Source organism: Eriocheir sinensis, unplaced genomic scaffold (genome assembly GCF_024679095.1).
Source record: "Eriocheir sinensis breed Jianghai 21 unplaced genomic scaffold, ASM2467909v1 Scaffold1297, whole genome shotgun sequence".
Classification (NCBI taxonomy): Eukaryota; Metazoa; Arthropoda; class Malacostraca; order Decapoda; family Varunidae; genus Eriocheir; species Eriocheir sinensis.
Genome location: NW_026110625.1, coordinates 1 through 72,089, shown reverse-complemented (window position 1 = coordinate 72,089; position 72,089 = coordinate 1). Strand labels below are relative to the sequence as shown.

The following is a 72,089-nucleotide window of genomic DNA, read 5'->3' as shown; positions in this document are numbered from 1 at the left end:
GGAAGGGTCAAGCTACCACCAGGGTCATTATCTACCTCTGGAAATGTCCCCCACAACGCCTACGAAAGCCTTGTCAAATATGTGACTCATTGACCTCAAGCATCAACCGCCCCCAAAATCATGTTACCGTTGATGAGGTTTCAGGCCCTGCTGCTGCTCTGCTTCTAAAGGTGAAAAAAAGATATTAATCGCTTTCCCGTGAGAGTTTTCTCCCATTCATAGTACAGAGTTACGTCATGTGACGGACGAGTGTGTGACGTGGCAGCAGCAGTGTTTAAATGTGTTACGTGATCCCAGAGAGTGTTACACGTTGTGACATTAGTAGTATTCTGTTACCTGGATACATGATAGGGCTGTTACTGGCTGTGTTACGTCACTGTGTTAAGGTGACGGGCTGTGACGTGGGCTCTCAGGTGTTATGCAGTGTTAACAGTGCCACCGACAGTTCCAAGTTCAGCAGGTGTTACGTGATGCAAGACAGATTAGTTACCCAGTGTTACAGTGTCTTGTTAACCACCTACCTGGTGTGACCCCCCTCCTGTGATGTGGGCTCAGCCAGGGTGTTTAATATGCAGTGCCACAGACAGTGTTATGTTACCAGGCAGTGTTCACAGTGGCATAGATTCGTGTGGTGCCAGAATCAGTGTGATGCCAGCCATTCGTGCCGTGACGGCAAATGTATAGAATAACACCCATGTGACCCTAGGACCCTGTACAGAGGCTTCGGGAATATTCGCACCGCTGTGATGTAGTACTCTTGTTAATTAAAGTTAATCTCACGTCAAGGCTGACCTGACCAGGGCTACAGCAGGTCACACAGGGCTGTCACCTACCAAAACAACCCTCGCTTATCATCACCACAAGCTCTTTAGTGGGTGTGCGTTTAGGGCGGGGTGTGGTGGTAATTACAACATTTCTAGCACATCCAGCCTGGTTTTGACAAGCCAGCAGACGTGTTTAGGTTACAAGGGGGGTACTTTTCCACGCGGGCTTTTCCCTTTCTTCACCCCGGAGCTCGCAGTCTCTCTCTCTCTCATGTACCTTTAAGGAAGAAAGGGCCATGGAAATTTTACAGTAAAGAGAGAAATAAGAGGAAATTACTACCCTTAACTTACACTACTGGTAACCTAAGCTGTGGGGGAAAATGACTTCATTACATAAGAACATAGAAATACTTATTCCTGCTTTGGTCAGTATATGATGCTCTTTATTATGGGGATGCTGCTATTTTACAGAAACCGTGCGCTGAATGGATGACTTTTTAATGCTGGAGGTCCACTCCCTGACGCCCCGCCCTGCACGTCACGACCTGCCCCGGCATCAGTTGGTAAATAATGCGTAGTACTGTTAATGGTTATCCAGCACACAGCTAGGTGGGCAATATTGTTATCATATATATTACCCATGAGCTGGTTCTGTTTAAAGCAAGAATTATTACCTCATAAAACCTAACGTGTGCCGCTGATGCAATACATTGTCTGAGGTGTGATCGGATCGCTAGGAAGTTTAGTGTTATTTAATTCTAACCTAACCTAATGAACAAGACCTAACATGACACCTGACTGACCTGTGTCTCTGCCAGAATACAATGGCTGTTATAAAACTTTTCACATTTTTTTCAGAAGTTTTCAATATTCCGTAAGCTGTTAGTTAGTATTAAGATACTAACATAATGTATTAAACCTCCTGTGAAACGTCGCTAATATGTATATTGTATACCACCGTCAGGGTAAGTGTCAGGGAGGGATTTTTAAGTGTCTTCCACCAAATTGTCTGAGGTGGTGGGCACTTTTTTCCTTATATATATGATGAGTGTATTTACTCATGAGAATATTGTTTACATGAGTTAGTTTACTTTATACAACTCTTAAGCTGAATTACAATTATTAGATTTAAAACCTCAATTCCACCAACAGTTATAAATACTGTTAATCTTATAGCTCAGTTCAAATTACAGCTACTCTTCCTCGCACTCGGTCTCCTCGCTTTGCGCAGTGCCAGCCGCACGAGCAGCCTCCCGCCCCGGGCCTCCACCACCTGTGGCTTCGCGACGGGCGGCCTCGTGAGCACAGCACATGGCCCTCAGGGCGTCGACACTGCCGATTGAGTCACACGCCTGGTACACTTGTTGCCTCAGTGTCACATCACGGAGGACTCCCATTATCTTCTTAAGCGACAAGTACTCCAACAAATCTGTGCTACGCTGTGGGCACTTAAAGGCACAGTCTGTCGCTTTCTGTGTGCACTTTATGTACTCACTGACACACTCCTGCTCCTGCCTCACTCCGAAGAACTCTGCCCACTGCACTGCCTGAGTAGATGGCCGAAGGACGAGCTTGCCGATGGCGTCCAAGGCCGTGGGTGGAGTCAGGGTGCTCCACTGGTCCATAGTGAAGCGTGCGTCCAGGGCCCACTGCAGGGCAGGGACGCATTGGAGCCTGACGTGTTGCACTGCCTCCTGTGGCGGCCACCTGCACAGAAGCAGCCAGCACTCCATGGACCTCCTCCGTGACTTAAAGGCGGCTGGCGACATCTCCAGCTCGAACTTCTCTGGAGCGGAGGCTGGTGACGGCCGGGGAGGAGTGGTCAGTTAGTAGGTCCAGACTTCCGTTCACTGTGCCATGTAAGATGTCTGGCTAAGGAAATGCAGGGCGTGTGTGCTCCCGTTTACTGAGTGAGTCAGTAACTGACAAAGGTTCTCCTCGCCGGTGCGGGCGCAGGCAGAAAACATCTCGTACGTCCAACAGGAACCCCCTTATATGGGCGGTTGCCTACGTCACTATACGTCATTACTACGTCATAACCATTGACTTTACACATAAGGCACTGAGGGTGCACTCTATGATATGGTTACATCCTCATAAGTACATAAGAGTGAATATTCATGAGTATTCTACATGGCTTGGGTTTACATGATTCTCGTCCTTTAGCGCCGGTGTTGGGCACGATGAGCCTCTTGGCTGTCTTGACGGCGACCTCGGCCCTTCCGTTGGATTGTGGGTATTGGGCAGAGGACATGCGCACCAACACGCCCCACTTTTTCAGGAACTCCATCATCTCGTCGCTGGCCAGGTTCATGCCGCCATCCGTGGATACTTGCTCCGGGGCCCCCCAGCGGGCGAAGTATCGCCGCAGTTGCGTCTTGATTCTCTGGGACGTGGCGCCGTGTGGGAAGTGAGCTATTTCCAGCCAGCCGGCAAGCCTGTCGGCGTAGGCCATGTACGTGTGTCCTTCGTGCTGGAACATGTCGGCCACCGTCTGCTGGAACGGGTACTCAGGGGGCGGCGGCATCGCCAGCGTTTCAGCGGGCTGCGATGGGGCGCGTGTTTCGCATTCTGTGCACGTGGAGCGGTGGTGCCGCAGGTCCCCCTCAATCCCCGGCCAGTATACACACTGCCTCGCCCTCCGCAGCATGGAATCGAGGCCCTGGTGGCTGGCGTGTAGGTTTGCTGCTACCTGCTGTCGGAGAGCTTCGGGGATGACGAGGCGCACGTACCCCTGGTCAAACATGTATGTCACTACGTCATGCATCACTGCCAGCCTGTCCCTCGCCCCATAGAAGGGACGCAGGGATGCCACTTCTTGTGCTTTATGCTGGTGCCAGTCACCCGCCATGACCTTGGCGACTAACATCTGGTACGTCGGGTCGTCGGCGGCCTTCCGCTTGACCTCCTCTTCGTCCACCACGCGTCCCTCCCGATCGGTGCAGGCTATGACTGCGGCGGCGACTGCCCCGATGATATCCTCGTCCGAGTCGAGGTCCGCTGTTGTCGGGGGTGCCCTGAGAGCTGGGTAGCGGGACAGAAAGTCGGCGGCGGTGTTGCTCTTCCCAGGGAGGTATTTGATTTGGAATCGGAACTGTAGTGTTCGTTCCTTGAGCCTGAAGAGCCTGGGGTTGACAACGCTCAGAGCTGTCTCCTAGGAGCTTCACAAGGGGCGGTGGTCGGTCACGATGGTGAGGTTTGGGCATCCCAGCAGGAACAACCTCGCCTTTTGAGGCACCACGCCACCGCCAGAGCCTCCCTTCCACAGCTGCGTATCCAGCCTCGGCGGTGGTGAGGTGCCGGCTGCCGCACAGGGCCAGGTGCCACCCGCCCTTACAGCAGTATGGGGCGGAGGCCGATGCACAACTGCAGTACTGCTGGAGGATGACGAATCCGATGCCCTCTCGGCTCCAGTCGGTGATGGCAGCGGTGGGGCGGGTTTTATCGTGTCGTCAGACCGTCCTGGCCAGCTGGCATATCGTGGCCTGGGCTTGGCGGAATTTCTACTGAAGCTGGTCGTCCCCGTACACGTGTCTTCGGGTGGGTTTCTTCAGTAACTCCCGGAAGGCGTTCATGATCGGCGCGGTGGCGAGGAAGGGGGCGAGCTGGTTTACGAAGCCATACCACGATCTGATGTCCGTGATGGATGGCTTGCCCGGCATGTGGAAGCCCCTGACGTGGAAGGCTGACGTGGGCGTACGGGCGTGATCTTAAGTGTCTTCCTTTGTGAGAAAATAAGGATATATATTGTTCATGGCGGGCTTGGGGCAGATACTTAGCCCGTAACATAGTTTTCGTTTTCACGGCTAAAATAGATCTTTCCTGCACTAGTCTCATGTACCCACGTGTGCACGGGCGTGGAAGGCTAATGGGAGTAGGTGGAATTCGTAATTAGGTCATGTTCGATGTCGAAGAATGGGTAAATGGGGTCAGTAAATTGCGTGGTGATAATTAAAGGGGGCGGGGGCTAACGGTAATGGAGGGGGGGCTAATGGGTGTAGGTGAAACTCGAAAATGGATCATGTGAGGTGTCAAATACTGGAATAATGGGGTCAGTAAATTGCGTGGTGATAATTAAAGGGGGCGGGGGTTAATGGTAATTGGGGGGGGGGGGGCTAATGTGAGTAGGTGAAATTCGAAAATAGGTCATGTGAGGTGTCAAATACTGGGTAAATGGGGTCAGTAAATTGCGTGGTGATAATCAGAGGGGGCAGGGGTTAATGGTAATGGGGGGGGCTCGTGCCATTGGGTGTAGATGGAATTCGTAATTTGGTCATGTTCGGTGTCGAATAATGGGTAAATGGGGTCAGTAAATTGCGTGGTGATAATTAAAGGGGGCGGGGGTTAATGGTAAGGGGGGGGGGGCTCATTGTGAGTAGGTGGAATTCGTAATTTGGTCATGTTCGGTGTCGAATAATGGGTAAATGGGGTCAGTAAATTGCGTGGTGATAATTAAAGGGGGTGGGGGCTAATGTTAATGGAGGGGGGCTAATGGAGTACGTGAAACTCGAAAATGGGTCATGTGAGGTGTCAAATACTGGGTTAATGGGGTCAGTAAATTGCATGGTGATAATCAGAGGGGGCAGGGGTTGATAGTAATGGAGGGGGCTAATGGGAGTAGGTGGAATTCGCAATTTGGTCATGTTCGGTGTCGAATAATGGGTAGATGGGGACAGTAAATTGCGTGGTGATAATTAAATGGGGCGGGGGTTAATGGTAATGGGGGGGCTAATGGGAGTATGTGGAATTCATAATTAGGTCATGTTCGGTGTCGAGTAATGGGTAAATGGGGTCAGTAAATTGCGTGGTGATAATTAAAGGGTGCGGGGATTTATGGTAATGGAGGGGGGCCCAATGGGTGCAAGTGAAACTCGAAAATAGGTCATGTTCGGTGTCGAATGATGGGTAAATGGGGTCAGTAAATTGCGTGGTGATAATTAAAAAAGTCGGGGTTAATGGTAATGGGGGGGGGGCCATTGGGAGTAGGTGGAAATCGTAATTAGGTCATGTTCGGTGGCGAATAAGGGGTAAATAGGGTCAGTAAATTGCGTGCTGATAATTAAAAGGGGCGGGGGTTAACGGTAATGGGGGGCGGCTAATGGGAGTAGGTGTAATTCGTAATTACCACGGCCTGATCATGTGCTAGACTCATGATATGTATTCACCAAGGCCTGATCATGTACTAGACTCGTGATATGGATTCACCATGGCCCGATCATGTGCTAGACTCGTGGTATGAGTTCACCATGGCCTGATCATGTGCTGGACTCTTTTATTCTGTTGTATTCTGTTGTATTCTGTTGTATTCTCTTTTATTCTGTTGTATTCTGTTGTATTCTCTTTTATTCTGTTGTATTCTGTTGTATTCTCTTTTATTCTGTTGTATTCTGTTGTATTCTCTTTTATTCTGTTGTATTCTGTTGTATTCTCTTTTATTCTGTTGTATTCTGTTGTATTCTCTTTTATTCTGTTGTATTCTGTTGTATTATCTTTTATTCTGTTGTATTCTGTTGTATTCTGTTGTATTCTCTTTTATTCTGTTGTATTCTGTTGTATTATCTTTTATTCTGTTGTATTCTCTTTTATTCTGTTGTATTCTGTTGTATTCTCTTTTATTCTGTTGTATTCTGTTGTATTCTCTTTTATTCTGTTGTATTCTCTTTTATTCTGTTGTATTCTGTTGTATTCTCTTTTATTCTGTTGTATTCTGTTGTATTATCTTTTATTCTGTTGTATTCTGTTGTATTCTCTTTTATTCTGTTGTATTCTGTTGTATTCTCTTTTATTCTGTTGTATTCTGTTGTATTCTCTTTTATTCTGTTGTATTCTGTTGTATTCTCTTTTATTCTGTTGTATTCTGTTGTATTCTCTTTTATTCTGTTGTATTCTGTTGTATTCTCTTTTATTCTGTTTTATTCTGTTGTATTCTGTTGTATTCTCTTTTATTCTGTTGTATTCTGTTGTATTCTGTTGTATTCTGTTGTATTCTCTTTTATTCTGTTGTATTCTGTTGTATTCTCTTTTATTCTGTTGTATTCTGTTGTATTCTCTTTTATTCTGTTGTATTCTCTTTTATTCTGTTGTATTCTCTTTTATTCTGTTGTATTCTCTTTTATTCTGTTGTATTCTCTTTTATTCTGTTGTATTCTCTTTTATTCTGTTGTATTCTGTTGTATTCTCTTTTATTCTGTTGTATTCTGTTGTATTCTCTTTTATTCTGTTGTATTCTGTTGTATTCTCTTTTATTCTGTTGTATTCTGTTGTATTCTCTTTTATTCTGTTGTATTCTGTTTTTTTCTGTTGTATTCTGTTGTATTCTCTTTTATTCTGTTGTATTCTCTTTTATTCTGTTGTATTCTGTTGTATTCTCTTTTATTCTGTTGTATTCTGTTGTATTCTCTTTTATTCTGTTGTATTCTGTTGTATTCTCTTTTATTCTGTTGTATTCTGTTGTATTCTCTTTTATTCTGTTGTATTCTGTTGTATTCTCTTTTATTCTGTTGTATTCTGTTGTATTCTGTTGTATTCTCTTTTATTCTGTTGTATTCTGTTGTATTCTCTTTTATTCTGTTGTATTCTGTTGTATTCTCTTTTATTCTGTTGTATTCTGTTGTATTATTTTATTCTGTTGTATTCTGTTGTATTCTCTTTTATTCTGTTGTATTCTGTTGTATTCTCTTTTATTCTGTTGTATTCTGTTGTATTCTCTTTTATTCTGTTGTATTCTTTTGTATTCTGTTGTATTCTCTTTTATTCTGTTGTATTCTGTTGTATTCTCTTTTATTCTGTTGTATTCTCTTTTATTCTGTTGTATTCTGTTGTATTCTCTTTTATTCTGTTGTATTCTGTTGTATTCTCTTTTATTCTGTTGTATTCTCTTTTATTCTGTTGTATTCTCTTTTATTCTGTTGTATTCTGTTGTATTCTCTCTTATTCTGTTGTATTCTGTTGTATTCTCTTTTATTCTGTTGTATTCTGTTGTATTCTCTTTTATTCTGTTGTATTCTGTTGTATTCTCTTTTATTCTGTTGTATTCTGTTGTATTCTCTTTTATTCTGTTGTATTATATTTTATTCTGTTGTATTATCTTTTATTCTGTTGTATTCTCTTTTATTCTGTTGTATTCTTTTTTATTCTGTTGTATTCTGTTGTATTATCTTTTATTCTGTTGTATTCTGTTGTATTCTGTTGTATTATCTTTTATTCTGTTGTATTCTGTTGTATTCTCTTTTATTCTGTTGTATTCTGTTGTATTCTCTTTTATTCTGTTGTATTCTGTTGTATTCTCTTTTATTCTGTTGTATTCTCTTTTATTCTGTTGTATTCTGTTGTATTCTCTTTTATTCTGTTGTATTCTGTTGTATTCTGTTGTATTCTCTTTTATTCTGTTGTATTCTGTTGTATTCTCTTTTATTCTGTTGTATTCTGTTGTATTATCTTTTATTCTGTTGTATTCTGTTGTATTCTCTTTTATTCTGTTGTATTCTCTTTTATTCTGTTGTATTCTGTTGTATTCTCTTTTATTCTGTTGTATTCTTTTGTATTCTGTTGTATTATCTTTTATTCTGTTGTATTCTGTTGTATTCTCTTTTATTCTGTTGTATTCTCTTTTATTCTGTTGTATTCTGTTGTATTCTCTTTTATTCTGTTGTATTCTCTTTTATTCTGTTGTATTCTGTTGTATTCTCTTTTATTCTGTTGTATTCTGTTGTATTCTGTTGTATTATCTTTTATTCTGTTGTATTCTGTTGTATTCTCTTTTATTCTGTTGTATTCTGTTGTATTCTCTTTTATTCTGTTGTATTCTCTTTTATTCTGTTGTATTCTGTTGTATTCTCTTTTATTCTGTTGTATTCTCTTTTATTCTGTTGTATTCTCTTTTATTCTGTTGTATTCTCTTTTATTCTGTTGTATTCTCTTTTATTCTGTTGTATTCTCTTTTATTCTGTTGTATTCTGTTGTATTCTCTTTTATTCTGTTGTATTCTGTTGTATTCTCTTTTATTCTGTTGTATTCTCTTTTATTCTGTTGTATTCTCTTTTATTCTGTTGTATTCTCTTTTATTCTGTTGTATTCTGTTGTATTCTCTTTTATTCTGTTGTATTCTCTTTTATTCTGTTGTATTCTGTTGTATTCTCTTTTATTCTGTTGTATTCTGTTGTATTCTCTTTTATTCTGTTGTATTCTCTTTTATTCTGTTGTATTCTGTTGTATTCTCTTTTATTCTGTTGTATTCTGTTGTATTATCTTTTATTCTGTTGTATTCTGTTGTATTATCTTTTATTCTGTTGTATTCTGTTGTATTCTCTTTTATTCTGTTGTATTCTGTTGTATTATCTTTTATTCTGTTGTATTCTGTTGTATTCTGTTTTATTATCTTTTATTCTGTTGTATTCTGTTGTATTCTCTTTTATTCTGTTGTATTCTGTTGTATTCTCTTTTATTCTGTTGTATTCTGTTGTATTCTCTTTTATTCTGTTGTATTCTGTTGTATTCTCTTTTATTCTGTTGTATTCTGTTGTATTATCTTTTATTCTGTTGTATTCTCTTTTATTCTGTTGTATTCTGTTGTATTATCTTTTATTCTGTTGTATTCTGTTGTATTCTCTTTTATTCTGTTGTATTCTCTTTTATTCTGTTGTATTCTCTTTTATTCTGTTGTATTCTGTTGTATTCTCTTTTATTCTGTTGTATTCTGTTGTATTATCTTTTATTCTGTTGTATTCTGTTGTATTCTCTTTTATTCTGTTGTATTCTGTTGTATTCTCTTTTATTCTGTTGTATTCTGTTGTATTCTCTTTTATTCTGTTGTATTCTGTTGTATTCTCTTTTATTCTGTTGTATTCTGTTGTATTCTCTTTTATTCTGTTGTATTCTCTTTTATTCTGTTGTATTCTGTTGTATTATCTTTTATTCTGTTGTATTCTCTTTTATTCTGTTGTATTCTCTTTTATTCTGTTGTATTCTCTTTTATTCTGTTGTATTCTGTTGTATTCTCTTTTATTCTGTTTTATTCTGTTGTATTCTGTTGTATTCTCTTTTATTCTGTTGTATTCTGTTGTATTCTCTTTTATTCTGTTGTATTCTGTTGTATTCTCTTTTATTCTGTTGTATTCTGTTTTGTTCTGTTGTATTCTGTTGTATTCTCTTTTATTCTGTTGTATTCTGTTGTATTCTCTTTTATTCTGTTGTATTCTGTTGTATTCTCTTTTATTCTGTTGTATTCTGTTGTATTCTGTTGTATTCTCTTTTATTCTGTTGTATTCTGTTGTATTCTCTTTTATTCTGTTGTATTCTGTTGTATTATCTTTTATTCTGTTGTATTCTGTTGTATTATCTTTTATTCTGTTGTATTCTGTTGTATTATCTTTTATTCTGTTGTATTATCTTTTATTCTGTTGTATTCTGTTGTATTATCTTTTATTCTGTTGTATTCTGTTGTATTATCTTTTATTCTGTTGTATTCTGTTGTATTCTCTTTTATTCTGTTGTATTCTGTTGTATTCTCTTTTATTCTGTTGTATTCTCTTTTATTCTGTTGTATTCTGTTGTATTCTCTTTTATTCTGTTGTATTCTGTTGTATTCTGTTGTATTATCTTTTATTCTGTTGTATTCTGTTGTATTATCTTTTATTCTGTTGTATTCTGTTGTATTATCTTTTATTCTGTTGTATTCTGTTGTATTCTCTTTTATTCTGTTGTATTCTGTTGTATTCTCTTTTATTCTGTTGTATTCTCTTTTATTCTGTTGTATTCTCTTTTATTCTGTTGTATTCTGTTGTATTCTCTTTTATTCTGTTGTATTCTGTTGTATTCTCTTTTATTCTGTTGTATTCTCTTTTATTCTGTTGTATTCTGTTGTATTCTCTTTTATTCTGTTGTATTATCTTTTATTCTGTTGTATTCTCTTTTATTCTGTTGTATTCTGTTGTATTATCTTTTATTCTGTTGTATTCTGTTGTATTCTCTTTTATTCTGTTGTATTCTCTTTTATTCTGTTGTATTCTGTTGTATTCTCTTTTATTCTGTTGTATTCTGTTGTATTCTGTTGTATTATCTTTTATTCTGTTGTATTCTCTTTTATTCTGTTGTATTCTGTTGTATTCTCTTTTATTCTGTTGTATTCTGTTGTATTCTCTTTTATTCTGTTGTATTCTGTTGTATTCTCTTTTATTCTGTTGTATTCTGTTGTATTCTCTTTTATTCTGTTGTATTCTCTTTTATTCTGTTGTATTCTGTTGTATTCTCTTTTATTCTGTTGTATTCTCTTTTATTCTGTTGTATTCTGTTGTATTCTCTTTTATTCTGTTGTATTCTGTTGTATTCTCTTTTATTCTGTTGTATTCTCTTTTATTCTGTTGTATTCTGTTGTATTCTCTTTTATTCTGTTGTATTCTGTTGTATTCTCTTTTATTCTGTTGTATTCTGTTGTATTCTGTTGTATTATCTTTTATTCTGTTGTATTCTGTTGTATTCTCTTTTATTCTGTTGTATTCTGTTGTATTATCTTTTATTCTGTTGTATTCTGTTGTATTATCTTTTATTCTGTTGTATTCTGTTGTATTCTCTTTTATTCTGTTGTATTCTGTTGTATTATCTTTTATTCTGTTGTATTCTGTTGTATTATCTTTTATTCTGTTGTATTCTCTTTTATTCTGTTGTATTTTGTTGTATTCTCTTTTATTCTGTTGTATTCTGTTGTATTCTCTTTTATTCTGTTGTATTCTGTTGTATTCTCTTTTATTCTGTTGTATTCTGTTGTATTATCTTTTTTTCTGTTGTATTCTCTTTTATTCTGTTGTATTCTGTTGTATTATCTTTTATTCTGTTGTATTCTGTTGTATTCTCTTTTATTCTGTTGTATTCTGTTGTATTCTCTTTGTTTTTCTGTTGTTTTCTTATGTTTTCTGTTGTTTTTCTTTTGCTTTCTGTTGTTTTTCTGTTTTCTTTTGTTTTATGTTGTTTTTCTGTTATTTTCTGTTGTTTTCGGTTGTTTTCTTTTGTTTTGTGTTGTTTTTCTTTTGCTTTCTGTTGTTTTTCTGTTGTTTTCCGTTATTTTTCTGTTGTTTTCTAATCTTTTCTGTTGTTTTTCTGTTGTTTTCCGTTATTTTTCTGTTGTTTTTCTGTTGTTTTCCGTTATTTTTCTGTTGTTTTTCTGTTGTTTTCTAATGTTTTCTGTTGTTTTTCTGTTGTTTTCTGTTCTTTTCTTTTGTTTTTCTGTTGTTTCCTGTTGTTTTTCTTTTGTTTCCTGTTGTTTTTCTGTTGTTTCCTGTTGTTTCTTGTTGTTTTTCTGTTGTTTTCTGTTGTTTTTTCTGTTGTTCTCTGTTGTTTCCTGTTGTTTTCTGTTCTATTCTGTTGTATTCTGTTGTATTTTAATGTATTCTGTTCTATTCCGTTGTTTTTCTGTTGTTTCCTGTTGTTTCTTGTTGTTTTTCTGTTGTTTCCCGTTTTTTCTGTTGTTTTCTGTTGTTTCCTGCTGTTTTCTGTTCTATTCTGTTGTATTCTGTTGTATTTTAATGTATTATGTTCTATTCCGTTGTTTTTTGTTGTATTCTGTTGTATTCTGTTGTATTTTAATGTATTATGTTCTATTCCGTTGTTTTTTGTTGTATTCTGTTGTATTCTGTTGTATTTTAATGTATTATGTTCTATTCCGTTGTTTTTTGTTGTATTCTGTTGTATTTTAATGTATTCTGTTGTCTATTCTGTTGTATTCCAGTGGTGTATCAGAATTGGTGTACGTTTAGAAATAAGGGACGTTTATGCATTTTTTTCATTGACTTGGAAAAAACTAAAATGTTTGCTTAATTATGGACGAACGGCTTCGAGTTGCCTCGTGCAATATCAGGTAATGTGGCCTAAATACTGACCACTGGGGGGCGTGGACTATTACAACATAATTTAGAGGTGTGCCGGCAGGTGTGTGAGGTGCCAGGTCAGGTGTGCCAGCGTTAGTTACCCCGTTAGGAGCGATTCTAACACCCGCGTCATCGGGGGCCGCCGGACCTGAGCCCAGCCCCGTACAGACAGTTTTTCTTACGCTGTGTCACTAATTATCGTTTGCAAGAGTCGCCACAACGCCCCACGCATTCACTGTCGATGGGGAAAGGCTTTCCTACACTGGCGTTAGCGTAGATGATGTAATATTGCAGAAAACAAGCTCAAATGTTCTCGGCGGGCGGGCGGGGCGGGGCGGGGCAGTTTGACATTCACCTCGTAACAAAATTTTCGTCTTCACGGCTAAAATACATCTTTCCTGCACTGGTCTCATATATCCACGTGTGCACGGGCGTGGAAGGCTGACGTGGGTGTACGGGCGTGATCTTAAGTGTCTTCCTTTTTGAGAAAATAAGGATATATATTTTTCGTGGCGGGCTGGGACAGTAACCTACCCCGTAACATATTTTTTCGTTTTCACGGCTAAAATACATCTTTCCTGCACTAGTCTCATATATCCACGTGTGCACGGGCGTGGAAGGCTGTCGTGGGCGTACAGGCGTGATCTTAAGTTGCTTCCTTTTTGAGAAAATAAGGATATATATTTTTCGTGGCGGGCTGGGACAGTAACCTACCCCGTAACATATTTTTTCTTTTTCACGGCTAAAATACATCTTTCCTGCACTAATCTCATGTATCCACGTATGCACGGGCGTGGAAGGCTGTCGTGGGAATTGAACTCGGGCTCTCTCGTTTGTGAGCCGAGTGTGCTAACCACTGCACCACGAAGCCCCCTGCTGGGTTGGGAGGGGGGGGGGCGGTTAGTTTGCATATGTGGACATTTTTTGTGGTGTGTAGTGGGCTTGTGTAATAGTGGTTTAGGTCTGGTAATTCCTTGTATTTTACAGAAACCACTACATGCCGGAGATGACCCGACCCGCCCCGCCCCACCTTCCTGGCCTGCCCGCCCCCTGGCATAAATTGGTAAGAAATGCCTGCTGTTAATGGATATTCCAGTCCATAGCTATGTGGGGTGTGTTGTTATAAATACCCTTGACTTGCATCCCTGTACTGTAAGATTCAAAACAATTCTAACCTAACCTTGGGAGTAGGAGTTAGGTAGCATATTAGCTTTGCATACCAATTTTGAGACACTGACTGTTCATTTCTGATAAATATATGATGCCTGCTATTATTTATAAGGTTATAGTTTCCAGAACCCCCACAATTAACGCCTCGTCCATGCCTGAGATGACCAGCCCTGCCCTGCGTCATGACCTCCCGGCATACATTGGTAAGAAATGCATACCACTGTTGATGGTTACACAAGCCCATAGCTGTGTGAGGGGTGATTTTTTCTCATTTTTCTTGCTTAGAGGGACCATTACGAAACATGATCCCTCGCTGCTACCGCCGGGTCAATAAAAAAAGAAAACTAACCTAATCTAACCCCGTCTGAGAATTTACTCTGAAAATTTCTCGTATTCCATTTGTACCTTGATTCCTTGGTACTACTTATTTCTGCTTTGGTCAGTATATGATGCTCTTTATTATGGGGATGCTGCTATTTTACAGAAACCGTGCGCTGAATGGGTGACTTTTCAATGCTGGAGGTCCACTCCTGACCCCCGCCCTGCCCGCCTCGCATGTCACGACCTGCCCCTGCGTCAGTTGGTAAGTAATGCATAGTACTGTTAATGGTTATCCAGCACACAGCTAGGTGGGCATTATTGTTGTCATATATATTACCCATGAGCTGGTTCTGTTTAAAGCAAGAATTATTACCTCATAAAACCTAACGTGTGCCGCTGATGCAATACATTGTCCGAGGTGTGATCGGATCGCTAGGAAGTTTAGTGTTATTTAATTCTAACCTAACCTAATGAACAAGACCTAACATGACACCTGACTGACCTGTGTCTCTGCCAGAATACAATGGCTGTTATAAAACTTTTCGGGTTTTTTTTCAGAAGTTTTCAATATTCTGTAAGCTGTTAGTTAGTATTAATGAAATGCCAGAATTTTCTCTTCACAACACTCCCACACGACAAACCGCGTGTAACGAAACACACGAGAAATTAATCCAGACAAGGAAAGGTTTGCCGGCGCCGGGGATCGAACCCGCGACCAGCGTAACGGAAGAGCTACTCCTTTACCAGTCGGCCAAAGAGGTACCCCCCTGGCTAAGTGGGTTATGCGAGGCTCGCCCATCAGGCAAGTCGTGTCACTACATTAAGATACTAACATAATGTATTAAACCTCCTGTGAAACGTCGCTAATATGTATATTACCCTTACCACCGTCAGGGTAAGTGTCAGGGAGGATTTTATGTGTCTTACTCCAATTTGTATGAGGTGGTGGGCAATTTTTTCATTATATATGATGAGTGTATTTACTCATGAGAATATTGTTTACATGAGTTAGTTTACTTTTTACAACTCTTAAGCTGAATTACAATTATTAGATTTAAAACCTCAATTCCACCAACAGTTATAAATACTGTTAATCTTATAGCTCAGTTCAAATTACAGCTACTCTTCCTCGCACTCGGTCTCCTCGCTTTGCGCGGTGCCAGCCGCACGAGCAGCCTCCCGCCCCGGGCCTCCACCACCTGTGGTGTCGCGACGGGCGGCCTCGTGAGCACAACACATGGCCCTCAGGGCGTCGACACTGCCGATTGAGTCACACGCCTGGTACACTTGTTGCCTCAGTGTCACGTCACGGAGGACTCCCATTAACTTTCTAAGCGACAAGTACTCCGACAAATCTGTGCTACGCTGTTGGCACTTAAAGGCACAGTCTGTCGCTTTCTGTGTGCACTTGGTTATGTACTCACTGACACACTCCTGCTCCTGCCTCACTCCAAAGAACTCTGCCCACTGCACTGCCTGTGTATATGGCCGAAGGACGAGCTTGCCGATGGCGTCCAAGGCCGTGGGTGGAGTCAGGGTGCTCCACCGGTCCATAGTGAAGCGTGCGTCCAGGGCCCAATGCAGGGCAGGGACGCATTGGAGCCTGACGTGTTGCACTGCCTCCTGTGGCGGCCACCTGCACAGAAGCAGCCAGCACTCCATGGACCTCCTCCGTGACTTAAAGGCGGCTGGCGACATCTCCAGCTCGCACTTCTCTGGAGCGGAGGCTGGTGACGGCCGGGGAGGAGTGGTCAGTTAGTAGGTCCAGACTTCCGTTCACTGTGCCATGTAAGATGTCTGGCTAAGGAAATGCAGGGCGTGTGTGCTCCCGTTTACTGAGTGAGTCAATAACTGACAGAGGTTCGCCTCGCGGGTGCGGGCGCAGGCAGAAAACATCTCGTACATCCAACAGGAACCCCCTTATATGGGCGGTTGCCTACGTCACTATACGTCATTACTACGTCATAACCATTGACTTTACACATAAGGCACTGAGGGTGCACTCTATGATATGGTTACATCCTCATAAGTACATAAGAGTGAATATTCATGAGTATTCTACATGGCTTGGGTTTACATGATTCTCGTCCTTTAGCGTGGTGCTGTCGTTGGGTGAAGTGGGTGGTTTCCGGCAGAGCTATGTGGTGGCCTGAGACGCCCCTTTTTACTTCCTGTGTGTTTCCATAATGGTTTGTTCTTCACACTGTCGCCTCGCTGTGCTGTGTTCTTCAAATTGTTCTTGTTATTAGATGAATTCTACCGTTCATCATCGCTTTCTTCTTCTTTATTTATTTGTGGTGCTCGTACTGGGTCAGGAGGTGTTACTGCATCTGTGTTGGTAGATGTAGTGCCCTGCGGGGCACCACAAGTGCCTGCCTGCCTTTCACAGCCTTCCTCTTCGTGTGTGTGTGTGTGTGTGTGTGTGTGTGTGTGTGTTGTGTTGACTCTTATTTTCTTTTATTTTTTCTTCCTAACTGTTTTCCTGTCAACAGAGTGTCCAGAGGAAGGAAGGAAGTGAGTGGACAGCTTTTGGTGGCTTTTTCTTTGGTCAGGTCAGGTCAGGTCAGGGGCCGGGACATGCAGCTTTTTTTCCTTGTCCTCAGAAGAGTGTTCTGGCTACACCTGTCAGTGTTAGATTGGAATTATAAGAACCAGAAATTTGTAAGAAAAGTTTTTGAGGAAACAGTTTTGTTGTTTGGAAGAAGAATGTCATGGCTCTGTGAACCAGTCCTCCTCCTCCTCCTCCTCCTCCTCCTGTGGTGGCTTATAGCAGCACATGTAGTGTGCCGGGCTGCACTGTGTTGTCAGTCTGGGCAGCAGCAGTGTTCTGGGCTCATCCACTCATTGTAATGTTGGTTTTTCAGAGCGGTGGCACTGCCCGGCACTTCCTCAAGAAGGCTCTCCTGCCCCTGACTGGCTGGTGTGACTCTGCTGCTTCTTGGTGAGTGTAAGATGTCCGGCTAAGGAAACGCAGGGCGTGTGTGCTCCCGTTTACTGAGTGAGTGAGTGAGTAACTGACAAAGGTTCGCCTCGCGGGTGCCGGCGCTGGCGGAAAACATCTCGTACATCCAACATCCCCCCTCCAAGATACATCTGTGCCCAACAATGGATCTGAAAATTATTATTCCTACTAGAAATGAATACAATGCTATGGACTGGGTGGGAGCATAACGGGGGGATGGTGTGTGTGTGTGTGTGTGTTCATACAAAGTCATCCAGCCAGTGAGGCCGCCGTGTGTGCCTCCGCGGTCGGCGCGGCTGCGGTGACGGGTCACGCGTCAGTGCTGTAGACGGGGCGGCCGCAGGTCGTGGAGGACCGGAGCCACTCTGTTGTACCTCTGGCCTGTCTCCGTGGGGGTTAGGCGCCGTGGATGGCCTCAGATGCTTTCTGTTCCTTATGGAGACGCGCCCGCTGCCGTCCAGTCTGACAGCATACTGTCTGTGGGGTCTGGCTTCCACCACGAGGCCCGTCCGGTCCCACAGGTTAGATGACTGGTTTTGGACCCTCACACGCTTACTGGGCGATAGGGGCAGGAGCCTCCTGGGTGTGCTGCTTGCCTCCCTGGCGTTGTTGTCGTCCGCCATCTGCACCTCTCGCCTGCAGAGCGTCCAGCCCCACTGTCCGTCAACCATGAGCTGCCAGCGGACCGTCGGTACTCCATCTCGCAGCTGCCTGCCCGCTGCAAACTGGGCTGGGGACCTGTCTCCTCCTCTTAGCGGGGTGTTGAGGTACCGTAGCAGAGCCAGCGCCATCCTGTCAGTGTCGAGTTTGCCTCCGTCGCCGGTGTTGGGCACGATGAGCCTCTTGGCTGTCTTGACGGCGACCTCGGCCCTTCCGTTGGATTGTGGGTATTGGGCAGAGGACATGCGCACCAACACGCCCCACTTTTTCAGGAACTCCATCATCTCGTCGCTGGCCAGGTTCGTGCCGCCATCCGTGGATACTTGCTCCGGGGCCCCCCAGCGGGCGAAGTATCGCCGCAGTTGCGTCTTGATTCTCTGGGACGTGGCGCCGTGTGGGAAGTGAGCTATTTCCAGCCAGCCGGCAAGCCTGTCGGCGTAGGCCATGTACGTGTGTCCTTCGTGCTGGAACATGTCGGCCACCGTCTGCTGGAACGGGTACTCAGGGGGCGGCGTCATCGCCAGCGTTTCAGCGGGCTGCGATGGGGCGCGTGTTTCGCATTCTGTGCATGCGGAGCGGTGGTGCCGCAGGTCCCCCTCAATCCCCGGCCAGTATACACACTGCCTCGCCCTCCGCAGCATGGAATCGAGGCCCTGGTGGCTGGCGTGTAGGTTTGCTGCTACCTGCTGTCGGAGAGCTTCGGGGATGACGAGGCGCACGTACCCCTGGTCAAACATGTATGTCACTACGTCGTGCATCACTGCCAGCCTGTCCCTCGCCCCATAGAAGGGACGCAGGGATGCCACTTCTTGTGCTTTATGCTGGTGCCAGTCACCCGCCATGACCTTGGCGACTAACATCTGGTACGTCGGGTCGTCGGCGGCCTTCCGCTTGACCTCCTCTTCGTCCACCACGCGTCCCTCCCGATCGGTGCAGGCTATGACTGCGGCGGCGACTGCCCCGATGATATCCTCGTCCGAGTCGAGGTCCGCTGTTGTCGGGGGTGCCCTGAGAGCTGGGTAGCGGGACAGAAAGTCGGCGGCGGTGTTGCTCTTACCCTGGAGGTATTTGATTTGGCATCGGAACTGTATTGTTCGTTCCTTGAGACTGAAGAGCATGGTGTTGACAACGCTCGTCAGAGCTGTCTCCTAGGAGCTTCACAAGGGGCGGTGGTCACGATGGTGAGGTTTGGGCATCCCAGCAGGAACAACCTCGCCTTTTGGAGGCACCACGCCACCGCCAGAGCCTCCCCTTCCACAGCTGCGTATCCAGCCTCGGCGGTGGTGAGGTGCCGGCTGCCGCACAGGGCCAGGTGCCACCCGCCCTTACAGCAGTATGGGGCGGAGGCCGATGCACAACTGCAGTACTGCTGGAGGATGACGAATCCGATGCCCTCGGCTCCAGTCGGTGATGGCAGCGGTGGGGCGGGTTTTATCGTAATACGTCAGACCGTCCAGCTGGCATATAGTGTCCTGGGCTTGGCGGAATTTCTACTGAAGCTGGTCGTCCCAGTACACGTGTCTTCCGGTTGGTTTCTTCAGTAACTCCCGGAAGGCGTTCATGATCGGCGCGGTGGCGAGGAAGGGGGCGAGCTGGTTTATGAAGCCATACCACGATCTGATGTCCGTGATGGATGGCTTGCCCGGCATGTGGAAGCCCCTGACGTGGAAGGCTGACGTGGGCGTACGGGCGTGATCTTAAGTGTCTTCCTTTGTGAGAAAATAAGGATATATATTTTTCATGGCGGGCTTGGGGCAGATACTTAGCCCGTAACATAGTTTTCGTTTTCACGGCTAAAATAGATCTTTCCTGCACTAGTCTCATGTACCCACGTGTGCACGGGCGTGGAAGGCTAATGGGAGTAGGTGGAATTCGTAATTAGGTCATGTTCGATGTCGAAGAATGGGTAAATGGGGTCAGTAAATTGCGTGGTGATAATTAGAGGGGGCACGGGGTAATGGTAATGGAGGGAAGCTAAATGGAGTAGGTGTAATTCGTAATTAGGTCATGTGAGGTGTCGAATAGGGGGTAAATGGGGTCAGTAAATTGCGTGGTGATAATTAAAAGGGGCGGGGGTTAATGGTAATGGGGGGACTAATGGAGGTAGGTGAAATTCGGAAATAGGTCATGTGAGGTGTCGAATATGGGGTAAATGGGGTCAGTAAATTGCGTGGTGATAATCAGAGGGGGCGGGGGTGAATGGTAATGGGGGGGGGGTGCCATTGGGTGTAGATGGAATTCGTAATTTGGTCATGTTCGGTGTCGAATAATGGGTAAATGGGGTCAGTAAATTGCGTGGTGATAATTAAAGGGGGCGGGGGTTAATGGTAATGGGGGGGGGGCTCATTGGGAGTAGGTGGAATTCGTAATTTGGTCATGTTCGGTGTCGAATAATGGGTAAATGGGGTCAGTAAATTGCGTGGTGATAATTAAAGGGGGGGGGGGCTAATGTTAATGGAGGGGGGCTAATGGAGTACGTGAAACTCGAAAATGGGTCATGTGAGGTGTCAAATACTGGGTTAATGGGGTCAGTAAATTGCATGGTGATAATCAGCGGGGGCCGGGGTTGATAGTAATGGAGGGGGCTAATGGGAGTAGGTGGAATTCGCAATTTGGTCATGTTCGGTGTCGAATAATGGGTAGATGGGGACAGTAAATTGCGTGGTGATAATTAAAGGGGGCGGGGGTTAATGGAAATGGGGTTGCTAATGGGAGTATGTGGAATTCATAATAAAGACATTTTCGGTTTCGAGTAATCGGAAAATAGGATCAGTAAAAAGCGTGGTGATAATTAAAGGGTGCGATTTATGGTAATGGCGGGGGGCCCAATGGGTGCAAGTGAAACTCGAAAATAGGTCATGTTCGGTGTCGAATGATGGGTAAATGGGGTCAGTAAATTGCGTGGTGACAATTAAAGGGCGGGGGTTAATGGTAATGGGGGGGGGGGCCATTGGGAGTAGGTGGAATTCGTAATTAGGTCATGTTCGGTGGCGAATAAGGGGTAAATAGGGTCAGTAAATTGCGTGCTGATAATTAAAAGGGGCGGGGGTTAACGGTAATGGGGGGGGGCTAATGGGAGTAGGTGTAATTCGTAATTACCACGGCCTGATCATGTGCTAGACTCATGATATGTATTCACCAAGGCCTGATCATGTACTAGACTCGTGATATGGATTCACCATGGCCCGATCATGTGCTAGACTCGTGGTATGAGTTCACCATGGCCTGATCATGTGCTGGACTCGTGATGTGTTCACCACGGCCTGATCATGTGCTAGACTCGTGATATGTGTTCACCACGGCCTGATCATGTGCTGGACTCGTGATATGTGTTCACCACGGCCTGATCATGTGCTGGACTCGTGATATGTGTTCACCACGGCCTGATCATGTGCTGGACTCGTGATATGTGTTCACCACGGCCTGATCATGTGCTGGACTCGTGATATGTGTTCACCACGGCCTGATCATGTGCTGGACTCGTGATATGTGTTCACCACGGCCTGATCATGTGCTAGACTCGTGATATGTGTTCACCACGGCCTGATCATGTGCTGGACTCTTTTATTCTGTTGTATTCTGTTGTATTCTCTTTTATTCTGTTGTATTCTGTTGTATTATCTTTTATTCTGTTGTATTCTGTTGTATTCTCTTTTATTCTGTTGTATTCTGTTGTATTATCTTTTATTCTGTTGTATTCTGTTGTATTCTCTTTTATTCTGTTGTATTCTGTTGTATTATCTTTTATTCTGTTGTATTCTGTTGTATTCTCTTTTATTCTGTTGTATTCTGTTGTATTCTCTTTTATTCTGTTGTATTCTGTTGTATTCTTTTTTATTCTGTTGTATTCTGTTGTATTATCTTTTATTCTGTTGTATTCTGTTGTATTCTCTTTTATTCTGTTGTATTCTGTTGTATTATCTTTTATTCTGTTGTATTCTCTTTTATTCTGTTGTATTCTGTTGTATTCTCTTTTATTCTGTTGTATTCTCTTTTATTCTGTTGTATTCTGTTGTATTATCTTTTATTCTGTTGTATTCTCTTTTATTCTGTTGTATTATCTTTTATTCTGTTGTATTCTGTTGTATTCTCTTTTATTCTGTTGTATTCTGTTGTATTATCTTTTATTCTGTTGTATTCTGTTGTATTCTCTTTTATTCTGTTGTATTCTGTTGTATTCTCTTTTATTCTGTTGTATTCTGTTGTATTATCTTTTCTTCTGTTGTATTCTCTTTTATTCTGTTGTATTCTGTTGTATTATCTTTTATTCTGTTGTATTCTGTTGTATTCTCTTTTATTCTGTTGTATTCTCTTTTATTCTGTTGTATTCTGTTGTATTATCTTTTATTCTGTTGTATTCTCTTTTATTCTGTTGTATTCTGTTGTATTATCTTTTATTCTGTTGTATTCTCTTTTATTCTGTTGTATTCTGTTGTATTCTCTTTTATTCTGTTGTATTCTGTTGTATTATCTTTTATTCTGTTGTATTCTGTTGTATTCTCTTTTATTCTGTTGTATTCTGTTGTATTATCTTTTATTCTGTTGTATTCTGTTGTATTCTCTTTTATTCTGTTGTATTCTGTTGTATTATCTTTTATTCTGTTGTATTCTGTTGTATTATCTTTTATTCTGTTGTATTCTGTTGTATTCTCTTTTATTCTGTTGTATTCTGTTGTATTCTCTTTTATTCTGTTGTATTCTGTTGTATTCTATTGTATTCTCTTTTATTCTGTTGTATTCTGTTGTATTCTCTTTTATTCTGTTGTATTCTGTTGTATTCTCTTTTATTCTGTTGTATTATGTTGTATTCTCTTTTATTCTGTTGTATTTTGTTGTATTCTCTTTTATTCTGTTGTATTCTGTTGTATTCTGTTGTATTATCTTTTTTTCTTTTGTATTCTGTTGTATTCTCTTTTATTCTGTTGTATTCTCTTTTATTCTGTTGTATTCTGTTGTATTCTGTTGTATTCTCTTTTATTCTGTTGTATTCTGTTGTATTATCTTTTATTCTGTTGTATTCTGTTGTATTATCTTTTATTCTGTTGTATTCTGTTGTATTCTCTTTTATTCTGTTGTATTCTGTTGTATTCTCTTTTATTCTGTTGTATTCTGTTGTATTCTGTTGTATTCTCTTTTATTCTGTTGTATTCTGTTGTATTCTCTTTTATTCTGTTGTATTCTGTTGTATTCTCTTTTATTCTGTTGTATTCTGTTGTATTCTCTTTTATTCTGTTGTATTCTGTTGTATTCTCTTTTATTCTGTTGTATTCTGTTGTATTCTCTTTTATTCTGTTGTATTCTGTTGTATTCTCTTTTATTCTGTTGTATTCTGTTGTATTCTCTTTTATTCTGTTGTATTCTCTTTTATTCTGTTGTATTCTGTTGTATTATCTTTTATTCTGTTGTATTCTCTTTTATTCTGTTGTATTCTCTTTTATTCTGTTGTATTCTGTTGTATTCTCTTTTATTCTGTTGTTTATTCTCTTTTATTCTGTTGTATTCTGTTGTATTCTCTTTTATTCTGTTGTATTCTCTTTTATTCTGTTGTATTCTGTTGTGTTCTGTTATATTCTCTTTTATTCTGTTGTATTCTGTTGTATTATCTTTTATTCTGTTGTATTCTGTTGTATTCTCTTTTATTCTGTTGTATTCTGTTGTATTCTCTTTTATTCTGTTGTATTCTGTTGTATTCTCTTTTATTCTGTTGTATTCTGTTGTATTATCTTTTATTCTGTTGTATTCTGTTGTATTCTCTTTTATTCTGTTGTATTCTGTTGTATTATCTTTTATTCTGTTGTATTCTCTTTTATTCTGTTGTATTCTCTTTTATTCTGTTGTATTCTGTTGTATTCTCTTATTCTGTTGTATTCTGTTGTATTCTCTTTTATTCTGTTGTATTCTGTTGTATTCTCTTTTATTCTGTTGTATTCTGTTGTATTCTCTTTTATTCTGTTGTATTCTGTTGTATTCTCTTTTATTCTGTTGTATTCTGTTGTATTATCTTTTATTCTGTTGTATTCTCTTTTATTCTGTTGTATTCTCTTTTATTCTGTTGTATTCTGTTGTATTCTCTTTTATTCTGTTGTATTCTGTTGTATTATCTTTTATTCTGTTGTATTCTGTTGTATTCTGTTGTATTATCTTTTATTCTGTTGTATTCTGTTGTATTCTCTTTTATTCTGTTGTATTCTGTTGTATTCTTTTATTCTGTTGTATTCTCTTTTATTCTGTTGTATTCTGTTGTATTCTCTTTTATTCTGTTGTATTCTGTTGTATTCTGTTGTATTATCTTTTATTCTGTTGTATTCTCTTTTATTCTGTTGTATTCTGTTGTATTCTCTTTTATTCTGTTGTATTCTGTTGTATTATCTTTTATTCTGTTGTATTCTGTTGTATTCTCTTTTATTCTGTTGTATTCTCTTTTATTCTGTTGTATTCTGTTGTATTATCTTTTATTCTGTTGTATTCTGTTGTATTCTCTTTTATTCTGTTGTATTCTGTTGTATTCTCTTTTATTCTGTTGTATTCTGTTGTATTCTCTTTTATTCTGTTGTATTCTGTTGTATTCTCTTTTATTCTGTTGTATTCTGTTGTATTCTCTTTTATTCTGTTGTATTCTGTTGTATTCTCTTTTATTCTGTTGTATTCTGTTGTATTCTCTTTTATTCTGTTGTATTCTGTTGTATTATCTTTTATTCTGTTGTATTCTCTTTTATTCTGTTGTATTCTGTTGTATTCTCTTTTATTCTGTTGTATTCTGTTGTATTATCTTTTATTCTGTTGTATTCTGTTGTATTCTCTTTTATTCTGTTGTATTCTCTTTTATTCTGTTGTATTCTGTTGTATTCTCTTTTATTCTGTTGTATTCTGTTGTATTCTCTTTTATTCTGTTGTATTCTGTTGTATTCTCTTTTATTCTGTTGTATTCTGTATTAGTATCTTGTATTCTCTTTGTATTCTGTTGTATTCTGTTGTATTCTCTTTTATTCTGTTGTATTCTGTTGTATTATCTTTTATTCTGTAGTATTCTCTTTTATTCTGTTGTATTCTGTTGTATTCTCTTTTATTCTGTTGTATTCTCTTTTATTCTGTTGTATTCTCTTTTATTCTGTTGTATTCTGTTGTATTCTCTTTTATTCTGTTGTATTCTCTTTTATTCTGTTGTATTCTGTTGTATTCTCTTTTATTCTGTTGTATTCTCTTTTATTCTGTTGTATTCTGTTGTATTCTCTTTTATTCTGTTGTATTCTGTTGTATTCTCTTTTATTCTGTTGTATTCTGTTGTATTCTCTTTTATTCTGTTGTATTCTGTTGTATTCTCTTTTATTCTGTTGTATTCTCTTTTATTCTGTTGTATTATCTTTTATTCTGTTGTATTCTGTTGTATTCTCTTTTATTCTGTTGTATTCTGTTGTATTCTCTTTTATTCTGTTGTATTCTCTTTTATTCTGTTGTATTCTGTTGTATTATCTTTTATTCTGTTGTATTCTCTTTTATTCTGTTGTATTCTGTTGTATTCTCTTTTATTCTGTTGTATTCTCTTTTATTCTGTTGTATTCTGTTGTATTATCTTTTATTCTGTTGTATTCTCTTTTATTCTGTTGTATTCTGTTGTATTCTCTTTTATTCTGTTGTATTCTGTTGTATTCTCTTTTATTCTGTTGTATTCTCTTTTATTCTGTTGTATTCTCTTTTATTCTGTTGTATTCTGTTGTATTCTCTTTTATTCTGTTGTATTCTGTTGTATTCTCTTTTATTCTGTTGTATTCTTTTATTCTGTTGTATTCTCTTTTATTCTGTTGTATTCTGTTGTATTCTCTTTTATTCTGTTGTATTCTGTTGTATTCTCTTTTATTCTTTTGTATTCTGTTGTATTATCTTTTATTCTGTTGTATTCTCTTTTATTCTGTTGTATTCTGTTGTATTCTCTTTTATTCTGTTGTATTCTCTTTTATTCTGTTGTATTCTGTTGTATTCTCTTTTATTCTGTTGTATTCTGTTGTATTCTCTTTTATTCTGTTGTATTCTGTTGTATTCTCTTTTATTCTGTTGTATTCTGTTGTATTATCTTTTATTCTGTTGTATTCTGTTGTATTCTCTTTTATTCTGTTGTATTCTGTTGTATTATCTTTTATTCTGTTGTATTCTGTTGTATTCTCTTTTATTCTGTTGTATTCTGTTGTATTCTCTTTTATTCTGTTGTATTCTGTTGTATTCTCTTTTATTCTGTTGTATTCTGTTGTATTATCTTTTATTCTGTTGTATTCTGTTGTATTCTCTTTTATTCTGTTGTATTCTGTTGTATTCTGTTGTATTCTGTTGTATTCTCTTTTATTCTGTTGTATTCTGTTGTATTATCTTTTATTCTGTTGTATTCTGTTGTATTCTCTTTTATTCTGTTGTATTCTGTTGTATTCTGTTGTATTCTCTTTTATTCTGTTGTATTCTCTTTTATTCTGTTGTATTCTGTTGTATTCTGTTGTATTCTCTTTTATTCTGTTGTATTCTGTTGTATTCTCTTTTATTCTGTTGTATTCTGTTGTATTCTCTTTTATTCTGTTGTATTCTGTTGTATTCTCTTTTATTCTGTTGTATTCTCTTTTATTCTGTTGTATTCTGTTGTATTATCTTTTATTCTGTTGTATTCTCTTTTATTCTGTTGTATTCTGTTGTATTCTCTTTTATTCTGTTGTATTCTGTTGTATTCTCTTTTATTCTGTTGTATTCTGTTGTATTCTCTTTTATTCTGTTGTATTCTGTTGTATTCTCTTTTATTCTGTTGTATTCTGTTGTATTCTCTTTTATTCTGTTGTATTCTCTTTTATTCTGTTGTATTCTCTTTTATTCTGTTGTATTCTGTTGTATTATCTTTTATTCTGTTGTATTCTGTTGTATTCTCTTTTATTCTGTTGTATTCTGTTGTATTCTCTTTTATTCTGTTGTATTCTGTTGTATTCTCTTTTATTCTGTTGTATTCTCTTTTATTCTGTTGTATTCTGTTGTATTCTCTTTTATTCTGTTGTATTCTGTTGTATTCTCTTTTATTCTGTTGTATTCTGTTGTATTCTGTTGTATTCTCTTTTATTCTGTTGTATTCTGTTGTATTATCTTTTATTCTGTTGTATTCTGTTGTATTCTCTTTTATTCTGTTGTATTCTGTTGTATTCTCTTTTCTGTTGTATTCTGTTGTATTCTCTTTTATTCTGTTGTATTCTGTTGTATTCTCTTTTATTCTGTTGTATTCTGTTGTATTCTCTTTTATTCTGTTGTATTCTGTTGTATTCTCTTTTATTCTGTTGTATTCTGTTGTATTCTCTTTTATTCTGTTGTATTCTGTTGTATTCTCTTTTATTCTGTTGTATTCTGTTGTATTATCTTTTATTCTGTTGTATTCTGTTGTATTCTCTTTTATTCTGTTGTATTCTGTTGTATTATCTTTTATTCTGTTGTATTCTGTTGTATTCTCTTTTATTCTGTTGTATTCTGTTGTATTATCTTTTATTCTGTTGTATTCTGTTGTATTCTCTTTTATTCTGTTGTATTCTCTTTTATTCTGTTGTATTCTTTTATTATGTTTTATTCTGTTGTATTATATTTTATTATCTTGTATTCTGTTGTATCTTTTATTCTGTTGTATTCTGTTGTATTCTCTTGTATTCTGTTGTATTCTGTTGTATTCTTTTATTCTGTTGTATTCTGTTGTATTCTCTTTTATTCTGTTGTATTATCTTTTATTCTGTTGTATTCTCTTTTATTCTGTTGTATTCTGTTGTATTCTCTTTTATTCTGTTGTATTCTCTTTTATTCTGTTGTATTCTGTTGTATTATCTTTTATTCTGTTGTATTCTCTTTTATTCTGTTGTATTCTGTTGTATTCTCTTTTATTCTGTTGTATTCTGTTGTATTCTCTTTTATTCTGTTGTATTCTGTTGTATTCTCTTTTATTCTGTTGTATTCTCTTTTATTCTGTTGTATTCTGTTGTATTCTCTTTTATTCTGTTGTATTCTGTTGTATTCTCTTTTATTCTGTTGTATTCTGTTGTATTCTCTTTTATTCTGTTGTATTCTGTTGTATTCTCTTTTATTCTGTTGTATTCTGTTGTATTCTCTTTTATTCTGTTGTATTCTGTTGTATTCTGTTGTATTCTCTTTTATTCTGTTGTATTCTGTTGTATTATCTTTTATTCTGTTGTATTCTGTTGTATTCTCTTTTATTCTGTTGTATTCTGTTGTATTCTCTTTTATTCTGTTGTATTCTGTTGTATTCTCTTTTATTCTGTTGTATTCTGTTGTATTCTCTTTTATTCTGTTGTATTCTGTTGTATTCTCTTTTATTCTGTTGTATTCTGTTGTATCTTTTATTCTGTTGTATTCTCTTTTATTCTGTTGTATTCTCTTTTATTCTGTTGTATTCTGTTGTATTCTCTTTTATTCTGTTGTATTCTGTTGTATTCTCTTTTATTCTGTTGTATTCTGTTGTATTCTCTTTTATTCTGTTGTATTCTGTTGTATTCTCTTTTATTCTGTTGTATTCTGTTGTATTATCTTTTATTCTGTTGTATTCTGTTGTATTCTCTTTTATTCTGTTGTATTCTCTTTTATTCTGTTGTATTCTCTTTTATTCTGTTGTATTCTGTTGTATTCTCTTTTATTCTGTTGTATTCTGTTGTATTCTCTTTTATTCTGTTGTATTCTGTTGTATTCTGTTGTATTCTCTTTTATTCTGTTGTATTCTGTTGTATTCTCTTTTATTCTGTTGTATTCTGTTGTATTATCTTTTATTCTGTTGTATTCTCTTTTATTCTGTTGTATTCTGTTGTATTCTCTTTTATTCTGTTGTATTCTCTTGTATTCTGTTGTATTCTCTTTTATTCTGTTGTATTCTCTTTTATTCTGTTGTATTCTGTTGTATTCTCTTTTATTCTGTTGTATTCTGTTGTATTCTCTTTTATTCTGTTGTATTCTGTTGTATTCTCTTTTATTCTGTTGTATTCTCTTTTATTCTGTTGTATTCTGTTGTATTCTCTTTTATTCTGTTGTATTCTGTTGTATTCTCTTTTATTCTGTTGTATTCTGTTGTATTCTCTTTTATTCTGTTGTATTCTGTTGTATTCTCTTTTATTCTGTTGTATTCTCTTTTATTCTGTTGTATTCTGTTGTATTCTCTTTTATTCTGTTGTATTCTGTTGTATTCTCTTTTATTCTGTTGTATTCTGTTGTATTCTCTTTTATTCTGTTGTATTCTGTTGTATTATCTTTTATTCTGTTGTATTCTCTTTTATTCTGTTGTATTCTGTTGTATTCTCTTTTATTCTGTTGTATTCTGTTGTATTCTCTTTTATTCTGTTGTATTCTCTTTTATTCTGTTGTATTCTGTTGTATTATCTTTTATTCTGTTGTATTCTTTTATTCTGTTGTATTCTCTTTTATTCTGTTGTATTCTGTTGTATTCTCTTTTATTCTGTTGTATTCTGTTGTATTCTCTTTTATTCTGTTGTATTCTGTTGTATTCTCTTTTATTCTGTTGTATTCTGTTGTATTCTCTTTTATTCTGTTGTATTCTGTTGTATTCTCTTTTATTCTGTTGTATTCTGTTGTATTATCTTTTATTCTGTTGTATTCTGTTGTATTCTCTTTTATTCTGTTGTATTCTCTTTTATTCTGTTGTATTCTGTTGTATTCTCTTTTATTCTGTTGTATTCTCTTTTATTCTGTTGTATTCTCTTTTATTCTGTTGTATTCTGTTGTATTCTGTTGTATTATCTTTTATTCTGTTGTATTCTCTTTTATTCTGTTGTATTCTGTTGTATTATCTTTTATTCTGTTGTATTCTGTTGTATTCTCTTTTATTCTGTTGTATTCTGTTGTATTCTCTTTTATTCTGTTGTATTCTGTTGTATTATCTTTTATTCTGTTGTATTCTCTTTTATTCTGTTGTATTCTGTTGTATTATCTTTTATTCTGTTGTATTCTGTTGTATTCTCTTTTATTCTGTTGTATTCTCTTTTATTCTGTTGTATTCTGTTGTATTATCTTTTATTCTGTTGTATTCTCTTTTATTCTGTTGTATTCTGTTGTATTCTCTTTTATTCTGTTGTATTCTGTTGTATTCTCTTTTATTCTGTTGTATTCTCTTTTATTTTGTTGTATTCTGTTGTATTCTCTTTTATTCTGTTGTATTCTGTTGTATTCTCTTTTATTCTGTTGTATTCTGTTGTATTCTCTTTTATTCTGTTGTATTCTCTTTTATTCTGTTGTATTCTGTTGTATTATCTTTTATTCTGTTGTATTCTGTTGTATTCTCTTTTATTCTGTTGTATTCTGTTGTATTCTCTTTTATTCTGTTGTATTCTGTTGTATTATCTTTTATTCTGTTGTATTCTCTTTTATTCTGTTGTATTCTGTTGTATTCTCTTTTATTCTGTTGTATTCTGTTGTATTCTCTTTTATTCTGTTGTATTCTCTTTTATTCTGTTGTATTCTGTTGTATTATCTTTTATTCTGTTGTATTCTGTTGTATTATCTTTTATTCTGTTGTATTCTCTTTTATTCTGTTGTATTTTCTTTTATTCTGTTGTATTCTCTTTTATTCTGTTGTATTCTGTTGTATTATCTTTTATTCTGTTGTATTCTGTTGTATTCTCTTTTATTCTGTTGTATTCTGTTGTATTCTCTTTTATTCTGTTGTATTCTGTTTTATTCTCTTTTATTCTGTTGTATTCTGTTGTATTCTCTTTTATTCTGTTGTATTCTCTTTTATTCTGTTGTATTCTGTTGTATTCTCTTTTATTCTGTTGTATTCTGTTGTATTCTCTTTTATTCTGTTGTATTCTGTTGTATTCTGTTGTATTCTCTTTTATTCTGTTGTATTCTGTTGTATTCTGTTGTATTCTCTTTTATTCTGTTGTATTCTCTTTTATTCTGTTGTATTCTGTTGTATTCTGTTGTATTCTCTTTTATTCTGTTGTATTCTCTTTTATTCTGTTGTATTCTGTTGTATTATCTTTTATTCTGTTGTATTCTGTTGTATTCTCTTTTATTCTGTTGTATTCTGTTGTATTATCTTTTATTCTGTTGTATTCTGTTGTATTCTCTTTTATTCTGTTGTATTCTGTTGTATTCTCTTTTATTCTGTTGTATTCTGTTGTATTCTCTTTTATTCTGTTGTATTCTGTTGTATTCTCTTTTATTCTGTTGTATTCTCTTTTATTCTGTTGTATTCTGTTGTATTATCTTTTATTCTGTTGTATTCTCTTTTATTCTGTTGTATTCTGTTGTATTCTCTTTTATTCTGTTGTATTCTGTTGTATTCTCTTTTATTCTGTTGTATTCTCTTTTATTCTGTTGTATTCTGTTGTATTATCTTTTATTCTGTTGTATTCTCTTTTATTCTGTTGTATTCTGTTGTATTCTCTTTTATTCTGTTGTATTCTGTTGTATTATCTTTTATTCTGTTGTATTCTGTTGTATTCTCTTTTATTCTGTTGTATTCTGTTGTATTCTCTTTTATTCTGTTGTATTCTGTTGTATTATCTTTTATTCTGTTGTATTCTGTTGTATTCTCTTTTATTCTGTTGTATTCTGTTGTATTCTCTTTTATTCTGTTGTATTCTCTTTTATTCTGTTGTATTCTCTTTTATTCTGTTGTATTCTGTTGTATTCTCTTTTATTCTGTTGTATTCTGTTGTATTATCTTTTATTCTGTTGTATTCTGTTGTATTCTGTTGTATTCTCTTTTATTCTGTTGTATTCTGTTGTATTCTCTTTTATTCTGTTGTATTCTGTTGTATTCTCTTTTATTCTGTTGTATTCTGTTGTATTCTCTTTTATTCTGTTGTATTCTGTTGTATTCTCTTTTATTCTGTTGTATTCTGTTGTATTCTCTTTTATTCTGTTGTATTCTGTTGTATTATCTTTTATTCTGTTGTATTCTCTTTTATTCTGTTGTATTCTGTTGTATTCTCTTTTATTCTGTTGTATTCTGTTGTATTCTCTTTTATTCTGTTGTATTCTGTTGTATTATCTTTTATTCTGTTGTATTCTCTTTAATCTGTTGTATTCTCTTTTATTCTGTTGTATTCTGTTGTATTCTCTTTTATTCTGTTGTATTCTGTTGTATTCTCTTTTATTCTGTTGTATTCTGTTGTATTCTCTTTTATTCTGTTGTATTCTCTTTTATTCTGTTGTATTCTGTTGTATTCTCTTTTATTCTGTTGTATTCTGTTGTATTCTCTTTTATTCTGTTGTATTCTTTTATTCTGTTGTATTCTCTTTTATTCTGTTGTATTCTGTTGTATTCTCTTTTATTCTGTTGTATTCTGTTGTATTCTCTTTTATTCTGTTGTATTCTGTTGTATTATCTTTTATTCTGTTGTATTCTGTTGTATTCTGTTGTATTATCTTTTATTCTGTTGTATTCTCTTTTATTCTGTTGTATTCTCTTTTATTCTGTTGTATTCTCTTTTATTCTGTTGTATTCTCTTTTATTCTGTTGTATTCTGTTGTATTATCTTTTATTCTGTTGTATTCTGTTGTATTCTCTTTTATTCTGTTGTATTCTGTTGTATTCTCTTTTATTCTGTTGTATTCTGTTGTATTCTCTTTTATTCTGTTGTATTCTGTTGTATTCTCTTTTATTCTGTTGTATTCTCTTTTATTCTGTTGTATTCTGTTGTATTCTGTTGTATTCTCTTTTATTCTGTTGTATTCTGTTGTATTCTCTTTTATTCTGTTGTATTCTGTTGTATTCTCTTTTATTCTGTTGTATTCTGTTGTATTCTTTTATTCTCTTGTATTCTGTTGTATTATCTTTTATTCTGTTGTATTCTCTTTGTATTCTGTTGTATTCTCTTTGTATTCTGTTGTATTCTCTTTTATTCTGTTGTATTCTGTTGTATCTTTTATTCTGTTGTATTCTGTTGTATTCTCTTTTATTCTGTTGTATTCTGTTGTATTCTCTTTTATTCTCTTTTATTCTGTTGTATTCTGTTGTATTCTCTTTTATTCTGTTGTATTCTCTTTTATTCTGTTGTATTCTGTTGTATTCTCTTTTATTCTGTTGTATTCTGTTGTATTCTCTTTTATTCTGTTGTATTCTGTTGTATTCTCTTTTATTCTGTTGTATTCTGTTGTATTCTCTTTTATTCTGTTGTATTCTCTTTTATTCTGTTGTATTCTCTTTTATTCTGTTGTATTCTCTTTTATTCTGTTGTATTCTGTTGTATTCTCTCTTTTATTCTGTTGTATTCTGTTGTATTATCTTTTTATTCTGTTGTATTCTCTTTATTCTGTTGTATTCTGTTGTATTCTCTTTTATTCTGTTGTATTCTCTTTTATTCTGTTGTATTCTGTTGTATTCTCTTTTATTCTGTTGTATTCTGTTGTATTCTCTTTTATTCTGTTGTATTCTGTTGTATTCTCTTTTATTCTGTTGTATTCTGTTGTATTCTCTTTTATTCTGTTGTATTCTGTTGTATTATCTTTTATTCTGTTGTATTCTCTTTTATTCTGTTGTATTCTGTTGTATTCTCTTTTATTCTGTTGTATTCTGTTGTATTCTCTTTTATTCTGTTGTATTCTGTTGTATTATCTTTTATTCTGTTGTATTCTGTTGTATTCTCTTTTATTCTGTTGTATTCTGTTGTATTCTCTTTTATTCTGTTGTATTCTGTTGTATTCTGTTGTATTCTCTTTTATTCTGTTGTATTCTCTTTTATTCTGTTGTATTCTGTTGTATTCTCTTTTATTCTGTTGTATTCTCTTTTATTCTGTTGTATTCTGTTGTATTCTCTTTTATTCTGTTGTATTCTGTTGTATTCTCTTTTATTCTGTTGTATTCTGTTGTATTCTCTTTTATTCTGTTGTATTCTCTTTTATTCTGTTGTATTCTCTTTTATTCTGTTGTATTCTGTTGTATTATCTTTTATTCTGTTGTATTCTGTTGTATTCTCTTTTATTCTGTTGTATTCTGTTGTATTCTCTTTTATTCTGTTGTATTCTGTTGTATTCTGTTGTATTCTCTTATTCTGTTGTATTCTGTTGTATTCTCTTTTATTCTGTTGTATTCTGTTGTATTCTCTTTTATTCTGTTGTATTCTGTTGTATTCTCTTTTATTCTGTTGTATTCTGTTGTATTCTCTTTTATTCTGTTGTATTCTGTTGTATTCTCTTTTATTCTGTTGTATTCTGTTGTATTCTCTTTTATTCTGTTGTATTCTCTTTTATTCTGTTGTATTCTGTTGTATTCTCTTTTATTCTGTTGTATTCTCTTTTATTCTGTTGTATTCTGTTGTATTCTCTTTTATTCTGTTGTATTCTGTTGTATTCTTTTATTCTGTTGTATTCTCTTTTGTATTCTGTTGTATTCTCTTTTATTCTGTTGTATTCTGTTGTATTCTCTTTTATTCTGTTGTATTCTGTTGTATTCTCTTTTATTCTGTTGTATTCTCTTTTATTCTGTTGTATTCTGTTGTATTCTGTTGTATTCTCTTTTATTCTGTTGTATTCTGTTGTATTATCTTTTATTCTGTTGTATTCTGTTGTATTCTCTTTTATTCTGTTGTATTCTGTTGTATTATCTTTTATTCTGTTGTATTCTGTTGTATTCTCTTTTATTCTGTTGTATTCTGTTGTATTATCTTTTATTCTGTTGTATTCTGTTGTATTCTCTTTTATTCTGTTGTATTCTCTTTTATTCTGTTGTATTCTGTTGTATTCTCTTTTATTCTGTTGTATTCTGTTGTATTCTCTTTTATTCTGTTGTATTCTCTTTTATTCTGTTGTATTCTCTTTTATTCTGTTGTATTCTCTTTTATTCTGTTGTATTCTGTTGTATTCTCTTTTATTCTGTTGTATTCTGTTGTATTCTCTTTTATTCTGTTGTATTCTGTAGTATTCTCTTTTATTCTGTTGTATTCTGTTGTATTCTCTTTTATTCTGTTGTATTCTCTTTTATTCTGTTGTATTCTCTTATTCTGTTGTATTCTGTTGTATTCTTTTATTCTGTTGTATTCTGTTGTATTCTCTTTTATTCTGTTGTATTCTGTTGTATTCTGTTGTATTCTCTTTTATTCTGTTGTATTCTGTTGTATTCTCTTTTATTCTGTTGTATTCTCTTTTATTCTGTTGTATTCTGTTGTATTCTGTTGTATTCTCTTTTATTCTGTTGTATTCTCTTTTATTCTGTTGTATTCTGTTGTATTCTCTTTTATTCTGTTGTATTCTGTTGTATTCTCTTTTATTCTGTTGTATTCTGTTGTATTATCTTTTATTCTGTTGTATTCTGTTGTATTCTGTTGTATTCTCTTTTATTCTGTTGTATTCTCTTTTATTCTGTTGTATTCTGTTGTATTCTCTTTTATTCTGTTGTATTCTGTTGTATTCTCTTTTATTCTGTTGTATTCTCTTATTCTGTTGTATTCTGTTGTATTCTCTTTTATTCTGTTGTATTCTCTTTTATTCTGTTGTATTCTGTTGTATTCTCTTTTATTCTGTTGTATTCTGTTGTATTCTCTTTTATTCTGTTGTATTCTCTTTTATTCTGTTGTATTCTGTTGTATTATCTTTTATTCTGTTGTATTCTCTTTTATTCTGTTGTATTCTGTTGTATTCTCTTTTATTCTGTTGTATTCTGTTGTATTCTCTTTTATTCTGTTGTATTCTGTTGTATTCTCTTTTATTCTGTTGTATTCTCTTTTATTCTGTTGTATTCTGTTGTATTCTCTTATATTCTGTTGTATTCTGTTGTATTCTCTTTTATTCTGTTGTATTCTGTTGTATTCTCTTTTATTCTGTTGTATTCTCTTTTATTCTGTTGTATTCTCTTTTATTCTGTTGTATTCTGTTGTATTCTCTTTTATTCTGTTGTATTCTGTTGTATTATCTTTTATTCTGTTGTATTCTGTTGTATTCTGTTGTATTCTCTTTATTCTGTTGTATTCTGTTGTATTCTTTTATTCTGTTGTATTCTGTTGTATTCTGTTGTATTCTTTTATTCTGTTGTATTCTGTTGTATTCTCTTTTATTCTGTTGTATTCTGTTGTATTCTCTTTTATTCTGTTGTATTCTGTTGTATTATCTTTTATTCTGTTGTATTCTGTTGTATTCTCTTTTATTCTGTTGTATTCTGTTGTATTCTCTTTTATTCTGTTGTATTCTGTTGTATTCTCTTTTATTCTGTTGTATTCTGTTGTATTCTAATTTATTCTGTTGTATTCTGTATTCTCTTTTATTCTGTTGTATTCTGTTGTATTCTCTTTATTCTGTTGTATTCTGTTGTATTCTCTTTATTCTGTTGTATTCTGTTGTATTCTGTTGTATTCTCTTTTATTCTGTTGTATTCTGTTGTATTCTCTTTTATTCTGTTGTATTCTGTTGTATTCTTTTTATTCTGTTGTATTCTGTTGTATTCTTTTATTCTGTTGTATTCTCTTTTATTCTGTTGTATTCTGTTGTATTCTCTTTTATTCTGTTGTATTCTGTTGTATTCTCTTTTATTCTGTTGTATTCTGTTGTATTCTGTTGTATTCTCTTTTATTCTGTTGTATTCTGTTGTATTATCTTTTATTCTGTTGTATTCTGTTGTATTCTCTTTTATTCTGTTGTATTCTCTTTTATTCTGTTGTATTCTCTTTTATTCTGTTGTATTCTGTTGTATTATCTTTTATTCTGTTGTATTCTGTTGTATTCTTTTTTATTCTGTTGTATTCTGTTGTATTATCTTTTATTCTGTTGTATTCTCTTTTATTCTGTTGTATTCTGTTGTATTCTCTTTTATTCTGTTGTATTCTCTTTTATTCTGTTGTATTCTGTTGTATTCTCTTTTATTCTGTTGTATTCTGTTGTATTATCTTTTATTCTGTTGTATTCTGTTGTATTCTCTTTTATTCTGTTGTATTCTGTTGTATTATCTTTTATTCTGTTGTATTCTGTTGTATTCTGTTGTATTATCTTTTATTCTGTTGTATTCTCTTTTATTCTGTTGTATTCTCTTTTATTCTGTTGTATTCTCTTTTATTCTGTTGTATTCTGTTGTATTATCTTTTATTTTGTTGTATTCTGTTGTATTCTCTTTTATTCTGTTGTATTCTGTTGTATTATCTTTTATTCTGTTGTATTCTGTTGTATTCTCTTTTATTCTGTTGTAGTATCTTTTATTTTGTTGTATTCTCTTTTATTCTGTTGTATTCTCTTTTATTCTGTTGTATTCTCTTTTATTCTGTTGTATTATCTTGTATTCTGTTGTATTATCTTTTATTCTGTTGTATTCTCTTTTATTCTGTTGTATTCTGTTGTATTCTCTTTTATTCTGTTGTATTCTGTTGTATTATCTTTTATTCTGTTGTATTCTGTTGTATTCTCTTTTATTCTGTTGTATTCTCTTTTATTCTGTTGTATTCTGTTGTATTATCTTTTATTCTGTTGTATTCTGTTGTATTCTCTTTTATTCTGTTGTATTCTCTTTTATTCTGTTGTATTCTGTTGTATTCTCTTTTATTCTGTTGTATTCTGTTGTATTATCATTTATTCTGTTGTATTCTGTTGTATTCTCTTTTGTTCTGTTGTATTCTGTTGTATTATCTTTTATTCTGTTGTATTCTGTTGTATTCTCTTTTATTCTGTTGTATTCTGTTGTATTCTCCTTTATTCTGTTGTATTCTGTTGTATTCTCTTTTATTCTGTTGTATTCTCTTTTATTCTCTTTTATTCTGTTGTATTCTGTTGTATTATCTTTTATTCTGTTGTATTCTGTTGTATTCTCTTTTATTCTGTTGTATTCTGTTGTATTATCTTTTATTCTGTTGTTTTCTCTTTTATTCTGTTGTATTCTGTTGTATTCTCTTTTATTCTGTTGTATTCTCTTTTATTCTGTTGTATTCTGTTGTATTCTCTTTTATTCTGTTGTATTCTGTTGTATTCTCTTTTATTCTGTTGTATTCTGTTGTATTCTGTTGTATTCTCTTTTATTCTGTTGTATTCTGTTGTATTCTCTTTTATTCTGTTGTATTCTCTTTTATTCTGTTGTATTCTGTTGTATTATCTTTTATTATGTTGTATTCTGTTGTATTCTCTTTTATTCTGTTGTATTCTGTTGTATTCTCTTTTATTCTGTAGTATTCTCTTTTATTCTGTTGTATTCTGTTGTATTATCTTTCATTCTGTTGTATTTTTTTTTATTCTGTTGTATTCTGTTGTATTCTCTTTTATTCTGTTGTATTCTCTTTTATTCTGTTGTATTCTGTTGTATTATCTTTTATTCTGTTGTATTCTCTTTTATTCTGTTGTATTCTGTTGTATTATCTTTTATTCTGTTGTATTCTGTTGTATTCTCTTTTATTCTGTTGTATTCTGTTGTATTCTCTTTTATTCTGTTGTATTCTCTTTTATTCTGTTGTATTCTCTTTTATTCTGTTGTATTCTCTTTTATTCTGTTGTATTCTGTTGTATTCTCTTTTATTCTGTTGTATTCTGTTTTATTCTCTTTTATTCTGTTGTATTCTGTTGTATTCTCTTTTATTCTGTTGTATTCTGTTGTATTATCTTTTATTCTGTTGTATTCTGTTGGGTTCTGTTGTATTCTCTTTTATTCTGTTGTATTCTCTTTTATTCTGTTGTATTCTGTTGTATTCTCTTTTATTCTGTTGTATTCTGTTGTATTCTCTTTTATTCTGTTGTATTCTGTTGTATTCTGTTGTATTCTCTTTTATTCTGTTGTATTCTGTTGTATTCTCTTTTATTCTGTTGTATTCTGTTGTATTATCTTTTATTCTGTTGTATTCTCTTTTATTCTGTTGTATTCTGTTGTATTCTCTTTTATTCTGTTGTATTCTGTTGTATTATCTTTTATTCTGTTGTATTCTGTTGTATTATCTTTTATTCTGTTGTATTTTCTTTTATTCTGTTGTATTCTCTTATTCTGTTGTATTCTGTTGTATTCTCTCTTATTCTGTTGTATTCTGTTGTATTATCTTTTATTCTGTTGTATTCTGTTGTATTCTCTTTTATTCTGTTGTATTCTGTTGTTTTATCTTTTATTCTGTTGTATTCTGTTGTATTCTCTTTTATTCTGTTGTATTCTGTTGTATTCTGTTGTATTCTCTTTTATTCTGTTGTATTCTGTTGTATTCTCTTTTATTCTGTTGTATTCTGTTGTATTCTCTTTTATTCTGTTGTATTCTGTTGTATTCTCTTTTATTCTGTTGTATTCTCTTTTATTCTGTTGTATTCTGTTGTATTCTCTTTTATTCTGTTGTATTATCTTTTATTCTGTTGTATTCTCTTTTATTCTGTTGTATTCTGTTGTATTCTCTTTTATTCTGTTGTATTCTCTTTTATTCTGTTGTATTCTGTTGTATTCTCTTTTATTCTGTTGTATTCTCTTTTATTCTGTTGTATTCTGTTGTATTATCTTTTAGTCTGTTGTATTCTTTTGTATTCTCTTTTATTCTGTTGTATTCTGTTGTATTATCTTTTATTCTGTTGTATTCTGTTGTGTTCTGTTGTATTCTCTTTTATTCTGTTGTATTCTCTTTTATTCTGTTGTATTCTGTTGTATTCTCTTTTATTCTGTTGTATTCTGTTGTATTCTTTTATTCTGTTGTATTCTGTTGTATTCTCTTTTATTCTGTTGTATTCTGTTGTATTATCTTTTATTCTGTTGTATTCTCTTTTATTCTGTTGTATTCTGTTGTATTCTCTTTTATTCTGTTGTATTCTGTTGTATTCTCTTTTATTATGTTGTATTCTGTTGTATTCTCTTTTATTCTGTTGTATTCTGTTGTATTATCTTTTATTCTGTTGTATTCTCTTTTATTCTGTTGTATTCTCTTATATTCTGTTGTATTCTGTTGTATTATCTTTTATTCTGTTGTATTCTGTTGTATTCTCTTTTATTCTGTTGTATTCTGTTGTATTATCTTTTATTCTGTTGTATTCTCTTTTATTCTGTTGTATTCTGTTGTATTCTCTTTTATTCTGTTGTATTCTGTTGTATTATCTTTTATTCTGTTGTATTCTGTTGTATTCTCTTTTATTCTGTTGTATTCTGTTGTATTATCTTTTATTCTGTTGTATTCTGTTGTATTCTCTTTTATTCTGTTGTATTCTGTTGTATTATCTTTTATTCTGTTGTATTCTGTTGTATTCTCTTTTATTCTGTTGTATTATCTTTTATTCTGTTTTATTCTGTTGTATTCTCTTTTATTCTGTTGTATTCTGTTGTATTCTCTTTTATTCTGTTGTATTCTGTTGTATTCTCTTTTATTCTGTTGTATTCTCTTTTATTCTGTTGTATTCTGTTGTATTATCTTTTATTCTGTTGTATTCTCTTTTATTCTGTTGTATTCTGTTGTATTCTCTTTTATTCTGTTGTATTCTGTTGTATTCTCTTTTATTCTGTTGTATTCTGTTGTATTATCTTTTATTCTGTTGTATTCTCTTTTATTCTGTTGTATTCTGTTGTATTCTCTTTTATTCTGTTGTATTCTGTTGTATTCTCTTTTATTCTGTTGTATTCTGTTGTATTATCTTTTATTCTGTTGTATTCTCTTTTATTCTGTTGTATTCTCTTTTATTCTGTTGTATTCTGTTGTATTATCTTTTATTCTTTTGTATTCTGTTGTATTCTCTTTTATTCTGTTGTATTCTCTTTTATTCTGTTGTATTCTGTTGTATTATCTTTTATTCTGTTGTATTCTGTTGTATTCTGTTGTATTCTCTTTTATTCTGTTGTATTCTCTTTTATTCTGTTGTGTTCTGTTGTATTCTGTTGTATTCTCTTTTATTCTGTTGTATTCTCTTTTATTCTGTTGTATTCTGTTGTATTCTGTTGTATTCTCTTTTATTCTGTTGTATTCTGTTGTATTCTCATTTATTCTGTTGTATTCTGTTGTATTCTCTTTTATTCTGTTGTATTCTGTTGTATTATCTTTTATTCTGTTGTATTCTGTTGTATTCTCTTTTATTCTGTTGTATTCTGTTGTATTCTGTTGTATTCTCTTTTATTCTGTTGTATTCTGTTGTATTATCTTTTATTCTGTTGTATTCTGTTGTATTCTGTTGTATTATCTTTTATTCTGTTGTATTCTCTTTTATTCTGTTGTATTCTCTTTTATTCTGTTGTATTCTCTTTTATTCTGTTGTATTCTGTTGTATTATCTTTTATTCTGTTGTATTCTGTTGTATTCTCTTTTATTCTGTTGTATTCTGTTGTATTATCTTTTATTCTGTTGTATTCTGTTGTATTCTCTTTTATTCTGTTGTATTCTGTTGTATTCTGTTGTATTCTCTTTTATTCTGTTGTATTCTCTTTTATTCTGTTGTATTCTGTTGTATTCTGTTGTATTCTCTTTTATTCTGTTGTATTCTGTTGTATTCTCTTTTATTCTGTTGTATTCTGTTGTATTCTCTTTTATTCTGTTGTATTCTGTTGTATTCTCTTTTATTCTGTTGTATTATCTTTTATTCTGTTGTATTCTGTTGTATTCTGTTGTATTCTCTTTTATTCTGTTGTATTCTCTTTTATTCTGTTGTATTCTGTTGTATTATCTTTTAGTCTGTTGTATTCTGTTGTATTCTCTTTTATTCTGTTGTATTCTGTTGTATTATCTTTTATTCTGTTGTATTCTGTTGTATTCTGTTGTATTCTCTTTTATTCTGTTGTATTCTCTTTTATTCTGTTGTATTCTCTTTTATTCTGTTGTATTCTGTTGGTATTCTCTTTTATTCTGTTGTATTCTGTTGTATTCTCTTATATTCTGTTGTATTCTGTTGTATTATCTTTTATTCTGTTGTATTCTCTTTTATTCTGTTGTATTCTGTTGTATTCTCTTTTATTCTGTTGTATTCTGTTGTATTCTCTTCTATTCTGTTGTATTCTGTTGTATTCTCTTTTATTCTGTTGTATTCTGTTGTATTATCTTTTATTCTGTTGTATTCTCTTTTATTCTGTTGTATTCTGTTGTATTCTCTTTTATTCTGTTGTATTCTGTTGTATTATCTTTTATTCTGTTGTATTCTGTTGTATTCTCTTTTATTCTGTTGTATTCTGTTGTATTATCTTTTATTCTGTTGTATTCTGTTGTATTCTGTTGTATTCTCTTTTATTCTGTTGTATTCTGTTGTATTATCTTTTATTCTGTTGTATTCTGTTGTATTATCTTTTATTCTGTTGTATTCTCTTTTATTCTGTTGTATTCTCTTTTATTCTGTTGTATTCTGTTGTATTCTCTTTTATTCTGTTGTATTCTGTTGTATTATCTTTTATTCTGTTGTATTCTGTTGTATTCTGTTGTATTCTCTTTTATTCTGTTGTATTCTGTTGTATTATCTTTTATTCTGTTGTATTCTCTTTTATTCTGTTGTATTCTGTTGTATTCTCTTTTATTCTGTTGTATTCTGTTGTATTCTCTTTTATTCTGTTGTATTCTGTTGTATTATCTTTTATTCTGTTGTATTCTCTTTTATTCTGTTGTATTCTGTTGTATTCTCTTTTATTCTGTTGTATTCTGTTGTATTCTCTTTTATTCTGCTGTATTATGTTGTATTATCTTTTATTCTGTTGTATTCTCTTTTATTCTGTTGTATTCTCTTTTATTCTGTTGTATTCTGTTGTATTATCTTTTATTCTGTTGTATTCTCTTTTATTCTGTTGTATTCTGTTGTATTCTCTTTTATTCTGTTGTATTCTGTTGTATTCTCTTTTATTCTTTTGTATTATCTTTTATTCTGTTGTATTCTCTTTTATTCTGTTGTATTCAGTTGTATTCTCTTTTATTCAGTTGTATTCTGTTGTATTCTCTTTTCTTCTGTTGTATTCTGTTGTATTCTCTTTTATTCTGTTGTATTCTGTTGTATTATCTTTTATTCTGTTGTATTCTGTTGTATTCTCTTTTATTCTGTTGTATTCTGTTGTATTATCTTTTATTCTGTTGTATTCTCTTTTATTCTGTTGTATTCTGTTGTATTATCTTTTATTATGTTGTATTCTGTTGTATTCTCTTTTATTCTGTTGTATTCTCTTTTATTCTGTTGTATTCTCTTTTATTCTGTTGTATTCTGTTGTATTATCTTTTATTCTGTTGTATTCTGTTGTTTTCTCTTTTATTCTGTTGTCTTCTGTTGTATTCTCTTTTATTCTGTTGTATTCTCTTTTATTCTGTTGTATTCTGTTGTATTATCTGTTATTCTGTTGTATTCTGTTGTATTATCTTTTATTCTGTTGTATTCTGTTGTATTCTCTTTTATTCTGTTGTATTCTGTTGTATTCTCTTTTATTCTGTTTTATTCTGTTGTATTCTCTTTTATTCTGTTGTATTCTGTTGTATTCTCTTTTATTCTGTTGTATTATCTTTTATTCTGTTGTATTCTGTTGTATTCTGTTGTATTCTCTTTTATTCTGTTGTATTCTGTTGTATTCTCTTTTATTCTGTTGTATTCTGTTGTATTATCTTTTATTTTGTTGTATTCTGTTGTATTCTCTTTTATTCTGTTGTATTCTGTTGTATTATCTTTTATTCTGTTGTATTCTGTTGTATTCTCTTTTTTTCTGTTGTATTCTCTTTTATTCTGTTGTATTCTGTTGTATTCTCTTTTATTCTGTTGTTTTCTGTTGTATTCTCTTTTATTCTGTTGTATTTTGTTGTATTCTCTTTTATTCTGTTGTATTCTGTTGTATTATCTTTTATTCTGTTGTATTCTCTTTTATTCTGTTGTATTCTGTTGTATTCTCTTTTATTCTGTTGTATTCTGTTGTATTCTCTTTTATTCTGTTGTATTCTGTTGTATTATCTTTTATTCTGTTGTATTCTGTTGTATTATCTTTTATTCTGTTGTATTCTGTTGTATTCTCTTTTATTCTGTTGTATTCTGTTGTATTCTCTTTTATTCTGTTGTTTTCTGTTGTATTCTCTTTTATTCTGTTGTATTCTGTTGTATTATCTTTTATTCTGTTGTATTCTGTTGTATTCTCTTTTATTCTGTTGTATTCTGTTGTATTCTCATTTATTCTGTTGTATTCTGTTGTATTCTCTTTTATTCTGTTGTATTCTGTTGTATTCTGTTGTATTCTCTTTTATTCTGTTGTATTCTGTTATATTATCTTTTATTCTGTTGTATTCTGTTGTATTCTCTTTTATTCTGTTGTATTCTGTTGTATTATCTTTTATTCTGTTGTATTCTGTTGTAATCTGTTGTATTCTCTTTTATTCTGTTGTATTCTGTTGTATTATCTTTTATTCTGTTGTATTCTCTTTTATTCTGTTGTATTCTGTTGTATTCTCTTTTATTCTGTTGTATTCTCTTTTATTCTGTTGTATTCTCTTTTATTCTGTTGTATTCTCTTTTATTCTGTTGTATTCTGTTGTATTCTCTTTTATTCTGTTGTATTCTGTTGTATTATCTTTTATTCTGTTGTATTCTGTTGTATTCTCTTTTATTCTGTTGTATTCTGTTGTTTTCTCTTTTATTCTGTTGTATTCTCTTTTATTCTGTTGTATTCTGTTGTATTATCTTTTATTCTGTTGTATTCTGTTGTATTCTCTTTTATTCTGTTGTATTCTGTTGTATTATCTTTTATTCTTTTGTATTCTGTTGTATTCTCTTTTATTCTGTTGTATTCTGTTGTATTATCTTTTATTCTGTTGTATTCTCTTATTCTGTTGTATTCTGTTGTATTCTGTTGTATTCTCTTTTATTCTGTTGTATTCTGTTGTATTCTCTTTTATTCTGTTGTATTCTGTTGTATTCTGTTGTATTCTCTTTTATTCTGTTGTATTCTCTTTTATTCTGTTGTATTCTCTTTTATTCTGTTGTATTCTGTTGTATTATCTTTTATTCTGTTGTATTCTGTTGTATTCTCTGTTATTCTGTTGTATTCTGTTGTATTCTCTTTTATTCTGTTGTATTCTGTTGTATTCTCTTTTATTCTGTTGTATTCTGTTGTATTCTCTTTTATTCTCTTGTATTCTCTTTTATTCTCTTTTATTCTATTTTCTTCTGTTGTATTCTGTTGTATTCTCTTTTATTCTGTTGTATTCTGTTGTATTATCTTTTATTCTGTTGTATTCTCTTTTATTCTGTTGTATTCTGTTGTATTCTCTTTTATTCTGTTGTATTCTGTTGTATTATCTTTTATTCTGTTGTATTCTCTTTTATTCTGTTGTATTCTGTTGTATTCTCTTTTATTCTGTTGTATTCTGTTGTATTCTCTTTTATTCTGTTGTATTCTGTTGTATTCTGTTGTATTCTCTTTTATTCTGTTGTATTCTGTTGTATTCTGTTGTATTCTCTTTTATTCTGTTGTATTCTCTTTTATTCTGTTGTATTCTGTTGTATTCTCTTTTATTCTGTTGTATTCTGTTGTATTCTCTTTTATTCTGTTGTATTCTGTTGTATTCTCTTTTATTCTGTTGTATTCTGTTGTATTCTCTTTTATTCTGTTGTTTTCTGTTGTATTCTCTTTTATTCTGTTGTATTCTGTTGTATTCTCTTTTATTCTGTTGTATTCTCTTTTATTCTGTTGTATTCTGTTGTATTCTCTTTTATTCTGTTGTATTCTGTTGTATTATCTTTTATTCTGTTGTATTCTCTTTTATTCTGTTGTATTCTGTTGTATAATTGATTTTTATGTTTTGGGGGGAATTTCACGCAAGTTTTCCAGGCCGATTTTACCCTTAATATTGAGTGTAGCGTTATGCAGAGGCCAGAAATGAACTCCCCGTCTCGTTTTACCCAAGAAGAGTCACCGTTTTGAAAATAACCTCAAATAACATAAATATAGCTGATTTTCATGTTTTTGGAGGAATTTCACGCGAGCTTTCCGGGCCAATATCTTCCTTAATATTGAGTGTAGCGTTATGCCGAGGCCAGAATTGGATTCCTCGTCTCGCTTTACTAAAAAAAAAGTCACCGTTTGCATGAAAATAACATAAATATAGGTTATTTTCATGTTTTGGGGTGAATTTCACGCGAGCTTTCCGGGCCGATATCTCCCTTAATATTGAGTGTAGCGTTATGACGAGGCCAGAAATGGATTTCTCGTCTTATTTTACCCAAGAAGAGTCGCCGTTTGCATGAAAATAGCTTCAAATAACATAAATATAATTGATTTTCATGTTTTTTTGATAATTTCACGCTAGTTTTCCGTGCCGATATCTCCTTTAATATTTAGTGTATCGTTATGCCGAGGCCAGAAATGGATTCCTCGTCTCGTTTCCTTCTCGTTTAGTCGCCTTTTGCAGGACATGGCCGCTTTTTATTTTATTTTTTTTATTTTTCTAGGGACCCAAAGTATAACACTTTCACCTCAAGTACGAGAGTCCAGTGCGGGACACCTGCCGATTTCTGAGCCCCACACTGCTTTTATCACCCAAATAACCGCCTTCACATATGATTGTTGTTTAAAGGGTTAATTATTGGGGCTTCTTGGCATCAGGTATGGGTCAGAAAACGGTAAATGCGCGGCTCTGAGTACGATAATCTAGCATCGGTGCGCGGTAAAAAATCATAACACCACACGGCTGATCGTCCACGGAGTGACTCCTTCACGACGTGTTTTAAGAGGTGTTTGCAGTGTGTTTGGGGGTAAGACAGTGTATTTTTACGTTCATGGTACAGAGGAAGGGTCAAACTATACCCAGTGTCATTAACTACCTCTGGAAATGCCCCCCACAACGCCTACGGAAGCCTTGTCAAATACGTGTTTATAGGTGACGAGTTTTGACCCCGCGCCGTATCAGCTGTTCTTAAGAGGTCACAAAGGAGATGAATCGTGTTCCCGTGAGTGTCTTTTGACGTTCATGGTACAGAGGAAGGGTCAAACTACCACCAGGGTCATTGAATACCCCTGGAAATGCTCCCCACAACGCCTACGAAAGCCTTGTCAAATATGTGACTCATTGACCTCAAGCATCAACCGCCCCCAAAATCATGTTACCGTTGATGAGGTTTCAGGCCCTGCTGCTGCTCTGCTTCTAAAAGGTGAAAAAAAAGAGATTAATCGCTTTCCCGTGAGTGTTTTCTCCCCTTCATAGTAGAGTTACGTCATGTGACGGACGAGTGTGTGACGTGGCAGCAGTGTTTAAATGTGTTACGTGATCCCAGAGAGTGTTACACGTTGTGACATTAGTAGTATTCTGTTACCTGGATACATGATAGGGCTGTTACTGGCTGTGTTACGTCACTGTGTTAAGGTGACGGGCTGTGACGTGGGCTCTCAGGTGTTATGCAGTGTTAACAGTGCCACCGACAGTTCCATGTTCAGCAGGTGTTACGTGATGCAAGACAGATTAGTTACCCAGTGTTACAGTGTCTTGTTAACCTACCTGGTGTGACCCCCCTCCTGTGATGTGGGCTCAGCCAGGGTGTTTAATATGCAGTGCCACAGACAGTGTTATGTTACCAGGCAGTGTTCACAGTGGCATAGATTTGTGTGGTACCAGAATCAGTGTGATGCCAGCCATTCGTGCCGGGGACGGCAAATGTATAGAATAACACCCATGTGACCCTAGGACCCTGTACAGAGGCTTCGGGAATATTCGCACCGCTGTGATGTAGTACTCTTGTTAATTAAAGTTAATCTCACGTCAAGGCTGACCTGACCAAGGCTACAGCAGGTCACACAGGGCTGTCACCTACCAAAACAACCCTCGCTTATCATCACCACAAGCTCTTTAGTGGGTGTGCGTTTAGGGCAGGCTGTGGTGGTAATTACAACATTTCTAGCACATCCAGCCTAGTTTTGACAAGCCAACAGACGTGTTTATGTCACAAGGGGTGTTCTTTTCCGTGCGGGCTCTTCCCTTTCTTCACCCCGGAGCCTCTCTCTCTCTCTATCTCTCTCTCTCTCTCTCTCTCTCTCTCTCTCTCTCTCTCTCTCTCTCTCTCTCTCCCAAATATCAATGCTTTTTTAGTTAATAGCTTACTACTACTACATGTCTCAGCGCACATTGACTTAGGTGAGGGGTGGGAAGGCACCTGGCACCTGTAACATCAGTGTGGAGCTGCTCAAAGCTGGACGTGAGGCTGTGATCCGCAGGTTGCATGTGGTCTTGACTGTCTGGTACCATTCCTCCTGACTGGGTTGGTCGTCCCTATCTGGAAAGGAAAGGGACCGCCAGGACTGCAACAAGTACCGTGGTAGTACACTGCTCAGTGTGCCAGGCAATGCCCACCTATTGCTGATGTAAATTCGCAGCCAGCTGCTGAAGGTGCAGAGACCTGAACAGTCTGGCCTGGCAAGTCAACACCTGAGCACCGTATCCTGGCGTACTTATTTCTTACTTGTTACTTGTGTTTCTTATTTATCTGGTCCCACACACATATTTAATTCATTAAATTTTCACTATTGATCACAACTTCTATGCCATGTTAATTGTCAATGTTTCCGTGTCATAGCAGTCAGAGAACAGAAATGTTTTAGTCCTTTCTTAAATTTGGAGATATCCTTTGTTCTTCTAATGTCAGGAGGAGCTTATTGTACAGTCTTGGGGTGGCAGAACTGAAAGCGCGCAATCCAACATTTGAAGAGTACCATGAAGTGTGATTCCAGAAGTGGCTCGGCAAGTGTTAATGCCTTCACCTGGCTGTATTTCGTGTAATAATTCTCTCAAATACGGCCAGTGATCAAAGCTTGGTGTGTCAAAACACATAACTTAAATACTATCCTTGCTTTTATTGGCAACCAGTGGAGCTCTATCAGAACAGGAGTTATTCTCTCTCGTGGTGGAATTCCTTTGATTAGTCTCGCTGCTCTGTTTAAGATCATCTGTAATTTCCTTAATTGGAGCTTTGGCAGGTTATAGTAGATCGAGTTGCAATAATCCACTCTTGATATAATATTGTTAATCACCAATTTCTTGATCCAGGTATTTCTTGATAAAAGCAATATTTCTAAGGTGATATCCAGCTATCCTTACGACATTATTTATCTGACATTTCAGTGTCAAATTGGAATCCAGCAACACTCCCAAGTCACGAACACTTTCAACAATATGAATTTCATTACCACCTATAATCATGTTCCCGTCACCAAAATAACGTAGAGTGTCCTTCTTCCCCACAAACATGAATTCAGTCTTATCATCGTTTAATTTCAATTGCTTATAATGCATCCAATCCTTCCTTGACTGAATTAATAACACTATTGATCTTAGCACTTGTATTTTCAATATCACTGATGGAAAAGTAGAACTGGGTGTCATCAGCAAATAACTGCTCATCGGGTGTCTCTGTGAGAGACAATCCTGAGTGGAGGAAGTCAATTGGACATCCACGGACTTAGTGGCTGGAGCAAGTTATAGTAGATCCTGCAGGGAGGTACTCAGGATGGCCTGCAGGGAGAAATGCCCGGAGGGACCCCTGGGCTTGGCGTCGTAGGGTGGGCGAGGCGACGCGCCCCCCTGCGTATGCCCCCATTGATTGATTGATTGTGGTGGTGGTGTATGTGTGTGTGTGTGTGTGTGTATTTACCTAGTTGTAGTTTTACAGGCCCGGGCTTACGCTGGTGTGGTCCCGTCTCCATATCTGCATTTATCCAACTTTTCCTTGAAGCTTTGCACACTGCCAATACTACATCCTCACCGTTCCAAAGCTCTATATCTCTTTGCAGGAAGCTATATTTCTTTATGTCTCTCAGGCATCTTCCCTCCCTCAATTTTTCATCCTCTGTGCAGGGATATGAACCTTTATCTGACTAATGAGACTTTCTTTCAGGGCTGTGAGGAGGAGGAGGAGGGAGGCTGTGGTGAGGTGGAGACTTGACAACACTACCATCGCCATCAGGCCAGGCTAAGGTAATGTCTGCTTGATCTTGTTAGGCTCAAAGGGAAGGGAAGGGAAAGAAAAGGAAAGGAATGAGAAGGAAGGGAAAGGAAAGGAAAGGAAGGGAAGGGAAGGGAAAGGAAAGGAAGGGAAGGGAAAGGAAAGGAAAGGAAAATGAAGTTACAAAAAGAAGGAAAAAATAATATATGAAAATGTGAGCCTTCCTCTGTACCGTGAACCTAAAAACACATATTTGACAAGGCTTTCCTAGGAGTTTTAGGCATTTCCAGGGGCAGTTTTATGACCCTGGTGGTAGTGTGCCCCTTCCTCTGTACCATGACCCAACGAAAACATATATTTGACAGTTCTTTCATAGGAGTTTGTCATTTCTTGGGGTAGTTTAATGACCCTGGTGTTAGTGTGACCTTTCCTCTGTACCATGACCCTAAGAAAACATATTTGACATGGCTTTCCTAGGAGTTGTGGGAATTTCCAGGGGTAGTTTTATGACCCTGATGGTAGTGTGACCCTTCCTCTGTACCGTGAACCTAAAAACACATATTTGACAAGGCTTTCATAGGAGTTGTGGGCATTTCCTGGGATAGTTGAATGACCCTGGTGGTAGTCTGACCCTTCCTCTGTACCATGACCCTAAGAAAACATATATTTGACAAGGCTTTCATAGGAGTTGTGGGCATTTTCAGGGGTAGTTTAATGACCCTGGTGGTAGTGTGCCCCTTCCCCTGTACCATAATGCTACAGAAGCACTCATTAGAACCAAATTGATCTCTTTTTTTAGCCTTTGCAAGTAGTTAAAATGTTAGAGTCGGAAACATCTGACAATCCCATCTTCTTACAGGCCAAGCAGTGCAGAGGAGAAGGAGGAGGAAGAAGAAGAGGAGGATGTGAGTTCTATACATAAAGGCAGATCAATATATAGAAGCTTATGGAGTAGAGGAAATATGTCATTCTATGTATTAAAGAGGATAAGAGGGAGGAGAAGGTTAACTTGTAAATATAGGCAGAAGTTTATGTGCCAAGGAAAATATTTAAATGATTTGTATTATGCATGTATTGAAATGTTATGAACTTGGATGTTTGTATGTATAAGGCTATGGGATTTACTTACAAGGTCTGTGGTGTTTTTTTTACTTATAAGGTTGTACTTAGGATTTTACTTATAAGTTCTGTGGCTGTGGGTACCTCCTACAAAGCCTTTCTACTATGGCTATTAATTAACAAAATCCTCTTTCTTTCAGCTTGTGTACTGGCTCAGAAAGTAGTGAAAGGGTGCATGTTATCGATGAAGGCTATATCAATAAGTATGGAAGTGCGTTATGGCTATTAACAACAATCTCTCTTTCAGCATGTGTACGGGGATAGAAAGTTACTTGGCATATATTGAAATGTCATGCACTGAGAGTATTTACGTAAAGGGCCGGGGCTATTTCTTGTAAGGTACTGCGCATGATTTTACATATACAGCCTTTAGTGTTTCTTTAGGTTAAGGTATTTCCTATCCCAGCACGTATAAGAAACTTGGGTATGGATTTATGTGTGAGTTACTGAGTTGCATGTATACTAAAATGTGTATTTGGGATTTTCATCTTCTGTGTTTTATATATATATATATATATCCTAAGAATGGTGTTTTGTTGGGAAAGAATGTTATGCACTGGGGTTATTTATATACAAAGTCTGTGGTTATTTCTTCATAAGGTATTTCCTATCCCAGTACGTATAAGGAACTTGGTATGGATTTAAATGTGCGTGTTACTGAGTTGCATGTGTATGTGCATTCAATGTATTGGGGTATATATTGTGTATTGGGGGTATTTATTTCAAGGTTAAAGTACTGAATGGAGGGGAATTTATGTAGGGGAAAGGTCTGTAGTGGGGGTGTCGTAACTAACAACCTCTCCTGCAACAACTCCTACTGGTGCTTGTGTATAGATTTAATTATGTATTGGAGATATGTATTTGAAGGTTAAGATACTGGATGGAAGGGTATTTATGTTGGGGTAATATGATAATGTCTGTAGGGATTTGTCTTAACTTAACAACCCCTTCTGCAATAGCTACTACTACTACTGGTGCTGTCCATAACTTACAACACTTCCGTACTAGGAGTATTAACAAAACCTTTTAATTTCAGCTACCAAGGACAACCTCTGCTGCTCATGGTATCAACTCCTGCACTCCTGGGACTGGCATAACATCTGCATGCCCTTGTAACAACTCACTCTGCTTCTGCTATTCATAACACCCCGTTCTGCGTCTGCTGTCGTAACAGGGCATGGCTTCTGTATACTAACTCCTGCTCGCATAACCCGCATGGATTTACACTTCTCTCTGCTTCTGGCTTTCGTACCTATCAACACATTCTGCGCCTTCCTTCGTAACTAATCCCACGGCTTCTCTGCATGACAACTCCAGCTGCTTACGGCAAAATTTCGCATAACAGCTACTCCTGCTTACGTATGACAATTCTCTCTGGCTTCCATAACAGCACGTATGGCTTTTGCATGTGAACGCATTTCATTTCTGCTGCTCACTAACCCACACTGCTGGCTTGAGTATCCTAACGACCTAACCCATTCTGTAAGCTGCCGCCCAGTGCTCCAGGTGACCCCTAACAAGCCTGTCGGATCGGCGTCTAGCGAGGGAGGTTCCGTCAGGTTCCGTTCCCTGCTAGAGCTGTCTCCCTTCACCTTAAAAAATATAGTTTGACATATTTGAGAGCAGCAGTACAGGCCAGGTATCAGAGAGGGGTTCAGGCCTATATGGGGACACCTCTGTTAGGCTTGTACCTCAATAAATAACTAGAAAAAAGTTGGAAAGTGTTAAACAATGACCATACGTAACCTAGTCATGTGTGAATCCTGACTATGGAGGGAGATTATCCTCAAACACGTACGGTTATATATATACATGTCTTTTACCCACCCATGCGTGCAGTACGGGTGGTGAACTCTGACCTCTATGAAATAAATATACGTAACAGGAAAAAAATAAATTGGTTTAAAATATATTTCCCTCATCCATATTCGGCAGCAGATATGTACAGGTTGAAAAAACGGGTTGATATCTGATGTTTGACCCCACGGTTGACCGTTCGACCCTGCGTCTAGGATCGCTACGTCAACATCTTCGGCTGACGTCTCCACCTTAGGGTTGAGTGTCCGTCTCTGCGTCTTTGTGTACCTGCGTTAAAATCTTCACCACCATATGACGTTGAGTCTGGCGGGCACTGTTTTGAGATCTCAAGACGGCAATTTCCCACGGCTGTTAACCCCTTCACTACGGCTGGGCCAAACCAGCTCCCCGCGCCATATCCGAGTTCGCCTTGCACGCCAAATTTCAAATGTCGCTATTGAATATAACAAGTTTTCAGCCATAAACTCAACACAATCATCATGTATAATATATGAAAACATGCAGAATTAAATGGTGCACATAGAGAAGCATAAATTAATTGATAATGTTGAGATGTAAGTATAAATAAAGAGATAAAATAACTTGTATATTGGGTCAAGTGCGCCAGAATGCAGGTTGCACGTCCTCGGATATGGTACGGGGCACGCAAGGACGCAGTATACGCGTTCTCGTGTTGAAGGGGTTAAGGGTATGGGTCAGGCTGTCATGGGTGGCTGTTACGTTAGCCTTCTCACGGTGTCAAGGCTCGTAAAACCACCCTTGGAAATACTAGCAACACAGCGTATATGGAAAGCCTTCAAGTGATATAGTGACTCGTGGAAATATTTGCAACCTAACATATTTCACCCAGTGGTGGTGGTGGTAGGGATCATGTTTCTTAACGGTCCCTCTAAGCGAGAAAAATGAGAAAAAATCACCCTCACACAAACCATTTCATACTATATATCAAAGCATTTGTGATCACATTATGCATCATCTATTTTGGGGGGTTATATCATGGCACAAATTTCAGTTGTATGTCTGTTTATTGAGGGGACTGTTTGGGTCTTGTATTTTCTGTTGTATATTTCCAAGGCCAAAAAGGTCAGTAATTGGGTTCTCAATGATGTTTTTTTAGGTTGATGGTACAGAGGAAGGGTCATAAAAGCACCCTTGTCTGTAACTCCCCTGAAAGCCTTGTCAAATATGTTTTTTTGTTTTTTTTTTATTTATTTATTTATTTTTTTTTTTTTTTTACGTCATGGCCTATTGCTCCGGTAAGCTTCTTCCCAGTGGATCCTGATGGTCGGCCCAAGGCTTCTTCCCGGTGGGGCCTGATGGTCGGCCCAGCCCGTTCTGGTGCAGGCAAGTGTTTATAGTGGTGCCATCTTGCATTGGCTCATGCTGCCCTCCCGGAGCTCATCTTTAATCCTAGAATCTAGAGTCCGGGTTGGTAGGTGGTCTTCTGGACAGCATGTGGGTAGTTTTAACCCGGTAGCAGCGGGGATCATGTTTCTTAATGGTCCCTCTAAGCGGGAAAAATGGGAAAAATCATCACTCACGCAAACCATTTCATAATAATATATATCAGCATTTGTGACAAGTTTATGTATCATCTATTTTGGGGGGTTCAAATCATGGCACAAATTTGGCCCATCGCTGCTACACGGTAAAGCCACAAATTTGGCCCGTCCCTGCTACCGGGTTAAGCCACTCGGCGGCCTTTGGTGAGTGAAATTTACCCTTCATAGCCAGTGGATAGCTGCAACCACATAGATTTCTGATCCCAGTATGTATATTTTGGGGGGCGGAATATTTTAAAGTGAGTGAGATCTTCATTGAGCAAGGGTTGATGTAGGAGAATCAATTATTTCCCCATACAGTATTTAAAGAGACTGACTATTTGGAAAGGCTTCGTACACTCAGAATTTGCCATGTTTAACCCTTGAAAGCTTAGTTCTGGCTAGATATCAAGCTTTAAAGCATCACATTGAGCAAGGGTTGATGTAGGAGAATTAATTATTTCCCCATACAGTATTTAAAGAGACTGACTATTTGGAAAGGCTTCGTACACTCAGAATTTGCCATGTAAGTTCATAGGAGAATTAATTATCTCCTCAAACAACATATAAGAAGGGATTTGACTATTTAAAAAGGCCTCAAACACAGAATTTGCCATGTCTCTACAGTTGAAGGTCCAGCACCGCTTTTAGTCAAAGTTCTCAAGCTTAAAAAATAACACGCTTGATGTAAAGGAATGAATTATCTCCCCCAAACTATTTAAAGAGAGATTTTGAGTGCTTGAAGAGGCCTCAGACTCATAGAATTTGCCACGTCCTTACAGTTGAAGGTCCATAGCTGCTTTTAGTCAAAGTTCTTAAGCTTAAAAATAACAGAGGATTGATGTAGAAGAATGATTTACCTGCCCAAACAGTATGTACCCAGCCCCCTCAAGTCCCCTGTGCAGTCCCACCCCCAGTCTCAGCTCCCAATGACCTTTATTCTGGGGGTCAAAGACATTAAATATAAGTGTTTTCCCTTCCCATGTCAGCCCTAAGACCCTCAGGCCCCCAGTAATTGGTCACCTAACCTAACCTAGCAAGTGTGTTAGCATAATACTGGTGGTAACATTTTAATTAACCTTTCCAATGAGCAAAAAGAATTAATATGGAACTGAATCAAATATCCCCAGCAATTAAGTCTCCACTTTGTTATGTAACATTAGTAAGGGTTCCAGTATATGTTAGATAATTACTAGCATTGTCAAGAACAGTTTTAATAGCCTTGTCAAGGGTTGGCCGAGAAAACAATATTATAACAAGCACTGAACTAATTCTTGAGTAATTGGACTGAGAAAGCCTTGATGGTACTCTATTTTTGCTATATTATAAAAAGTCTATAAGCGATGCCTTGGAAAGCTACCATAAGCAAGGGTTGGTCTAGATTATTGATGTCCAAGCTATTAATTATATGTATTTTCTCTTACCTGAAGCCCCCTAGCTCAAGCCCTCAGACCCTCGATCAGCCTCTTCCAGACCCCCCCCCAGTAGCTACCTTATTTTCTGGGGGATCAAAACCATTAATTATGTGTTAGTTTTGATAATTACCTAACATTAAGTGTATTACCATGGGGTGTGGTCAGTGTCGACATCTGTGAAGCCTTAATTATCATGAGCATAGTTTTATATCAAGCACTAACTCTTGGGTAAGACTTTGAGAAGGTCTTAATGTACTCAATCTTTGGCATATAAAAACAAGTCTAGCAATGCCTTAGGAAGATACCATGAGCAAGGGGTGAGTTAGGAAACTGATATACCTATCCCTCAATACTGCATAAACAATGGATCGAGGTCTTGTTCAGTATATATATATCAGGCACAATTGTCCATCTTTTGAGTTAGTTTATCAAAGACATATCACAATCTTCTACCATGAGCAAGGGATGAGTTAGCAGCTTGACATATATTCCTTAATACTACATAGACAATGGATCGAGGTCTTGTTCAGTATATATATATCAGGCACAATTGTCCATCTTTTGAGTTAGTTTATCAAAGACATATCACAATCTTCTACCATGAGCAAGGGATGAGTTAGCAGCTTGACATATATTCCTTAATACTACATAGACAATGGATCGAGGTCTTGTTCAGTATATATATCAGGCACAATTGTCCATCTTTTGAGTTAGTTTATCAAAGACATATCACAATCTTCTACCATGAGCAAGGGATGAGTTAGCAGCTTGACATATATTCCTTAATACTACATAGACAATGGATCGAGGTCTTGTTCAGTATATATATCAGGCACAATTGTCCATCTTTTGAGTTAGTTTATCAAAGACATATCACAATCTTCTACCATGAGCAAGGGATGAGTTAGCAGCTTGATATATATTAATCTTCTACCATGAGCAAGGGATGAGTTAGCAGCTTGATATATATTCCTTAATACTGCAAAAATAATGGAAAGAGGGCTTGTTCAGTATATATTATCACTCATATAGGTTACAATTGTCCATCTTTTGAGTTAGTTTATCAAAGACATTACTGTATCTTGTACCATGAGCAAGGGCCTTAGGGTGACTTATAGGAGATAGTTATACATTCCTATGTGTTTCATAGAGGAAAGGAAGAGATCTAGAATGATATATATTCTAAGGGTTCTTCATCTCTTATAGTTAATTAGTTCAGCAGTGAAAATCAGTTTTATGCTGAGTGCTGAGTATCCTTGATGTCGATCGATCGGCCAACACGTACCTCAAGTCAGCATGCATTTGTGTTATAAGGTCAATAAACTCATGGCTCAGAATCAGTCAGCATTTAAGTCAGCATGTGTTAGTTTCCATGCATCTGAGCTCAGCATTTATTAAGTCATTATTGTTAATTCCCACTCAGCATAGTCTGTGTATCAATGCTGACTATTTTGAACTCAGGATGGTCAAGTTATCAGCATGACAGCATTAAACATTCAATGATGTGTCAGTCTGTACTCAGCATGACTGATTTTTCTATACCAATTATATGCTATAAATATAATATGCTGACTTTGCTTTGAGTTTAGCATGTGATCTCTGAAGTCGATCAGCATATCCTCAAGTCAGCATTTAAAGTCAGCATCTCGGCTCTCGGTATTCAGCATGGCTCACTCGATGAAGAAAAGTGATATCTGAAGTCAGCTAACATATCCTCAAGTCAGCATTTAAGGTCAGCATCTCGGCTCTCAGCATTCAGCATGGCTCGGACTCGATGAAGAAGTGATATTTGAAGTCAGCATTTAAAGTCAGCATCTCTCTCTCTCTCTCTCTCTTCCCAGCACGGCTTAATTCGATATCAGCCCTTAATTGATGTTGCCGTTAAGTATAGCATTAAATATTATGCATGCAGGGGACGAGAAAGCTGAAAAAAAAAAAATGACGAGGCGGAAGAATTATATATGGCGAGCGATCGAGTCTATTGGCGGGGGTGTTGCCATTCTGAGAGAAAAAAACTTGTTATTTTCTCGTAAGTTTATATATTAGAGAATTTCATCCATCCCTGTGTCTCGGTATGCTAGGTCAGGTCAAGTCATGCAATAAATATGTTCTGTACGAGTGTGATGACTCCGGAAACGATATATCAGTAGTGTACGCGCTGAGGTGACCGATCAGCTGATTGGGTAAGCGGAGATTTAAACATTACGTCATAGCTACCGGAGCTGTGTGGATTTAAATTTACATAGATTTACACACAAAATCAGACCACACAGACCCCATGGTCCAGACATAGGTAGTCTGTCCTTAAACCTAAGTGATTCTACGTTAATCCGATGGCTCCAGAACGTTGCATTTCTATATAGTTAATATTGAGTTGAGGGAAATACACGGCCGAGCTTGTTTTTCAAGGAGTCAGTCGTGTAACACTGGACCACTGAAGGAAGGCAGGAAGCTTATTTAGGGTGACCAGACGTTCCCGTTTTCAGTGACCTGTCCCCGGTTTTCACTGTGACTCAAAGATAAAAAAGAACACGAAAATGTTGAGCAAACTCTACGTATATATAGTTGTGGACCTCGGCGCAGTGTATATAGCTAAGGAACTCCCTTCTCCTTTATTTTTTTACTTGCAACAATAAACTATCAATCAATCAACCAAATAGGGTGAGAGACTTTTGAATGCTGCTCCATGAATGGTACTAAGCCCGGCAGTGTCCCCGTTTTGGTTTTTCAGTGACAAAAACGCTACATTTGGAAGTTTTTAAGCCTCGGATCCACCGAAAATGTCCCCGGATTTTGTCTCAGAAAGGTCACCTTAATTAAGCTTAGTCCATCCTCGCACTACAACGTTGATGAAGAAAAAATTGGTCCAGTCTACTACTACTACTACTACTACTACGAGAAAGAAATAGACAATAGAGAGAGAGAGAGAGAGAGAGGAGGAGAAAATTATTAATATTTTGACCTTCCCCGCTCTGTCTCGCTTCTCATATCCTTCTGCACACTTTTGTACACTTTTCCACACTTATCCACGTCACCTTGCACACTTAAACACGTTATTATGCCCCGAGTTCAAGTGTTCTGAAGACTTAACTGATGCAAACCTTCCCTTCGTGTATCGTTTTGTTCTTTCGTTAATACTTAATAGCATACCCTGATCTTATTTGTCTCCCCTTATCTGTTATTTTGAGCGTGTTTTTACCAGTGAACTTGCTCTATTTATCCGTCGTCAAGTTCTAAGGTAGTCGTGTGTTAAAGTTCCAACACTATGATGACGTCACGGCCTCCATCTTCCCTGTCGTCTGGGAAGGCTGCCGAGACAGGGATATATTTTCATTGTTTTTCAGGTTATTATAAAGTGCCAGGAAGCGCCATGCTGTGGGAAGGTAGGTGGATCCTTTGCCCTTATTTTGGTGTGGAGGGACAGGAAATCAGGGCGTGGAAAGAGGGGAAAATTGGAAAATCTGTTTCATGTGATGGTGGTGGTGGTGGTGATGGCGGCGGTGATGGTGGTGGTGACGGCGGTGGTGATGACGGCGGTGATGGTGGTGGTGGTGATGACGGCGGTGGTGATGGTGGTGGTGGTGATGACGGCGGTGGTGATGACGGCAGTGGTGATGGTGGTGGTGGTGATGGCGGCGGTGATGGTGGTGGTGGTGATGACGGCGGTGGTGATGATGGTGGTGGTGACAGATGTTGGTGGTGATGGCAGTGGTGATGGTGGTGGTGGTGATGATGGTGGTGGTGATGGTGGTGGTGGTGATGACGGCTGTGGTGACAGATGTTGGTGGTGATGGCAGTGGTGATGGTGGTGGTGGTGATGATGGTGGTGGTGGTGGTGATGACGGCTGTGGTGACAGGTGTTGGTGGTGATGGCAGTGGTGATGGTGGTGGTGGTGATGACGGTAGTGGTGACAGGTGGTGGTGGTGATGACAGTGGTGGTGGTAAGTGGTGATGATGGCAGGGGTGACAGTGATGGTGACCGTTGTGGTGGTGTTGGTGTTGGTGGTGGTGATGGTGGTGGTGATGGTGGTGGTGGTGGTGGTGGTGGTGGTGGTGTATAATGGGTTGAGTTGACAGCCCCTGACCTGTCAAGCCACCAAACTGTCACTTAACTGTCATTCTCTTGCTGTCAAAATGTCGGGCACCTGTCAAATGTCAGGTGTTAGGTCAGGTCACAGTCCACCTGGGTTTCTGTGGTGTGGAATGACGCTAGTAAACTCCACCTTCATTGACTAGCAATAGTGATAGGTTAGATTATTTATTTCTATACTATTTCTAATTCTATTTCTATTCAATTGTATTTTATTTCTGTTGTTAGTATTTCTGTTACCATTAGGGTATTATTGAAGAAAGGGTAGCCTAAGAATTTTGACATTAATTTTGTCCTAAACTATTTGGGTGTTATTCCGGAAATCAGATTTGGTTAGGTTAGATTAATTGTCTGCATATTAGGTTAAATTGGGTTAGGTTGCCTTGGTAATGATGTGTCAGGCTTTGTATTTCTCTGTTGGTGGTTGTCGCTGAGAGTTCGTGGGTGTATTTCTTGAGTTTTACCTGTAATTAGAAGGGGGCTTCGTGGTGCAGTGGTTAGCACACTTGGCTCACAATCGAGAGAGCCCGGGTTCAATTCCCGGGCGGAGTGGGAAAATTTGGGCGGCTTTTCCGATACCCTACACCCCTGTCCACCCAGCAGTGTACCAGATATTAATCGGGGGTTGTGCCCGTCTCCTGGGGTCTGTTCCCTTCTCCTATAATTCCTTCCCCTTCTGTCTCTCTGTCTTCTGTCTTTCTGGGTGTGTGTTGTGCCGGGCTGTGTGAAGCTTAGTGTTTACTTTCCTGAAGGTTACTGGTGTGTGTGTGTGTGTGTGTCATCTCAATAACCTTGACATTTTCATAGTCACATTGTCATGTTCTGGCTCGCCCTAAAATATCAAGATCTTTTCGTATATAGCATCACAAATATCCGAAATCTACCAGAACAAAATAGTTTCGTCCTCACAGATTGACCTACAATAACAACCCATCATTACAAAACACACCAAATCCTACCACAAAGAACTGTTAGGCAATCTCCAAAGGTCTGTCCCCTGAATCAATGAAGCAGACCAAGGTGCCTTTTTATCAGAGCCAGCGAGGGAAGAAATCTTTGCGGTTATTGCTGTAACTGAAACTTTAGTGCATGGTCTTTCAATGTCACTGTGTTTTCAGGATGATGCAAGTGAAGGCCACGAGAGAGAAGTGGAGAGAGGACCAGGGAATGAATGATCCAATGTCTTGCTGCCCCACTCACTGAGACAAGGTGTGTGTATGTTTTATTTTAATGTGTGGGTGTGTTTATTACAGTATCTTGCTTTATAGACAGACAGCTAATCTGTTTTCTATGACAAAGGCATAAAATAGTACATCAGTATAGCCGTATATTAGACAAAGCGCAAAAAAGTCGTGCAAATTACAATCCTAATGACACTGACAAGTTGCGTCAATACTACAAATATTTCAACAACAACAAACGCCATCACTTAGAGAAAATGGAACTTCATAGCAAAACATGGGTCTGGAACTTATGGCGGCCCCCTCACCTCTACATCCCTTCCCCATGGCAGGTGTAAGACTGTATCCACCTACAGAACAGTATGTGTATAACTTCCCCCACAGAACAATGCCTCGCATATCGGAGGAGGACAATTGAAAAATACGAGGCGAACGAAGATCAAATGTGTAGTTGTGTCAAACTATTTTGCATGAACGACAAACTTTATTGGTACGGTGGTGTAGCTCGGGACTCACTGATTAATGGTGACCGCTGGTTTTTATTCCTCATATCTGTCTGTCTATGATGCAAAATACTGTAGTACTATTGTTGTTGTAATTATTGTTATTATTATTATTATTGTTATTGTTTATCTTTTATCTGTTACCTATTCACCAAAACCTCTTCTTGCTCCTGTTCTTTTTCTTGTTTTGTTCGGCCACCTCTTCCTCTTCTTCTTCTTCTTCTTTTTCATTTACATTTTCCACTGCCAGTGTATATAGACCTTTTGAGTGTTGGTATTAGTAGTAACAGTAATAGTAGCAGTAGTAGTAGTAGTAGTAGTAGTAATAGTAGTGGTATTGTATTGATAGGAAAAGTAGTTGCAGTAGTTATTGTAGTTGTCATAATAGTAGTTGTAGTAGGAGTAGTAGTAGTAAAAGTTCTTGTAGAGACAGTAGTAGTGAAGCGGACATGGAACAGTCACCCCTTTGGGCTGGTTTACACAGACACGCAGACATGCATGGACTTCCAGCAGGACATGGAAACTTCGTTGGTATAATTTTCCTTTATTCCTATGATGTGGCTTTGGACAAAGAGTCCTCCATTTTGTGCGCCATACATGCCCCAGTCGTGCGGAAACTATGGGAAAAGTGATGACATAATCAATTTACACATCCCAAACTTTCTGGCTCCTTGCACTGAAGCCCAAGTCATATATTGTTGCATTCATAGCTTAAACTATTCTAAACACTCTTATACACAGTATGTGGACATTACATAGCTTAACATTATGTTATAACATAGAAATATTAGCAAAATACACTGACCTCCAGTGCCACGGATTAAATCACCGCTCCATATTGCTGAGTCTACAATTCATATCCACTTATAAGCGACAGACTCGCTGCCCGAACATCAGCAGCTGTGTGTAAGCGTTCTTAACGGAACCTATGTTACCTTCTAATAGCATCATACAAGTTTATCCTTTTAGCACCATATAAATTCTATAGCACCATATAAATTCCTTACACATTAATATTTTACGTAATAACAAGGAGGTATAATGAGGCATATTGATACCACAGTTACATGGCTCCCCTAAATTGTAGGACAATTTAACTTATAACTACTTAATACATTAATCATAACATGAGTATTTTAGATACATGAAATGCTGCTAACATCATCTTTGCACTTCCTAAGTACAAACAGATCATTTAGGCTCCTCGGTGGGGTCGCCCCGGTCTTCCTGAGTAGTACATTCTAACAAGAGAACAAGACTATGAACAGGCCTTTCAACAATGTTCATTGCCTTTATTCTTTTCCCTGAATTGTCAAGACATGAGTCTGACATCATCACTTTCACCTTTCTCACAAGACCATCATCACTTGGAAGACACTCAGTTATTCTGCCTAGCTTCCATTGGTTTCTAGCTAGGTTGCAATCCTTAACAATAACAATATCATCCACCTTGAGGTTTCTGCCATTTATTTCTAAGCTGAAGAGACTGCAAAACTTCCCTTTTCCACCTTGACCAAAACTCATTTGCAAGGAACTATACCCTACGCCAACGTTCCTCTGTACCGTGAACCCATAGAGCGCAGGCAAAAACATACCTCACCTCAGCCTTCCATACCTTCACTCCTACTTAGCTTACCTAACTGAATGAAGTATCCTTATAAAGTACATACCCTTAACCCCTTCACTACGGCTGGGCCAAAACGGCGCCCCGCACCGTATCCAAGATCGCCACGCGCACCAAATTTGAAATGTTGCTATTGAATATAACAAGTTTTCGCTAAGTGGGGATCTACTGTAGTTTGTTAATCACATCTGCCTTTTCCTTTTCCCATTTAGATATCTTTGTTTGTATGAACTGTTGTGTTTGTTGTTTTACTTCACAGTATTCTTTACATTTCTCTTCCCATTTGCTGTTTTCTGCAAGAAGTTAAAAGTTCCTTATTAACTTCTTTTCTTTTGTTTACATACATTTTTTTTTTTTTTTTTTTTTTTTCTGCGTCCCACCATCCTTTTAGTTTTCTGTTGGAGGTAAGTGTTTTCTTTATGCCCACATGGGGGCTTCGTGGTGCAGTGGTTAGCACACTCGGCTCGCAACCGAAAGAGCCCGGGTTCGATTCCCGAGCGGAGTGGGAAAATTTGGGCGGCTTTTCCGATACCCTACGCCCCTGTCCACCCAGCAGTGAATGGGTACCAGGTATTAATCGGGGGTTGTGTCCCGTCTCCTGGGGTCTGTTCCCTTCTCCTATAATTACTTCCCCTTCTGTCTTTCTCTGGCATATGACCACAGATGTTGCGCCCACTAAACCAACCTTCCAACTGTTCCCTTCTGTAATTCCTTCCCCTCCTGTCTCTCTCCGGCATATGACCACAGATGTTGCGCCCACTAAACCAAACTTTCCAACTGTTCCCTTCTCCTATAATTCCTTCCCCTTCTGTCTCTCTCCGGCAAATGACCTTAGATGTTGCGCCGACTAAATGAAACTTTCCAACTTTTGTGCCCACAAGCTTTCTTGGTTCTTCTACCATTTTCACGTCCTTTTCCCATTGGTCTTTCTTTCCCGTCCACTTCTACCTGCATTAATGTTTCTACGTCTTCGTAATATTGCATCCAGTTTGCTTCTGTTAGACTCCGCTTTGTTTCTCTGTGTTCTTCATTCATTTTTGTTCCCCTCTTTTCCTTGCCTTTGTTCCATGGTTATTCCTATCATCACATGGTCTGAAATGTCCATGTTTTCATTTGTCCAGAATTTTGTATCGGGTCTGTCTACAGCTTCATTAACTAGAATACAGTCTATTACCCATAGCTGGGCGTTATCGCGATACTTTATCGCTGATAACAAAATCGGGTTATCGGCCATCCGCTACTTATTTAAATATTAATCGGTATCTTCGTTACTTTTGTAACCAAACTAGCGATAATCGCTACTTTTTTCCGCCTCAGAAAAAAAAAACATTGTCTCCTCCCTACTGCGCATGCGTGGCCCGGGCGCCCGGTGTTGTGTGAAAAAACTTCGGGAGAGATTTTAAACTTAGATCATCAACATTAAAACACTAGGTTATTTTTTATGTTAGACTCAAAAATCAATATATCAAAAAGATAAATCATTTAACTTTGCCCAAAAATGATTATTCACTGCCTCAGATTTGATATTCCATGTTCGTTTTTGAGCATGCCATGGTATTGAAGGTGTTGTGTTATTTGGTGTCCCATTGTCAAAAACTGGCGCTTTTGTTTACAAACACTGGTCTCTTGTGAACTGCACATGTTCAGACCAGTAAGCGTGAGTTGCTGGAAGGCTGAATCAGACATACAGTACCACCATCCTCGCTGTTTCTGGAACGACACTCTGTACATATAAATACAACTCGTACAGAGTGTCGTTCTAGAAACAGCGAGGATGGTGGTACTGTATGTCTGATTCAGCTTTCCAGCAACTCTTAATGTGTTAAAAAGCTTTGTGAGACTGTACAGGTCTACGCTTGCTGGTCTGAGCATGCGCAGTTCACGAGAGACCAGTGTTTGTAAACAAAAGCACCAGCTTTTGACGGTGGGGACGCCAAATAACACAACACGGTTGAGGCGTTTCTAGCATTACCGTCCATAGGTACGTGTCAACGTGTGGTTTTCAGGTTTTGTAAGTTTTCTAAAATACAGATAATGAAAATTTGAATTCATCTATGTATTTTTTATTTGAAATATCAATATAGTATCGTTTTCGCCTATCGGACTTATCGCTAGGTAGTATCGGAATTGTGGATTTATATCGGGTATCGGTTATCGCCTATATTTGTGTCTCCAGTTAACGAATATCGGTTATCACCGATAAGGTTTTCCATTATCAGGTATCGGTTATCGGGAATAAGGTTTTCTGTTATCGTGCCCAGCTATGGTAAATACAACTACACACTATGAATATGAGTATATGTTTGAGTGTGTGTGTGTGTGTTAGGAAGTCATTTGTTGTCACATATCATATATATATATGATATGTATATATATATATATATATATATATATATATATATATATATATATATATATATATATATATATATATATATATATATATATATATATATATATATATATATATATATATATATATATATATATATATATATATATATATATATATATATATATATATATATATACATACATACGTACATACATACATACAGTCTTACTTTGGTTTATGAGGTTAATTTGTTCCTGAATTTAGTTCCCAGACCAAAAGATCATAAACCCAAACAAATTTCCTCATTTCAATTAATGTTGTTTCCATTAATGTGTTCCCAAAACTACCCCCCAAATGAGCGCCCTAATCCTTCACAATGGTGCCAGGGGTGTGCTCAAGCTGTTTCTTTACAAGATATTTGCCAAAAGCGCTGCCTGGTATTTATGGATGTGTGTGTTATGAGTACGTTGACTGTTTGCCTTGTGTAGGTATGTTTGTGGGTCAATGTCAATGTGAGTGTTTGTGATCTTGTACATAAGTGTAAGTCTGTGTGCTTGTCTGTGTATGTGAAGAGGGTCCATGTTTATCTGTTGTTTGATCCGTGATTTTTATATGAAGAAGCATTCCACAGTAGGTAGCAGGGGCTGGCCCAGCACTTTCTCACTCAAGGGAGGCACTAAGGAGCTGCCCATTTTCAATTTTTGGTTTATTTATGCCTGACCAACAAGACACCACAGGCTCAACCCCTTTACTACGGCCGGGCCAAAACAGCGCCATATCCGGGCTGGCCACGCGCACCAAATTTCAAATGTCGCTTCTGTTTATAACAAGTTTTCAGCCATAAAGTCAACATAATCATCATATATATAAAAACATGCAGAATTAAATGGTGCACATAAAGAAATATAGATTATTTGATCATTTTGAGATGTATGCATACAGAGAAATTTGTGTTATTCGTAGATGACGTGTGTGTGTTGAATTGTATTTCCTTATAATAGTTATGATAAAGAAGCAGATTTGTGAAGGAGAGGGAAGGGAAGGACACAGACGTGATTATGGAAAATATACCACTGACTACCCGACAATACACCGTGTGTGTGTGTGTGTGTTTACCTATTTGTGAAATCCAGGAAAAGAGCTGTACTAGGCCCGTGCTGTCCCGTCTCCATAACGCTTATCATCCAGTTTGGCTTTCAGTTCATGAATCGTTTTTGCACACACAGTCTCCTCGTCAAGTCCGTTCCATGTTGTTATGTATGGAAAACTGTATTTCTTGATGTCTCTCCTACAGTCGCTCTTCTTCAATTTCTTACCATTGCCTCTTGTCACACTTCTGTCACGTTCCACTAGGTCTTCCCTGTCCAATTTCTCCAATCCCTCCTGTGACGGGATACACTTGACGTTCAAGGGTGTTGAGGCTCTCTCAGACTCCCTTGAGCGAGCACTTGGTACCCTGAGGGATTTTTTAGTATAGGCGAGGGGGGAAGGAGTAATGGGAGCAATGGAAGGAGTAATGGGAGGGGACATCTAGCTCATAATATAACCAGGCAGCTTAGAAGTAATTCTAGAGGAGTAACAGAGGACGGGCTAAGAATCTTCTATACTAACAGCAGGAGCCTCAGAAACAAGATAGACTTACTAAGGGGTGAAGCTTGTTCAGAAAATTTTGACATAATAGCGATCACTGAGACATGGATAGACTTTGCTAATAGAAATTTTAGGTCAGAATTTGAAATAACGGGTTATCAGATGTTTCACAAAGACAGAAGGGGCAGAAAGGGAGGTGGAGTTGCGCTATATGTTAAAGACTCACTTAAATGTTTAGTTAACAACTCAGTCAAAACTAACATGGATTCAGAATCAGTTTGGGTGGACGTTTACAAAGGGAAAGAAAAACTAACTCTAGGAGTTATATACAGGCCACCCAACCTTAACAGGCAGGACACGAGTATATTACTACAGGAGATTGGCAGGGCGAGTATGAGTAGAAATGTCTGCGTAATGGGGGACTTTAATTATAGGAATATAGACTGGGAAGATCTAGTGGGTGACCTGGAAGCCGAGGACTTTCTTGAAGTTATACAAGATAATTTCCTTAAGCAGGTAGTTACTGAGCCTACCAGAGGAGATAACATATTAGACTTAGTCCTAACCAATAATGGGAACTTGCTACGTGAGTTGGAGGTGGGCGGAGAGTTAGGAAATAGTGATCACAGAACGGTTCGTTTTAGGTTAGAGTGGGCGGTAACCCGCGATCCAAACCCAGTGTTAGTGCCAGATTTTAGAAGAGCAAACTACGAGGGGCTTAGAAGACATCTTGAAGGGGTAAACTGGGATAATTTAGGGATTCATGAGGGCCAGAACTGCGGATTGGAGAGCCAGGAGAACCAGGTAGAAATGTCTTACAATAATTTAGTTAGAGTAATAGTAGAGGGGCAAGAACAGCATATACCACAGCGAACACTTAGAAAAGAAAACAATGATCCTAAGTGGATGACTCGTGGACTAAAACACGAGATTGGGTTAAAGAAGGGAATTTATCAGAAAATAAAGAATGGGGAAACACATCTCAGGGGCCGGTACGTCGAACTATCTAGATTAGTTAAGAAAAACACCAGGATAGCAAAAAGAACTATGAGATCAAAGTAGCAAATGAGGCGAAAAGTAATCCTAAGGGCTTCTTTCAGATGTATAGAACACAAAAAAGGGAGAAAATACTACAGCTGAAATCAAACAAAGGCTAGCTAGTAGAAAATTACGAAAATATGAGCACATTGTTGAACTACTACTTCCTTTAAGTATTCACACAGGAGGATCGAACGACTATACCGGAAAGAGTTCAGGTGTACGATGGCGGTGATGGCGATAAATTGAGGGATATAATCATTACCAGGCAAGTAGTTCAGGATGAGATAGATAAGCTTAAGAAGAACAAGTCGCCAGGTCCTGACGGGATATTTCCGAGGGTATTAAAGGAGCTAGGTGATATAATCAGTGACCCACTAACCGACATCTTTAAGATGTCGGTAAATACTGGCTATGTGCCGAGCCTATGGAAAGTAGCTAATGTGACGCCGATTTTTAAAAAGGGCGACAGGTCAGTTGCTTCAAACTATCGCCCAATTAGCTTAACATCGGTTATAGGGAAGATGCTGGAGTCCATAATAGCCAGGAATATTCGGGAGCATTTAGAGAAACATAGCTTAATTCACGACTCGCAGCATGGGTTCACAAAAGGTAGGTCATGCCTCACCAATCTCTTGTCCTTCTACAATAAAGTATTTGAGGCGGTTGACAGAGATGAAAATTATGATGTAATCTATCTTGATTTTAGTAAAGCGTTTGACAAAGTTCCTCACCAACGACTGTTGCTTAAATTACAGGCTCACGGAGTAGAGGGTAAAGTTTTGAACTGGGTCAAGGCGTGGCTTAGCAATAGGAAGCAAAGAGTGCAAATCAATGGTAAAAGATCTGACTGGGGATGTGTTACGAGTGGGGTCCCACAAGGTTCGGTATTAGGTCCACTTTTGTTTATTATTTATATCAATGACTTAGACACAGGAATTAGTAGTGATGTTAGTAAATTTGCAGATGATACCAAGATCGGTAGAGTAATTGAGTCGGATCAGGACGCTGGTATTCTCCAAGGTGAACTCAACAGATTATATGACTGGGCGGATAAATGGCAGATGGAGTTCAATGTAGGGAAGTGCAGTATTCTGAGTGTAGGTAGGAACAACCCCTCACATAACTATTGCTTAAATGACACTCTCATAAGTAGGTCTGGGTGCGAGAGGATTTAGGGTCTTAGTGAGCTCTGATCTCCGTCCAAGGGCACAATGCATTCAAGCTAGAAATCGAGCTAATAGGGTACTGGGATTTATTTCAAGGAGCGTAAGCAACAGAAGCCCCGAAGTCTTCCTCAAACTATATTTAGCATTAGTTAGACCTCATCTTGACTATGCGGTTCAGTTCTGGTCACCCTACTATAGAATGGATATCAAAATGTTAGAATCGGTGCAGAGGAGGATGACTAAGATGATTCAGGGGTTGAGAAACTTGCCATATGAGGAAAGACTCAAACAGTTAAACTTGCATTCTCTAGAAAGGCGAAGGGTGCGTGGAGACATGATCGAGGTTTATAAATGGATGAAGGGCTTTAATAAGGGAGACATTCATAAGGTTTTGTTGGTAAGAGAACCGGGTAGGACACGAAGTAACGGGTTTAAACTGGATAAATTCAGATTCAACAGGGACATAGGCAAAAATTGGTTTACTAATAGGGTGGTGGATGAGTGGAATAGGCTTAGCAGTCATGTGGTGAGTGCCAATACAATTGTCACATTCAAAAATAGACTAGATAAATTCATGGACAGCGATATTAGGTGGGGTTAGATACACAGGAGCTTAGGGTCAAAGGAGCTGCCTCGTACAGGCCTACCGGCCTCTTGCAGACTCCTGCATTCTTATGTTCTTATGTTCTTATGTATCCTGTATTAGGTCCCCTCTCTCTCTCTCCAGTGCTGTTAGTCCCAATTTCTCCAGTCTTTCTTCATAAGTATGTTCTCTCAGAGTTTCCGGTAATTTAGTCGCTGCTCTCTGTATTCTTTCCAACTTTATAATTTCTTTCTTCAATCTAGGTGACCACACTAATGCTGCATATTGGACGTATCATCCACGTCTCTTTAATTCTCTCTGTCTCTGTCTCTTTAATTCTCTCTGTCTCTTTCATTCTCTGTGTCTCTGTCTCTTTCATTCCCCGTCTCTCTGTGTCTCTTTAATTCGCTGTCTATCTGTCTCATTAATTCTCTGTCTCTCTCTGTCTCATTAATTCTCTGTCTCTGTCTCTTTAATTCTCTCTCTCTCTCTCTCTCTCTCTCTCTCTCTCTCTCAATATCTATCTATTTATGTATTTTTACCTTAAAAAGAATTTATTACCACAAAAAAATAAACTATCAACTTTATTAATCTCCTTACTTTACTTTTAGAGACAAGAGAAGGAAGAGGAAGAAAAAGAAGATGATGAAGAGGAAGAGGAGGATGACTTTGAAGACCAGCAGACAGGCAGACAGGCAGACAGACAGACATTGGTGAGTGTTGAATCATTTTCCTTCCATAAAACTCTCCTTCCTTCCTTCATTCCTTCTTGTCTCTTGGATAAATTAGGATAAAAAGCCAGGTTATTTAAACCCTTCAGCAGTTTACATATTTGAGGTTTTCATAGGAGCTTTGAGAGGCATTTCCAGGGCTAGTTTAATGACCCTGGTGGTAGTGTGACCCTTCCTCTGTACCAAGAATTTAAAGGAACTCATTTGTCAAGACTTTCATTGGAGTTTGGGGCATTTCCAGGGCTAGTTTTATGACTGGAGGTAGTGTGACCCTTCCTCTGTACCATGAACCTAAAGAAACACACATTTGTCTAGACTTTCATAGGAGTTTGGGGAATTTCCAGGGCTAGTTTAATGACCCTGGTGGTAGTGTGACCCTTCCTCTGTACCAAGAACTTAAAGAAACACAGATTTGTCTAGACTTTGAGTTCGTATGGGGTGGTACGCTGGTGCCTCCAATGGACTCGCCATAACGCTCATTTTGCCATTTTCCACCGACGAGAGAGCCCGGGTTCAATTCCCGGGCGGAGTGGAAAATTTGAGCGGCTTTTCCGATACCCTCGCCCCTGTCCACCCAGCAGTGAGTGGTTACCAGGTATTAATCGGGGTTGTGTCCCGTCTCCTGGGGTCTGTTCCTTCTATAATTCCTTCCCTTCTGTCTCTCTCCGCAAGTGACCTCAGATGTTGAGCCGACTACATCAAACTTTTTCCAAACTCCCCCTGTGCTAAGTCCTGTGATGCTTTCATACATAAACTTTAACATTAAAGTAAAACAGGTATTTTGCACTTTCCCATCTCAGATCATCTCCCAATGTTCTTAAATATATCAACTCCCAAAGTAAATCAGAAACTCTATAAGAAAAAAATCCAAGACATATCTAATAATAATAAAGAGCTGTTTTCAATTAAACTAAACTTTATATGCTGGCAAGACTATCTATCTGTACAAGATGTTAACTTAAATTGTGCTAGATTCATAAAAAATATTCAAGACCTATTTGAGGAATGCTTTCCTATAAAAACAAAACATATATCAGAAAAACGATTTAATAGTCCCTGGATCACACAAGCTATCTTAAAATCCATAAAAACTAAAAACAATTTGTACAAGGACTACAAAATTGGGGCCATATCTGAAGAGTATTATAACAAGTATCGAAATACACTAAACACAACGATAAGAACTGCCAAGAAATCATATTATATGAATACATTTACAAGCTTTAAAAACAATACAAAAGTAATATGGAAAGCTATTAATGATTTAAAAAACAATCACAATAGAACTTATCTAAATTACATTTCCTATAACAACAAAATATTAACAAGTCCAGATGAAATAACTGAAGCATTAATGAATACTATGTGAACATTGCACCTCACCTAGATAGTAACATTCCACCATCTAATATTGACCCTATTAGCTTTCTCCCCAACAGTTATCCAACATCTATGGCAGCTCCTCATATTGACCCCCAAGAGGTAATCGTTATAATTAACAACCTAAAAAACACAAAAGCCAGTATAAATGAAATTTCTGTATTTCTTATAAAAAACAACAAATACCAACTAGCCATTCCTTTATCAATTTTATTTAACCAATCTATATTTTATGGTAAACTCCCACAATGTCTAAAACATGCTAATATAATTCCAATCTATAAAAAGGGCCATAAAGATCTATTAAGTAACTACAGACCAATTTCTCTGTTAAATGTATTTTCAAAAATATTCGAAAAAATAATGAAAGCTAATCTAGTAAATTTCCTAGAGAATAAGTGAGTTATAACTCCATATCAATATGGTTTCAGACAAGGGTTAAGTACATTTAATGCTTTAAGTAATTTAAGTGAAAAAATCT

General features: G+C 36.7%; 3 long non-coding RNA genes and 1 other non-coding gene across 4 annotated transcripts in view; all 4 read left to right on the top strand.

The window, feature by feature from the left end:
- The window catches only part of LOC126989786 (uncharacterized), a 2,721-nt gene extending 488 nt beyond the window's left edge, over positions 1–2,233 (top strand). The window contains exons 2-3 of the long non-coding RNA XR_007743692.1: positions 1,236–1,327; positions 1,958–2,233. This is a non-coding gene — a long non-coding RNA (uncharacterized LOC126989786). The remainder of the gene's footprint in view (positions 1–1,235; positions 1,328–1,957) is intronic.
- Positions 2,234–45,684: 43,451 nt separating this feature from the next.
- Positions 45,685–56,273, top strand: LOC126989785 (uncharacterized). The gene is made up of 4 exons (XR_007743691.1): positions 45,685–46,313; positions 49,443–49,522; positions 50,350–55,756; positions 56,049–56,273. It is a non-coding gene; the product is annotated as an uncharacterized LOC126989785 (long non-coding RNA).
- A 2,340-nt stretch (positions 56,274–58,613) lies between these two features.
- Positions 58,614–70,159, top strand: LOC126989784 (uncharacterized). The gene is made up of 3 exons (XR_007743690.1): positions 58,614–58,766; positions 60,593–60,683; positions 70,109–70,159. It is a non-coding gene; the product is annotated as an uncharacterized LOC126989784 (long non-coding RNA).
- Trnaa-cgc (transfer RNA alanine (anticodon CGC)) lies at positions 63,215–63,288 on the top strand. The gene has a single exon. It is a non-coding gene; the product is annotated as a tRNA-Ala (tRNA).
- Positions 70,160–72,089: the final 1,930 nt, after the last annotated feature.